The sequence below is a fragment of the Mytilus edulis genome, chromosome 13, assembly GCF_963676685.1.
Source record: "Mytilus edulis chromosome 13, xbMytEdul2.2, whole genome shotgun sequence".
In the NCBI taxonomy this organism is placed as follows: Eukaryota; Metazoa; Mollusca; class Bivalvia; order Mytilida; family Mytilidae; genus Mytilus; species Mytilus edulis.
Window position 1 is genome coordinate 38,643,633 of NC_092356.1, and position 72,089 is coordinate 38,715,721.

The 72,089-nt window shown below is 33.7% G+C and overlaps 2 protein-coding genes across 3 annotated transcripts in view; both read right to left on the minus strand.

Moving 5' to 3' along the window:
* Positions 1 to 24,185: 24,185 nt before the first annotated feature.
* LOC139501258 (uncharacterized) lies at positions 24,186 to 39,985 on the minus strand. Of its 2 annotated transcripts, none has more exons than XM_071290280.1 (12): positions 39,858 to 39,985; positions 34,601 to 34,705; positions 33,888 to 33,983; positions 33,213 to 33,332; positions 32,460 to 32,564; positions 31,622 to 31,741; positions 29,077 to 29,181; positions 28,192 to 28,311; positions 27,294 to 27,398; positions 26,243 to 26,427; positions 25,586 to 25,754; positions 24,186 to 24,260 (listed from the first exon to the last, which is right to left on the minus strand). In XM_071290280.1, the coding sequence occupies exons 1-12, from the start codon at positions 39,919 to 39,921 to the stop codon at positions 24,256 to 24,258; spliced, it is 1,299 nt and encodes a 432-aa protein (XP_071146381.1). In that variant the 5' UTR covers positions 39,922 to 39,985; the 3' UTR covers positions 24,186 to 24,255. The 2 variants fall into 2 exon arrangements, with proteins under 2 accessions (XP_071146381.1, XP_071146382.1); XM_071290281.1 differs by lacking the exon at positions 39,858 to 39,985 and adding an exon at positions 35,944 to 36,111.
* An 11,682-nt stretch (positions 39,986 to 51,667) lies between these two features.
* Positions 51,668 to 72,089, minus strand: part of LOC139500294 (uncharacterized) — a 58,810-nt gene continuing 38,388 nt past the window's right edge. The window contains exons 35-51 of the mRNA XM_071289037.1: positions 71,272 to 71,504; positions 70,404 to 70,557; positions 69,608 to 69,789; positions 68,850 to 68,990; positions 67,987 to 68,155; positions 66,951 to 67,092; positions 66,071 to 66,192; positions 64,730 to 64,869; positions 63,887 to 64,034; positions 62,479 to 62,682; positions 61,998 to 62,204; positions 58,276 to 59,034; positions 57,249 to 57,461; positions 54,732 to 54,827; positions 53,988 to 54,319; positions 52,908 to 53,115; positions 51,668 to 52,057 (exon numbers count right to left, since the gene is read on the minus strand). Of these exons, the coding sequence (XP_071145138.1) occupies positions 51,780 to 52,057; positions 52,908 to 53,115; positions 53,988 to 54,319; positions 54,732 to 54,827; positions 57,249 to 57,461; positions 58,276 to 59,034; positions 61,998 to 62,204; positions 62,479 to 62,682; positions 63,887 to 64,034; positions 64,730 to 64,869; positions 66,071 to 66,192; positions 66,951 to 67,092; positions 67,987 to 68,155; positions 68,850 to 68,990; positions 69,608 to 69,789; positions 70,404 to 70,557; positions 71,272 to 71,504 (3,728 nt within the window). The 3' untranslated portion in view covers positions 51,668 to 51,779. The remainder of the gene's footprint in view (positions 52,058 to 52,907; positions 53,116 to 53,987; positions 54,320 to 54,731; positions 54,828 to 57,248; positions 57,462 to 58,275; positions 59,035 to 61,997; positions 62,205 to 62,478; positions 62,683 to 63,886; positions 64,035 to 64,729; positions 64,870 to 66,070; positions 66,193 to 66,950; positions 67,093 to 67,986; positions 68,156 to 68,849; positions 68,991 to 69,607; positions 69,790 to 70,403; positions 70,558 to 71,271; positions 71,505 to 72,089) is intronic.

Here is a 72,089-nt window from a genome sequence, read left to right on the forward strand (position 1 = left end):
AGCGAAAACCTACCCGAGACCGCTTAAATGAGGTTGAGACCCCCCTGGTATTTCAATGTCCATAAAATTCAAGCAAATCATTGAGTCTGTATATATAAAGATTGTATTAGATGGAGTTTCCAGAAAACGTCATCTTCAATATCTACGGAGGGCTAAGATTGTCACTTTTCATTAAAAAAATGTCCAAATTTTAGGACAAAGGGCACAGGGTGATGGTGAGAGTGCCCTGATCTCTTAATCTTTCTAATATTTAACAGACATTTAATCAATAGGTAGATACAAACGTGACTAAAAGGACTTTGGGTACACTTCCTGTCTTCTATGTTTACGGAGCGCTCAAAGTGCCAGTTGGATATTCAAAATATATAGCGAAAACCTACCCGAGACCGCTTAAATGAGGTTGAGACCCCCCTGGTCTTTCAATGTCCATAAAATTCAACCAAATCATTGACTCTGTATATATAAAGATTGTATTAGATGGAGTTTCCAGAAAAACGTCATCTTCAATATCTACGGAGGGCTAAGATTGTCACTTTTCAGTCAAAAAATGTCCAAATTTTAGGACAAAGGGCACAGGGTGATGGTGAGAGCGCCCTGATCTCTCAATCTTTCTAATATTTAACAGACATTTAATCAATAGGTAGATACAAACGTGACTAAAAGGACTTTGGGTACACTTCCTGTCTTCTATGTTTACGGAGCGCTCAAAGTGCCAGTTGGATATTCAAAATATATAGCGAAAACCTACCCGAGACCGCTTAAATGAGGTTGAGACCCCCCTGGTATTTCAATGTCCATAAAATTCAAGCAAATCATTGAGTCTGTATATATAAAGATTGTATTAGATGGAGTTTCCAGAAAACGTCATCTTCAATATCTACGGAGGGCTAAGATTGTCACTTTTCATTAAAAAAATGTCCAAATTTTAGGACAAAGGGCACAGGGTGATGGTGAGAGTGCCCTGATCTCTTAATCTTTCTAATATTTAACAGACATTTAATCAATAGGTAGATACAAACGTGACTAAAAGGACTTTGGGTACACTTCCTGTCTTCTATGTTTACGGAGCGCTCAAAGTGCCAGTTGGATATTCAAAATATATAGCGAAAACCTACCCGAGACCGCTTAAATGAGGTTGAGACCCCCCTGGTCTTTCAATGTCCATAAAATTCAACCAAATCATTGACTCTGTATATATAAAGATTGTATTAGATGGAGTTTCCAGAAAAACGTCATCTTCAATATCTACGGAGGGCTAAGATTGTCACTTTTCAGTCAAAAAATGTCCAAATTTTAGGACAAAGGGCACAGGGTGATGGTGAGAGCGCCCTGATCTCTCAATCTTTCTAATATTCAAAAGACATTTAGTCAATAAATAGATACAAACGTGACTAAAAGGACTTTGGTTACACTTCCTGTCTTCTATGTTTACGGAGCGCTCAAAGTGCCAGTTGGATATTCAAAATATATAGCGAAAACCTACCCGAGACCGCTTAAATGAGGTTGAGACCCCCCTGGTCTTTCAATGTCCATAAAATTCAACCAAATCATTGACTCTGTATATATAAAGATTGTATTAAATGGAGTTTCCAGAAAAACGTCATCTTCAATATCTACGGAGGGCTAAGATTGTCACTTTTCAGTCAAAAAATGTCCAAATTTTAGGACAAAGGGCACAGGGTGATGGTGAGAGCGCCCTGATCTCTCAATCTTTCTAATATTTAACAGACATTTAGTCAATAGGTAGATACAAACGTGACTAAAAGGACTTTGGGTACACTTCCTGTCTTCTATGTTTACGGAGCGCCCAAAGTGCCAGTTGGATATTCAAAATATATAGCGAAAACCTACCCGAGACCGCTTAAATGAGGTTGAGACCCCCCTGGTCTTTCAATGTCCATAAAATTCAACCAAATCATTGACTCTGTATATACAAAGATTGTATTAGATGGAGTTTCCAGAAAAAACGTCATCTTCAATATCTACGGAGGGCTAAGATTATCACTTTTCATTCAAAAAATGTCCAAATTGTAGGACAAAGGGCACAGGGTGATGGTGAGAGCGCCCTGCTCTCTCAATCTTTCTAATATTTAACAGACATTTAGTCAATAGGTAGATACAAACGTGACTAAAAGGACTTTGGGTACACTTCCTGTCTTCTATGTTTACGGAGCGCTCAAAGTGCCAGTTGGATATTCAAAATATATAGCGAAAACCTACCCGAGACCGCTTAAATGAGGTTGAGACCCCCCTGGTCTTTCAATGTCCATAAAATTCAAGCAAATCATTGACTCTGTATATATAAAGATTGTATTAGATGGAGTTTCCAGAAAAACGTCATCTTCAATATCTACGGAGGGCTAAGATTGTCACTTTTCAGTCAAAAAATGTCCAAATTTTAGGACAAAGGGCACAGGGTGATGGTGAGAGCGCCCTGCTCTCTCAATCTTTCTAATATTTAACAGACATTTAGTCAATAGGTAGATACAAACGTGACTAAAAGGACTTTAGGTACACTTCCTGTCTTCTATGTTTACGGAGCGCTCAAAGTGCCAGTTGGATATTCAAAATATATAGCGAAAACCTACCCGAGACCGCTTAAATGAGGTTGAGACCCCCCTGGTCTTTCAATGTCCATAAAATTCAAGAAAATCATTGACTCTGTGTATACAAAGATTGTATTAGATGGAGTTTCCAGAAAAAACGTCATCTTCAATATCTACGGAGGGCTAAGATTATCACTTTTCATTCAAAAAATGTCCAAATTTTAGGACAAAGGGCACAGGGTGATGGTGAGAGCGCCCTGCTCTCTCAATCTTTCTAATATTTAACAGACATTTAGTCAATAGGTAGATACAAACGTGACTAAAGGGACTTTGGGTACACTTCCTGTCTTCTATATTTACGGAGCGCCCAAAGTGCCAGTTGGATATTCAAAATATATAGCGAAAACCTACCCGAGACCGCTTAAATGAGGTTGAGACCCCCCTGGTCTTTCAATGTCCATAAAATTCAACCAAATCATTGACTCTGTATATATAAAGATTGTATTAGATGGAGTTTCCAGAAAAACGTCATCTTCAATATCTACGGAGGGCTAAGATTGTCACTTTTCATTCAAAAAATGTCCAAATTTTAGGACAAAGGGCACAGGGTGATGGTGAGAGCGCCCTGATCTCTCAATCTTTCTAATATTTAACAGACATTTAGTCAATAGGTAGATACAAACGTGACTAAAAGGACTTTGGGTACACTTCCTGTCTTCTATGTTTACGGAGCGCCCAAAGTGCCAGTTGGATATTCAAAATATATAGCGAAAACCTACCCGAGACCGCTTAAATGAGGTTGAGACCCCCCTGGTCTTTCAATGTCCATAAAATTCAACCAAATCATTGACTCTGTATATACAAAGATTGTATTAGATGGAGTTTCCAGAAAAAACGTCATCTTCAATATCTACGGAGGGCTAAGATTATCACTTTTCATTCAAAAAATGTCCAAATTTTAGGACAAAGGGCACAGGGTGATGGTGAGAGCGCCCTGCTCTCTCAATCTTTCTAATATTTAACAGACATTTAGTCAATAGGTAGATACAAACGTGACTAAAGGGACTTTGGGTACACTTCCTGTCTTCTATGTTTACGGAGCGCCCAAAGTGCCAGTTGGATATTCAAAATATATAGCGAAAACCTACCCGAGACCGCTTAAATGAGGTTGAGACCCCCCTGGTCTTTCAATGTCCATAAAATTCAACCAAATCATTGACTCTGTATATATAAAGATTGTATTAGATGGATTTACCAGAAAAACGTCATCTTCAATATCTACGGAGGGCTAAGATTGTCACTTTTCATTCAAAAAATGTCCAAATTTTAGGACAAAGGGCACAGGGTGATGGTGAGAGCGCCCTGATCTCTCAATCTTTCTAATATTTAACAGACATTTAGTCAATAGGTAGATACAAACGTGACTAAAAGGACTTTGGGTACACTTCCTGTGTTCTATGTTTACGGAGCGCCCAAAGTGCCAGTTGGATATTCAAAATATATAGCGAAAATCTACCTGAGACCGCTTAAATAAGGGTGAGACCCCCCTGATCTTTCAATGTCTATAAAATTTAATTAAATCATAGACTCTGTATATATGAAGGTTGTATTAGAAGGATTTCCCAGAATATTGTCATATTCGATATATATATATGGAGGGCTTATATTGTCACTTTTCTGTTAAAAATTATCAGGATTTTAGGAAAAACGGCATAGGGCAATGGTGATAGCCCTCTAATCTCTCAATCTTTGTATTACTAAGCAGCCATTTAGTTAATAGGTAGGCAGAAATTATAACCTTATGTTGGAAAGGGGCAACCATATCCCCACTTGGGGTTGTGAGAGATTAAACAAGCAGCTGACCACCGTCTTGACAAAGAGAGAGACCAATTGAGCTCGGCAAATTGTGAGCTATGGGATGAAAAAAAACAGGCGCACCGGGATTGATTACCACGAATTTTATATATTTTGATATGGACGATAGGATCGAAAGATCAAAAGCTGGGTCTAAAAACCATTTAATCGTAGATATTGGTTTTGGGTGAAACAAATTGATTTTATTTTGGATTGTTATAAAGATTAAGACATCGATCCAATAGCTATTAATAGCTGGAATTAGTTGTTGAAAACGTCAAAGCCCTGAGTGGTATTGCCAAAATGAACCACCGCCGATGGTACTCCCGGATGAGGAAGGACCAGTTGGATCAGTTGATCGGAACGAAGACCAACATTTTTTTAGCGTTGTTCCAACCCTATACTAGGAAGGATATTATCACCCAAGCCAAACAGCATGAGTTGATAGAGGTTAGCAGGATGTCGAAAGATCGACTACTGGATAAGTTACAGGAACAGGTCAGAGAAGATAGGAAAGCCATTGGGGATAAAATTGAGGTACATCCACTGAAAGCCTTTAAAGATGTATTTACTACCTGAAAGATGACCACTATTATTGACATGGATGTGCAGACCTTCCTTGAGGTCTCTCGGATGCCAAGGGTGGAACTCATAGACGATTGGGCATTGAAAGGATAACAAGTCAATGTGATGCTGCATTGTGAAGATTAACCCAACAGGTAATATTGATGATGAGAACGTGGGATACTTTCACTCGGGAAACCAGATTTTCCCCTCAACCACGGACTTGCTTGAAACCCTTGAGAAGATGGATGAAAAGATCGGAGAGAAGATTGCACAGTGGACCTCTGAAAAAAGTGACTGGACATCGAAAGCAATTGTAAAATTTTAAGTCAATATTACCAACGACCGCTGGGTAGGTCACAGTACATTGATTAGCCGGCGTGGATCAAATACAAGAAGGCTGTAATCAATGTGAAAAATAACGACGAGGAGTGTTTCAAGTGGGCCATTCTTTCGGCCTTGCAGATAGACCCAAAACAAACGGACAGGGTTACACAGAGCTCAATCTGGTAAGCCTTAAGGATATTAATTATTTTGAGAAGGTCAATTCCAACCTGGCGGTTAATGTATTTAGAATAGATGATAGTGAAGTATACCCGCTGCACATTTCAAACATTGGTGAACAGCGGGAGAGAGAACTCAACTTACTGCTGATCCAAGGCTACATGTGCTTGAACCACGTTTATAGCAAGGAATCTCTGGAAACCAACAAAGAGTGTTGCGTCAACCACAAGGCAGCCAAGATCAGAGCTGCCCAAAGAAGGGACATACCAGCTGACTTTTGTCAACAACACCCACCCGATGAGAGTCCCTTTCGTAGTGTACGCGGACTTTGAATGCTTTGATTTACCGATAAGGTTGAAATCAAAAACGATAAGGTTCTGTAGCAATACACAGTTTAATAGAAGTTTAGTATCGCATAATGGCCATGGTGAATTTTTTAAATATGAAAGTGTTTGTACAATGAAATAGATTTTTAGATAATTGAAGAATAATATCGCCTCCTTAGTGGGGTTATATGAACATTTAGATTGTTTTTAGCATGTTTTATATGGTATTTATCTGTTTGACAGTCCGTATTTTTCTATCCGTACCACCCATAGGTCCATAAATTATTGTAGTGTTTATCAACAAATATTTATAGATTGACCTTTTCAATTCAAATTATGGAAAAACGAGCAAAAATGCATGTGTGGTTTTTTTTAAACCTTTCGATAGATATATGCCTATAGAAGGTACAACTGTTCAAACCAACGCTTAGGGGCGTTCAAACAACACTTAGGAAGGTTCAAGTCAACGTTCTAAATAAATGAACGTTTATAAAGATTACAGACCCTAAACAGTGTGAGGCGCTCGTCAGGGAGTTGCAAGAGATCAAGCGGAAGATTCAAGCCAGTAACATGTAGCATCGCCTCGAGAAGATTGGACTCAACCCTGACCTTTCCAAGGTGTTAATCCTGTGGTTGAGGCTCAGCGAGAGGCAGCTTCACCGATCACCTAAACGATCGTTTAACTTCCTGCAGCAGTGACAGCCCTCCAGCCTCCACCGCCCAAGTTTGACTACCCACTACCCATTGCACCACCTATAGACACCATCCTCGGACTTCGAGCACAGCAGTATTTGCAGATCAGTAACGATCCTTCGCCGACCACACCTTTGGATCTCGATCTCTTCATCGGAAGCTAACCAGTTACTTCTGACGGTGATGATATTTTCGTGGATGGTGTGAGGTACAAAGGAACCCTTAACCTCTGGGAACTCATGGTGAAAAAGAAATCAGAATCTTTCGAGGCCGAAGTTTTTAAGACCTTGTCGACTATGCAGAGATCCTGAACAGTTCCGGTGCCATGTTTCAAGGCAATTAACCCTCTCGAGAACCCTAAGGCGATAAAGATCTGAGTGGACGAAGATTGTGTCTAACATCTAAAGCAAGATAAGCATTGTAGCGGACTTCAAACCGTGTTTCTTTCCTCCGACTTTGACTAGCTCCTTTATTTCTTGGATCTGTGCAACACTGCATACCGTGCTGGTAACAATGGTGTGCGCAACGCGATTATGGCGATCGTCGATGCCATAAAGAATGGTGAACTTATCAGCATCAAGGAATATAAGCAACTCCATCGTAATATCCTCAATTAAGAAAGGTTTTGTTTGAAAGTATGCATACGGTGGTAGAAGTTTTTTTGACACTATCGCCAGTATCGCTGGTCGCATGTTCACCTCCTCTTCTGCCAAGACATTGAAAAGGAGGCATATGAGCACTCCCACCAATGCAGTTATGATAGGAGTGGTAGGTGGTAGTCGTCAACCATGTCGTTGACAAAGTGACCCGCACTCGAAAACCAATTGACCAACGCAGCGAGCCCAATCAACAGCTCAGTGTTAAACGCAGAAAGCCCAACAACCAAACCCAGTTAAACAATTTCATCTCTGGTCGTGGCATTGGTACCATCCCAACTTCCTCCAATGCTATAAATACATACATAATGTCTGACATCCTTACAATCACAGAAGGGTTGACCTTCGATGAAAGTCTTCAAAAATATTAATACTAGGTTCACGAATTCGAACCTTAAGCCGGCGCCCAACTTACCAACTCTGGAGCTTCACTCCTGCAGACGAAAACAAGATGCAACTGTACAAAACCATCCAGAAAAAATCCAGGATCCTCTGTGGATTTCGCATGAGACAGTGTGATTTCATAGTCGTTCCCCAAGCCTCACAGTTTAACTGCCGCCTAGCTGCCAATATAGTGGTCGCGAAAAGTCAAGATATATTATCGTTGCCTTTCAAACCGACAGAGATAATGACAAAACCCATAATACTTCCGTGTTCAATCGCTGTCGATTGCAAAATATCCATGTCACCCTCAAAGCTGAACGCTACTCAGCCATCGACTTAAATGCCGGTTTTTTTTCACAAAACAAGGTTGCCATAGTGTTCAAGGAGGATGTAGACTTCAGAAAGAAATTCTACAACATTGACAGCCTCCTTAGTAACGGTGATGTCAACCCGTCTGATTTCATTGACATAAAGCCGACGTTGCTCATCGATGTAAGTCATCAGTCCGAGCGGACATCCAGATTCGAGCGGAATTCGAGCGTTATGTTCCCGCCAACACCGAAGCATTTGCACTTCCAATCTCCGTAGGAGTCCTAGGTCTCCAGTTCGAATCGGTCGGTCAGTAGTTGAACGTCGTGTTTTAATAAATAAATGGACACCACACTGTTGCAGCAAATCGTCCACAACACAGACCAAAAACAAGGGTTTTCCATCCTTGACTCTAGAAACGACAGTCGCATTTTTACTCGGTTCAACCCCCTCCCCAACTACAATTTAAGGAATCGAACACCACATTGGGATTTAAGCGACATCTCTACACATTTGATCGGGCAACAAATGTTACAAAGAGGGTGAATACATTGTTAGCATCAGAAATTTAAACATCAACAGCATCCTGGTGAACAGTGGCATCATCAATAGCAGCTACATACACGGCTCCCAACAGTCCCCTATCTGAAGCTTCCCCCCACTGCAATGGATCCCGGGGTAAAGATCATTCAAACCACCCAAAAATATGGTGTACTTACCCGTGATCTTGAGAACCACCAATCGCATGCAGACATACCTCACCAATCCAGACGGCAATCCTCCACAATCTCCGCAGAGAACATCTCACCATCCGCTTCCATCTTCGCGAGGCATAAATAAATAGTCTATCGAAATACGGTTTGAACTTTATAAAAGGTCAATCTAAATATTACAGAGAGCAGACAAAAAAGGTTTCCCGGTTATCCCACACAAACCTGCATGGTGAACACAAGATGTTGCTTACCCCGCGACAGATTGAAAAGATCACCAAGCTTCTACAAAATGGTTATAGGGGAAAAAAGCACTAACCAATTGAAGAAAAACATTCAAAAAGAAAGTGGATTCCTATCCATGTTAGCGGAAAGGGCAATGCGAGCCTTTCCTATGTTGGCGAACACAATTCATGTCAGCATGAGGTGTTGGAGCCCTAAGTTGTCTGTGTGAAATAGCGATCAACAATGCATTTGGACCTGGATTTTACATCAAAAGGGGTGGTTGTGTGAGCTGTGTGAAGGTGTCTGATATATTTTCCCTTCAATCAAAAGTGACGGTTTGTATTTTAAACTAGGTCATCGATTCTACTAGGCCTAGGGTTCTGGTCTGATCCGATCTGCAGCAAACAATCCGTTCAAGAACATTCCACTTTTGATCCAATCTTTATATATCTAAAATCTTTGATTTGGTTGAATTTCATGGACATTGAAAGACCCGGGGGGTCGCAACCTCATTTAAGCGGTCTCGGGTAGGTTTTCGCTATATATTTTGAATATCCAACTGGCACTTTGGGCGCTCCGTAAACATAGAAGACAGGAAGTGTACCCAAATTCCTTTTAGTCACGTTTGTATCTACCTATTGACTAAATGTCTGTCAAATATTAGAAAGATTGAGAGATCAGGGGGCTCTCACCATTACCCTGTGCCCTTTGTCCTAAAATTTTGACATTTTTCGACTGAAAAGTGACAATCTTAGCCCTCCGTAGATATAGAAGATGACGCTATTCTGGTAAATCCATCTAATACAACCTTTAAATATACAGAGTCAATGATTTGGTTGAATTTCATGGACATTGAAAGACCCGGGGGGTCGCAACCTCATTTAAGCGGTCTCGGGTAGGTTTTCGCTATATATTTTGAATATCCAACTGGCACTTTGGGCGCTCCGTAAACATAGAAGACAGGAAGTGTACCCAAATTCCTTTTAGTCACGTTTGTATCTACCTATTGACTAAATGTCTGTCAAATATTAGAAAGATTGAGAGATCAGGGGGCTCTCACCATTACCCTGTGCCCTTTGTCCTAAAATTTTGACATTTTTCGACTGAAAAGTGACAATCTTAGCCCTCCGTAGATATAGAAGATGACGCTATTCTGGTAAATCCATCTAATACAACCTTTAAATATACAGAGTCAATGATTTGGTTGAATTTCATGGACATTGAAAGACCCGGGGGGTCGCAACCTCATTTAAGCGGTCTCGGGTAGGTTTTCGCTATATATTTTGAATATCCAACTGGCACTTTGGGCGCTCCGTAAACATAGAAGACAGGAAGTGTACCCACATTCCTTTTAGTCACGTTTGTATCTACCTATTGACTAAATGTCTGTCAAATATTAGAAAGATTGAGAGATCAGGGGGCTCTCACCATTACCCTGTGCCCTTTGTCCTAAAATTTTGACATTTTTCGACTGAAAAGTGACAATCTTAGCCCTCCGTAGATATAGAAGATGACGCTATTCTGGTAAATCCATCTAATACAACCTTTAAATATACAGAGTCAATGATTTGGTTGAATTTCATGGACATTGAAAGACCCGGGGGGTCGCAACCTCATTTAAGCGGTCTCGGGTAGGTTTTCGCTATATATTTTGAATATCCAACTGGCACTTTGGGCGCTCCGTAAACATAGAAGACAGGAAGTGTACCCAAATTCCTTTTAGTCACGTTTGTATCTACCTATTGACTAAATGTCTGTCAAATATTAGAAAGATTGAGAGATCAGGGGGCTCTCACCATTACCCTGTGCCCTTTGTCCTAAAATTTTGACATTTTTCGACTGAAAAGTGACAATCTTAGCCCTCCGTAGATATAGAAGATGACGCTATTCTGGTAAATCCATCTAATACAACCTTTAAATATACAGAGTCAATGATTTGGTTGAATTTCATGGACATTGAAAGACCCGGGGGGTCGCAACCTCATTTAAGCGGTCTCGGGTAGGTTTTCGCTATATATTTTGAATATCCAACTGGCACTTTGGGCGCTCCGTAAACATAGAAGACAGGAAGTGTACCCAAATTCCTTTTAGTCACGTTTGTATCTACCTATTGACTAAATGTCTGTCAAATATTAGAAAGATTGAGAGATCAGGGGGCTCTCACCATTACCCTGTGCCCTTTGTCCTAAAATTTTGACATTTTTCGACTGAAAAGTGACAATCTTAGCCCTCCGTAGATATAGAAGATGACGCTATTCTGGTAAATCCATCTAATACAACCTTTAAATATACAGAGTCAATGATTTGGTTGAATTTCATGGACATTGAAAGACCCGGGGGGTCGCAACCTCATTTAAGCGGTCTCGGGTAGGTTTTCGCTATATATTTTGAATATCCAACTGGCACTTTGGGCGCTCCGTAAACATAGAAGACAGGAAGTGTACCCAAATTCCTTTTAGTCACGTTTGTATCTACCTATTGACTAAATGTCTGTCAAATATTAGAAAGATTGAGAGATCAGGGGGCTCTCACCATTACCCTGTGCCCTTTGTCCTAAAATTTTGACATTTTTCGACTGAAAAGTGACAATCTTAGCCCTCCGTAGATATAGAAGATGACGCTATTCTGGTAAATCCATCTAATACAACCTTTAAATATACAGAGTCAATGATTTGGTTGAATTTCATGGACATTGAAAGACCCGGGGGGTCGCAACCTCATTTAAGCGGTCTCGGGTAGGTTTTCGCTATATATTTTGAATATCCAACTGGCACTTTGGGCGCTCCGTAAACATAGAAGACAGGAAGTGTACCCAAATTCCTTTTAGTCACGTTTGTATCTACCTATTGACTAAATGTCTGTCAAATATTAGAAAGATTGAGAGATCAGGGGGCTCTCACCATTACCCTGTGCCCTTTGTCCTAAAATTTTGACATTTTTCGACTGAAAAGTGACAATCTTAGCCCTCCGTAGATATAGAAGATGACGCTATTCTGGTAAATCCATCTAATACAACCTTTAAATATACAGAGTCAATGATTTGGTTGAATTTCATGGACATTGAAAGACCCGGGGGGTCGCAACCTCATTTAAGCGGTCTCGGGTAGGTTTTCGCTATATATTTTGAATATCCAACTGGCACTTTGGGCGCTCCGTAAACATAGAAGACAGGAAGTGTACCCAAATTCCTTTTAGTCACGTTTGTATCTACCTATTGACTAAATGTCTGTCAAATATTAGAAAGATTGAGAGATCAGGGGGCTCTCACCATTACCCTGTGCCCTTTGTCCTAAAATTTTGACATTTTTCGACTGAAAAGTGACAATCTTAGCCCTCCGTAGATATAGAAGATGACGCTATTCTGGTAAATCCATCTAATACAACCTTTAAATATACAGAGTCAATGATTTGGTTGAATTTCATGGACATTGAAAGACCCGGGGGGTCGCAACCTCATTTAAGCGGTCTCGGGTAGGTTTTCGCTATATATTTTGAATATCCAACTGGCACTTTGGGCGCTCCGTAAACATAGAAGACAGGAAGTGTACCCAAATTCCTTTTAGTCACGTTTGTATCTACCTATTGACTAAATGTCTGTCAAATATTAGAAAGATTGAGAGATCAGGGGGCTCTCACCATTACCCTGTGCCCTTTGTCCTAAAATTTTGACATTTTTCGACTGAAAAGTGACAATCTTAGCCCTCCGTAGATATAGAAGATGACGCTATTCTGGTAAATCCATCTAATACAACCTTTAAATATACAGAGTCAATGATTTGGTTGAATTTCATGGACATTGAAAGACCCGGGGGGTCGCAACCTCATTTAAGCGGTCTCGGGTAGGTTTTCGCTATATATTTTGAATATCCAACTGGCACTTTGGGCGCTCCGTAAACATAGAAGACAGGAAGTGTACCCAAATTCCTTTTAGTCACGTTTGTATCTACCTATTGACTAAATGTCTGTCAAATATTAGAAAGATTGAGAGATCAGGGGGCTCTCACCATTACCCTGTGCCCTTTGTCCTAAAATTTTGACATTTTTCGACTGAAAAGTGACAATCTTAGCCCTCCGTAGATATAGAAGATGACGCTATTCTGGTAAATCCATCTAATACAACCTTTAAATATACAGAGTCAATGATTTGGTTGAATTTCATGGACATTGAAAGACCCGGGGGGTCGCAACCTCATTTAAGCGGTCTCGGGTAGGTTTTCGCTATATATTTTGAATATCCAACTGGCACTTTGGGCGCTCCGTAAACATAGAAGACAGGAAGTGTACCCAAATTCCTTTTAGTCACGTTTGTATCTACCTATTGACTAAATGTCTGTCAAATATTAGAAAGATTGAGAGATCAGGGGGCTCTCACCATTACCCTGTGCCCTTTGTCCTAAAATTTTGACATTTTTCGACTGAAAAGTGACAATCTTAGCCCTCCGTAGATATAGAAGATGACGCTATTCTGGTAAATCCATCTAATACAACCTTTAAATATACAGAGTCAATGATTTGGTTGAATTTCATGGACATTGAAAGACCCGGGGGGTCGCAACCTCATTTAAGCGGTCTCGGGTAGGTTTTCGCTATATATTTTGAATATCCAACTGGCACTTTGGGCGCTCCGTAAACATAGAAGACAGGAAGTGTACCCAAATTCCTTTTAGTCACGTTTGTATCTACCTATTGACTAAATGTCTGTCAAATATTAGAAAGATTGAGAGATCAGGGGGCTCTCACCATTACCCTGTGCCCTTTGTCCTAAAATTTTGACATTTTTCGACTGAAAAGTGACAATCTTAGCCCTCCGTAGATATAGAAGATGACGCTATTCTGGTAAATCCATCTAATACAACCTTTAAATATACAGAGTCAATGATTTGGTTGAATTTCATGGACATTGAAAGACCCGGGGGGTCGCAACCTCATTTAAGCGGTCTCGGGTAGGTTTTCGCTATATATTTTGAATATCCAACTGGCACTTTGGGCGCTCCGTAAACATAGAAGACAGGAAGTGTACCCAAATTCCTTTTAGTCACGTTTGTATCTACCTATTGACTAAATGTCTGTCAAATATTAGAAAGATTGAGAGATCAGGGGGCTCTCACCATTACCCTGTGCCCTTTGTCCTAAAATTTTGACATTTTTCGACTGAAAAGTGACAATCTTAGCCCTCCGTAGATATAGAAGATGACGCTATTCTGGTAAATCCATCTAATACAACCTTTAAATATACAGAGTCAATGATTTGGTTGAATTTCATGGACATTGAAAGACCCGGGGGGTCGCAACCTCATTTAAGCGGTCTCGGGTAGGTTTTCGCTATATATTTTGAATATCCAACTGGCACTTTGGGCGCTCCGTAAACATAGAAGACAGGAAGTGTACCCAAATTCCTTTTAGTCACGTTTGTATCTACCTATTGACTAAATGTCTGTCAAATATTAGAAAGATTGAGAGATCAGGGGGCTCTCACCATTACCCTGTGCCCTTTGTCCTAAAATTTTGACATTTTTCGACTGAAAAGTGACAATCTTAGCCCTCCGTAGATATAGAAGATGACGCTATTCTGGTAAATCCATCTAATACAACCTTTAAATATACAGAGTCAATGATTTGGTTGAATTTCATGGACATTGAAAGACCCGGGGGGTCGCAACCTCATTTAAGCGGTCTCGGGTAGGTTTTCGCTATATATTTTGAATATCCAACTGGCACTTTGGGCGCTCCGTAAACATAGAAGACAGGAAGTGTACCCAAATTCCTTTTAGTCACGTTTGTATCTACCTATTGACTAAATGTCTGTCAAATATTAGAAAGATTGAGAGATCAGGGGGCTCTCACCATTACCCTGTGCCCTTTGTCCTAAAATTTTGACATTTTTCGACTGAAAAGTGACAATCTTAGCCCTCCGTAGATATAGAAGATGACGCTATTCTGGTAAATCCATCTAATACAACCTTTAAATATACAGAGTCAATGATTTGGTTGAATTTCATGGACATTGAAAGACCCGGGGGGTCGCAACCTCATTTAAGCGGTCTCGGGTAGGTTTTCGCTATATATTTTGAATATCCAACTGGCACTTTGGGCGCTCCGTAAACATAGAAGACAGGAAGTGTACCCAAATTCCTTTTAGTCACGTTTGTATCTACCTATTGACTAAATGTCTGTCAAATATTAGAAAGATTGAGAGATCAGGGGGCTCTCACCATTACCCTGTGCCCTTTGTCCTAAAATTTTGACATTTTCCGAATGATTTGTTTTTGTTTTTCTGGCTTTCCATATATATTTCTATTTATAGTTATAAATATTTCTAGAGTTATGGGGTTTTCTTTTTGTCTTATGAAATATTATACACAAAAGTACATCTTTGAAGTCGTTTTATTGACAAAACTTTATATTACATAAAGACAAATATGTAACATGGCAAAGGGTTTATATTCGAGGACAACGAGAAATTACGACGAGAAATTACGACAGCTTGAAAAGGTCATTTAACGATTTCCTACGTATCTGATCAGTCTTTTTAAATATGAAAATCATGCTTTTTATGTTATCAAGTATTTAATTTTGAATATCAAACTGGCTGCTAGCAGCCGATTGGATATTGAATATCGAATAACGAATAACGAACCGGCTGCTAACTTCACATACATAAATAAATTTATAGTGTAATTTGTCAACCTCAGCGTCGAGAACATACCTTTTCGTAACATGTCTAATAGTTTACTTTCGCCTTCGTTATATTGTAATCATGCATTTTGGAACTTTTGTCGCAGGCGAGACAAAAACTGCAAAGTATTAATATTGTTGTGAAAATATTAATGGTCATTCAAACTTAGCTTTTGGTAAAAATTAACAAATGTTTAGGACCATCAGTTCATGTCGATCAACACATTTATGTTGTTCGATAAATCTAGCTTGCTGCAAGTGATTATTAATTAATTGTATGCACTGTAATGATATTGTTGAAAGGGAAATTTCTTTGCATGTGAAATGCGAAATGCTGACAAAATTATTGTAAAAAAATGTTCCTTTCTTTTTAGATCACAATTTTTAGAAAAACATAATTTTGTAAAGTAATCTACAAAAAATGGTGAATAAAATTAATATGGCCCTTCAAAAACCTTTGATAAAAATATTACTATGCTATTCAAAATTAATTCAGCGTCAAGTATGAGATAAAACTTTCGTTTCGTTTAAATATTACAATTGTGAGAAAAATCTGATTGTGTTAAGATTTGAATGAAAGTTGATTTAAAGGTAAATGTATTCCAAATAACTTCCCAATGTCAAAACTTGTGGTAATTTTTTTTTAGATTTGTTCAAATATAAACAATTTAGAAAATTATATTTTTTTTGCAAGGATAATGAAACCTCGTATGTAGGTATATTTGCCATTCCAAATTGATTTATTTTCAAGTTTCAGTTAAAGATTTTAGTTCCTCACAATTTACGAAATTGCAACCAAATACAAAGTGCTTGGATTTTATCTAAACTTTATATTGACTGAGATAACTTACTATATCTATTCCTTGTGTAAAAAATTACAAAAATACACCATATGAAAATGTGGACATAAGTATTATATATTTCTGTGCTAAAAAGATGAAAGAGCGCATTAGAACTATTCATACTGCAGTTTAAGTCCAGAGCCTCAAAACTACAAACTATTTGGCATGGAACATTACGCAAACAACAATCAATCATTAAAACTATTTTGAAAGTTCAAACGCACTTTGCATATGTGAACCTTAAGTTGTGCAGGATCTACAGGTTTGGAAGCAAGGAAATTCATGCTGACTACGCTAGACAGTGCTTCCATTCATGGGAAATAATTAAATAATAACAAAAAATTAAGAGGAAAACCTGTACAAGTATATTTATTAAGATTTATATTTTATGCAGACGGTCAAACATAGAAAAAATAGACACAAACAAACAAACAAATATGGATAAACATTAAATCACAATTATAGGAAGTAGAGCATAGTTTACATGTATATACAGGGGTTAAGAAATTTTTGAAACCTTTAGACCAGAACTCTAGTCCTAACATTTACCATAGCCTTGACTTCTAAAAATGTAGACCCTTTTTACATGCCAACTTAATATATTAATGACATTGATTTTTTGTGTCGCCTGCAATGCAAGACACAGTGATTACAATCTGTCAGCGTAATATTATTAGTTGCATAGTGTGCTAGTGACCTAATACGGTATATATGGGGTCAGTAAATTCCATTTGGAGTGAGAACGAAGCTCGAATCCCCATATGGAATTTACTGACCCCATATATACAGTATTACGTCATTAGCACACTATGTAACGAATTTATCTTAACGACTATCTTAACGTGTAAAGTTTAGACTTGTGATTTATCAAAATGAGAAAGCCAGTCTTCAATACTGTTAGCATTAAGAAACTAATTCCATTAATCCTATAAGAACAATAGCCAACGATAACAACTTGTTAGGTTTAAATGTGTTTAATGCATTTCTTCGTCTGTTGAAACCTTTAAGATTTTTTCTCAGTTCCGTGTAGTCATTTATACGAGATTCAAATCCTACTAATGACATGTTAATAGGGCTCTCAAAAGGAAAAGCACTGATGGATTGTCCTAGAAGCATATTTTATTAGAATAATAATGGTCTATAAGCAGTTTCATTTATTTCATGTTTGAAGCGGTGCAAATTTTGAATTTAATTTGACTTTTATAAAAAAAAATTGCATTGTAGCAAAGGTGAAGAATAATTGTGGTAAAAGGCAAGAAACACGAAAATAATTGAATTTAACAGAAAGGAAACACATAACAGACTTTGAAAAAAAAGGGAGAGGGCTTTTGATAACTTATATGAAATTCTCCAGTCATCCCAAATCGCGGAGGGATTCAATTCTTGAGAAGCAATTAAATGAATAGTTTGTAACAGTGGGCAAGTATAATCTGGATCCGATTCCCACGAAGGAATTATGCAGTTGTGCAGTTTCTTTTAACCTTACAAAAAAAATCGAGAAATATCCTATATATAATAAAGTAGTGGAAGATTTAGATAAAAAGGAAATACGGGGGTTTAAAATAAGTATGGTGATTCCTGGGTATTTTACGTTCGGCAGTAAAATCTTTGCAAGTTGGGCGTCCGTATAACGAAGTCAGTAAATGGATAAATGAATAATATTATGTAATTACAAAGTCAGAAGGTTTCTAAAGTTTAAATATTCGAATGTTCACAAATTGTCTCTAACGTTAAATTGTTTGAAAGTCCAATAACTTGTCACACGGACACGTAATTATATAGTGGTATAATTTTTCTGTCCTGACTGAGTAAATTAGGATGGTAAGTGAATTAATTCCAGTCTACCTACGAGGGGGAGACCTTGACGGAATCTCCTGTTCTAGTCCAAAGCTGGATCTTATCAAGTTCAAAGGGGTCATCAATCAGCTTTCAACAATAGCCATAAATGTCGGCAGTTTATAGAGTAGTCTAGCTATTAAATAATACATGTACGACAAATATCTGAAAGGTACTTGTACATTTGTGTTAGATTGGATTACACCTTGTTAAATATTGTTCTCTCCCCAATTGTGTAACATATTTCCTCCCCTGCCAATACGGACGAAAGTTCGGTTAAATAGTTATCCTTCATTTATGCGTTTATAATTCCCGTAGGTTCCTTGTTAAGTTTTCCATCCGTTACCAGCATTACATATATATTTCATAAAATTCGGAAAGTTCAATATCTGGATATATGGAGTTCATACAATTTGTAAAGTTCAATATCTCGATATATAGAGTTCATATAATTCGGAAAGTTCAAGATCTTGATATATATAGTTCATTATTTTCCCCGTCACCATCATAGCATATTGTTCATCAACTTCCGGAAAGTGCGCAATTCTTTGAACAAGTGTCGGTCCATTCTATATGGTCCGAGACCACAATTGTCGTCCCTTGATTTTCGTTGCTCACGAATATAGTCCCTAGTGTTGACAGTGGGTTACTTGCCATTAATTTTTATACCCCTTCCAAATTTATTTCTCCATGTTTAATGCCTCAAATTGGAAGTAGGGAGGTGAAATTACACTGTAAAAAAATTTGGGTCCAGAATTTTAAAGGAAAGTAGTGATTTGGTCCAGCTGAAAAAGGTTGAAAATTAGCACTTCGGAAGCTGTCAAAAGATTTCAAGACGCCCTAAACATAAAATTGTCCATATTTTGAGTTAGAGCCGATGAAGTTTTCTATAATTTTGATATAATTTGTTCCAATAGTAGTACAACACACTGTAAAAGTTTCTTTGAGAAAGTGCAAGTGGGATTTTTTTTATTTTCATTTATGTTCTAAAAGAAATGCACTACGAAATAATTGTGTTTTCGGACCATATACACAGTTCAAAGTATTTCTCTAATTTATTTACACGGTTCGTCATCTGCTAGTGAATCCAGTCATCAACGTTGTAAGGTTTACAATCTAGCCCCATTACTTAAGTTGTTAACGTATCTAGATCTGGGTACATCTTTCTCAAGAGACTATTAGCATCGGTCTTCAGTTTAGTTGCGTCCCTGACCAATGGCGCAGAGGAAGACATCTCTCTGGAAGCGGTAACATCTATCCCGACCAATTGAGTTGACACCATTTTGAACCAATCGTTCGTGGCATTAGAACCAAAACTCACACCTTTCTTTTTGGCTAACCAAGATATATTCTTAATAAATAGACAGTTCAAAAATATTGCTATTCAAATGAAGATCGCACTTAAACCCACGGATAAACCTACTCCCCAATTTGGAAATCCATAATCATTTTAATTCCCCTAAAATTTCTTCAATTTATCAATTAAAGTATCGATGGTTTGTTTAATTGCCCTTAGTTCACTTGATTATTCAAGCCTAGCAAAATTTAGTAAAACAATTTCTATGTATGCGTTCTCTTAAATATCAAATTATCTGGATAGAACAGAAAGAAAAAAAATGTTGTATACATCATCTGCAATTTTAGAATTGTACATAATTTAAAAAAGATATGTTTATTTAAACATGACTAAAGATATACATTTTCATATAATTTTACAATAAAAAAAGTTAACTCGATCATTTTATGTAACCTTAGTTACACCTATATGATACCTATAAAAAAAAGCGTTAAAACTCATATATGCAAGTTACTTTGTTACAAATTGAGGTCCTTTTTTTTTTTATTTAACTTTAGCTTTTATGACTTAATCTAAACACTATTAATGGACGGCATATTTATTTTCATCACTCTTTAAAAAAATCTGCAGATTCCATTGATAAAATTTTAAGTACGTCATGCGCAATTTGTTCATGCCCATATTTTACTATTTGCACCAACATTTTGTTGTGGAAAAAAAAGTCGTTCCTTTTAATCTTTTGAATTATGTCCATAAATAGCATATCATTTTCCTCATCATAATCTTTCCTTTCTTTTTTATACATACATATATTTTTTTTATTTGCTTTAAAACTTCATCAACCTACTGCCTTTCCATTTTATACATTTGAATATGGCTAAATGTGTATGTTGAGATTTTATTTATTCTAATTTGTTTAAAACTTAACTTGGCTTACATCTTAGAAAAATAAACAATTCAAATTTTTTTTCTATGCTTATTTATGAACAAAACACATTATTAAGACTCGTTTTTAACTCCTAAATTATTTATTTTCTTCTTATTATTGTAATATCTGTTGGTAAACCTCACAAAATTTTATGTAAAAAAATTCCATTTTACTTTAATGCTACTTTTCATTTTATATCAATTATCCATTTCGCTTACATTTTATCATTATTCACGAAGTTCAAATTTATCTCTCATTTTTTACAAGTATCAATCTACCGCAAAAATACTGTAAATCATTTAGGGCAAAACATATCAATTTTTATCTGTTATGTGCTATTTTCTTATGATACTTCGCTTATTCATTTCACATTATGTAACAAAGGTGTAATCTAACACCATACAATAACTTGCACCATTTCCATTACTTAACATTACTTATGTTAATTATCTGAAGAATGGGTTGGATTCTAAAAACATAGACTATTTGTTTCCTCTAAACAAACGTGCTTAAACACTACCCAACTGCGTAAACCATAATCAATGGCTATAACATCGCAAACATATAAAATTGAGAATGGAAATGGGGAATGTGTCAAAGAGACAACAACCCGACCAAATAAAAAACAACATCAGAGGGTCACCAACAGGTCTTCAATGTAGCGAGAAATTCCCGAACCCGGAGTTGTCCTTCAGCTGGCCCCTAAACAAATATATACTAGTCCAGTGATAATGACAATATGTCTACTCAATGTACCCTTAACTTCATCTACCAAAGGTAATAAAACAGAATGTGTTCATCAATGATTGTGCTCCTCTATAGTTCATGCGCACATCAAGCGCCACGATATTATGTCACAGTCGGTTAATGGTGTCTTTGACCACCAGTCATGATGAATAATAATGGCAATTTGTTTGCAGGATCGGTCAGAAAATGTCCTAAATGTGTCGACATCAACCCTGGGTTGGGGCAGGTTAAGTAGAGTTTTAAAAATGGCGACAAACCAAAATAGCAAAGAAGAGTATGATACAAATAAAGTGAAATTTTACAAAATACATTCAAAGGAAGGGGCTGTTAAGTGAACTATATTTTTATAGTGTTTGCGGCATTAAATAAATATTTTTCGTTTGTAAATACTGTCGGAGGTGTTTATCAGTAGAACAGAAAAAAATATATTTTTCGGGATTTTGAGTTGCTAAGAGTAAAATGTGAATACGAAAATACATTACCTTTACTTAGAAGACAACGGGCCAAGATAAGAACTGGAAATGATTAAATGATAGAAATTTTAAAATTCAATTATGTTACTTATTTGAACATAAAGTTTATTGTCGACGTCCATAAAAAGAAAATTGACCTCTGCTGCTATATTTATATCTTCCATTTTGAGAGTCAACTCGAGTTGAGTTTTCACTTCGATTCGGGAAGGTTGCGCACATGCGCATTAACAGTGAATTTATGACTCGAGTCAAACCGAGTTGGACGAATCGAAGAAGGCCCAACATATCGGGACAATGGGAGACAATAGATGGGAAACCAATCAAATCCATACAGAAAAGGGGAAATGTAATTGGTTCAATCATCCGAAACTGTTTACACAAGGTTTCTTCAAGTTGAATAAAAAATCAACACTTAGTCTTACGGTGACCTATTATTGCTCATATTGTCGTCAATTCAACTCTGGTTGGAAAGTTGTCTCATTGGCAATCATACCACGTCTCCTAATTTTTATATGTATCCATTATATCACCAATAAAACAGTAATCAACTTATGATATTATGGTAGTGACGTGTGGGGATATCATAAAGAAATTGACATTGAAACGCTTCTCTTAAAGGAATTTTGAAAGTAAAAAAAAGTACAACAAATTACATGGTGTATTTTAAACTAGGTAGAGTTCCATTGTATGTACAGAGGTACTGTAAAATGATGAAAAATTGGTGTAAATTGTTAAAAGCTGACAATTGTATTCTGAAAAATTGTTATGCAGAAATGCTGGAGGCTAGCAATGTAAAAAGTAAAAATAAATTGGTCATGTAAGATAAGAGATTTATTATGTAATTATGGCTTATGTAATGTATGGTTGACACACAATGATTTAAATGTAGATGTTTTTTTTTTTAGTTGATTTCAAACAACATGTTACTGATAGATTTATATTGGAAGCAATGTCATTTTTTAGGAGTCTTCTAAATGTAAGTTTTACAGAAACATATATGACAGACATGGTTTGCAGTTTTATTTTAATATACCTGTTAATTTTAGATATAAACCATTAATAAGCAAGTACCGTCTACATGCACATAACTTGAACATTGAAACTGGAAGGTTTTTAAATATAAACATAAACGCTAGAATATGTAAAATGTGCAACTGTTATTCTATTGAGGTGTTATAAATCATATGACTACAGTGAGCTGATTATACTCTGTAGTCAGTGCTTCTGTACCGATATGATTTATAACATACTTTTCTTCGCCGTTTCAGAATCTAATGCATTATGGGTAATATTTTCAAAAGCGTACACCAAAACGTTGTGATTGGTTTAAAGCGTTATAAACAATCGTAATTTAAGGATGTTAGCTTGTCATGTTTTTTGGAATTTTTGTCATATTTTCGGAATCCTTTGGTTTTATCCATTTGAATGCATTAAAAAAATTTCCCATTGACCCCCATTTTTCTTTTTATAAATCTTTTACATGTATGATTATAAGCCATCTGTCAAAGTCTTATAAAATCCTTGTTGTTTTTTAATAGTTTTTAAGCACCTCAACTTGTCAATGATAAAGCTATGAAAAGTCAAGAGAAAACATTTTCCCGCCAAAATTTCAATGGCTCATATCTCGAAAACAAGCACATTGACCTATATATTTTTTTGGCTCCTTTGGTTCCTTTTATAATCCACTATCAATATATACTAGTGTTATGAAAAGCTTGTTATTTTGAAACTGAGTAGCGAACCTCCTTAACCATTGACGTAACGTTATTTTCGTTTTGGTGTACGAACAATGAGATAACCCATAGTCCTTTAGATTCTGAAAAGGCCGGTAATACATTATGAAATGATTAAGAAACTAAGGTTCTATCACTTCAGGCATAGTTAGATGAGTTTAATACTCTTTTAATGTTGATAATGGCCATATAGATCCTCGCGTATTCTGGCTTGTCCTTCGAATATTTGGGTTTGAGCTTTCCGGATGAAGGTAAATCCAGAGAAGCGCATCTGCCTTCACTCTAAAGTAATAGTTTAAACTAGCAATGAGCAATACCAAAACCATTTGGTCAGCTATAAAACGTCCCGAAAGTCAAAAGATGAAACAGTATTTAAAAAAAAAACAAACTAAAGAGCTAGCTAAAGTTATAACATTAAAAGAAAAACACTTATGACAGACAGCAACCAACGAAAACCACTGAACTTACAGCTCCTGACTTCGAACAAGCAAGCTCACCTCCCCTAGACACTGGATAAGAATGTGAAAGCACAAAATTAGAAAGAACTGGTATTTACTGTATGTAATTGCATGTGCCTTGTGTTTATAACCCATTTATCGGAAAGGGGAGAGTGTTGCGATAAAAAAAAAATGTATCCACGACACATGTTCATGTCTCAGGAACTTTTCGGAAACCTCTTCAATTGTTGTGGCTAGTGGCACATGTTGGACTGAATTCTTTTCATAGTTCGATAGCGATTATGTCAAGCTTTAAACTACATGTAGTATAAAACACATTTTTATGCTACGGTTATTTTTACTTGAAAAAAAAGTGGAATCGTATTTTCATTGTCTGCAATTCAAATATCTACCTACCACAGTCAACACAAAAAGAAACAAATGTGCAGCATCGATCAAATTTATTGATTTAGTATTTGAAAATATTGAACTTCTCTTCAACTCACTGTGGTAAGACTAGCCTGAAATAGTGAAAAAAACAAAATTAAATGGATGTACAAAAACCTCGAAACAGCGATTTCAATACACTTGACTTTAAATCAGACGTTGATTAAAAATGTTTCTGAGTTTTTGAAAAATACATATTAAATACAAATTGCACAATATTTTGAAATGTTTCACTTTTATTATCCCGTGGAAAGTTGCCGTTAGTTAGTATTGAATATAAGTTTCACAAAACACTAGATTGAGCAAGATGGTGAATCCAACGGCCTAATTTAAAGCAAAAGTGAACGAAAAACACAGACATGAACCAACGACAACCACTGAACTACAGGCTCCTGACCTGGTCCATGCACATAAGGTATGTGGCGAGTTTAAAATGTTTGTGAGCGCTCAACCAACCCCCCTCCCCATAACCACGCACATAGTGGTGTAACAACACAACACAAGAACAAACTGTAAAAATCGAAACAAGAGTACTTGCAGGTACTGACGGACAGTTCAAAGCCAATAATAACTAATACATAAATCATGTTATCTCAGACTAAAGTATCAACCAGCAGACACAAAGAAATGTTTGTGACGATGGTAATGTGTTTTCGTATAGTGTTTTATATGTGACATCCTGAAAGAATACAGATTTGAAGGAATTTTACGTCGTTTACTTCAAATTCACAAGAGGGCATCAGTGGCCCAGTGGTCTAAGATGTTCATCTACTGTATCGCTAGCCTGTCAACACTGAGGTTGTGCGTTCGAACTCCGCACGTGACAGGGGCGTTCGACTCGAATCTATATATTAGGACTTCAAATTTTCTTGCCGATGGTCAGTGATTCTCTCCGTGCACTCTTTCCTCCATCAATAAAGAAAACTGACCGCCATGATAAAGCACATAGTCCTGGCAGTGGTGTTTAACACCAATCAATCAATCAGTCAATCATAATAAAAAAAAATTAAATTTTTACCAAAAATAATCATGTTGGCCAATTTTAAGAGTTAATGTATTATAAATAAAAGACAACGACGATTCAATGTCTCAAAATATGAATTTTATTTGAAATCGGATCAAAACAGTTTGAAAGTGCTCGGTACAGTCTCAAGTTCTACCCGTTTCTTAGTCTTGTATGAATATATATATTTTTTAGACTATGCGTAGTTATTTCATATCTATGAAGTCCTTAGAGCAGAAATGATATAACAATAGTTTTTGTCTTATATTCATAGCTTGACCTTCTACAGTAGTACATTCATTCTTAAGTCTTAACACGCACCTGCATATTCTTGATTCGAAAGATACCTTAACTAAATGGATTGATAGATTTAGTTGGTGTTTAAAATACGCATACCTGTAATGCTTGCTATGTAATTGACATCGAAACCGGGGAAGTCTCCCAAGAAATCAGACTGGAAACGAACCAACATCTTGTTTGCCGTCGATTGCACTGTTGTTCCGTCAAGCAGTCCTCCGGGAAGATGAAGCAATAACGGATCGTTTACACTTTCTCCGTCATATATCTTTGATTTGGAATAAATGTAAAAGACAATAGGAATAGTTATCATTCTTGATGCAACCGACATTTCATCTAATATATAACTAACACCCGTTAAAAGCAGTAAAAGTATATCTTTAATCGTTCTTGTGTATTTACGTCATGATAACAAAAGTAGAAGGTTTGAGTTATCCTGTCCAAATCCGAAACCTCATTCACGTTTGACTTTATTAGTTACTTGTTTATTTTCTTTGCATTTCGTCTTTGAGGAATTAACTTGTTGATATCAGGGCTTGTACTGAATAAAATTATGGGAGCTGAGAGTCCAGATCTGATAGTCTTCATTATCTCTACTTCACATCCCTCGTTACCCATTACTTATTTCTTTCACTAGTAAGAGTACAATTACAAGCAGTGCATGTGTTTCGAAGCATAGAACACGATTTTGCCCATAAAAAAATTATATGTGGTAAGAGTCAAATCGAAATTTTCGAAAATATTCTAAATACGTACATCTACAATATCAAATTCGGTTATCGCTGGAGGTTCCAGGGAAAACGTTCTAAAGGTTAGCGTTACCGTGTGACCAACAGGAACATTAATTATATAAAAGCAGTCTTGATCAGGGGGGTAGTTGCATGGATAATTTGTTGATGAAAAACTTCCAATCAGTTCTGTGAAATTCCCACCACATACCCCTGTTAAATATAAAGGTAGTACAAACTTCTGTGACGAATCTTAATCAAGAATGTACAAGTTAACAATTCTAAACTCTAAATTTGGAGCATTTGTATTCTTTTTTTTTTTAAACAATTAGTTTTTTTTGGTGATTGGTTGTGGATAACTTGTTGTTAACTCCTGTGTGCAGTAATCAACAGATTTTATAAACTCTTTGATGTCATAGTCAACCACAACATACCACAGGTCATATTGAGGTGACTCCATAGAATATCGCGACAAGTGTCTTCTTCAAAACATAAAAACCACGAAATGGAAACTATGTATATGTATGCGTCTAGTTCCCGTTCTCGCGTTTCAGCCTTCAAGGGTAAAAACTCACGCGAAGGATGAAAGCGAAAGAAGTATGGCGAAACAGCGACTATTGGGCTAACTATACCACTGAGGACTAATAACAGAGACATATACAGGTTTCTGCTAATAATCGATCAGCAGCAGTATTGACCCGGCGCTAGAAAATGAAATAACACTTCATACCAATTTTATTAAAATATATATCATTCTCTGATTTCGTTATACTCATACATGTATAAGTATGAGCTCTTCGACGTAAGTTACGATTGATCGATATTTCAATTAGATTGATGAATTTCCATTGTGTAATACCCTATTTTTTATATCCAATATCACTAAGAAAAAGTAAAAAAAATCATTATCAGATCTAAATCCTGCAAAAAACACTACACTCGTTCTACTATCTCTGTGAAGGCAAGGATACAGTTTATTATAGCTAGATGTTGTTTAACCAAGAATCTTAAAATTGGAAAAATTGTCTGAAAATTGAGAAAACAACTACTACTAATATTTCAATGATATAATGACTCACCAGTACAAGGCTTACAACATTTCAAATTATTACAACAAGATCCACCTCTGTCGTGTCCTTCAATTACTCCATCGCAATCTGTTTTGCAATTACAGTCTGTGTCATCTGTTAAAACAAATCTTACATAAGATGCAGGTCTTATATGTATTACAAAATTATTAAAGAGGGGCAGTAGGATGGGATTTCATCCAGAATTCCGAATAAATGAAGCGTTCTTTACCGGATCCCCAAAAATCGTTTATTCATGAGTCCCGATAAGGGTAAATCCAAAATGCCCGTGAAAATAAAAACCTAATCCCCACGTCCCGAAATATATCCTTCGGCTCCTCAATTAATACCACGTACACAGAGACATACACTTTGTTCATTTATTTTTTTATTATTTGTTTCTTTGTCGTTCTGCATTATCTTTCGTATTATGATAGCATGTAACATTTTGACATGATTCTTTGAATGAGCCAGTAAGGTTTAAAGATGTTACTAATTTATATTTTGAAGGTCACGTGTTACATAAAATTATACTTCAATTGTTGCAGGATGTTCTGTTTCTCTTTTAGTATTTTATCACCGGGTTTGTATTTACATGAGCAACACGACGGGTGCCACATGTTAAGCAGGACCTGCTCACTTTTCCTGAACACTTGAGTTCACCCCCTTTTTTTGGGTTTGTGTGCTTGAGTCTTTACTTTTCTATGTTGTAATTTGTGTTGTTTGTCTTTTCGTCTTTTATTTTTTTTTGCCATGGCATTTTCAGTTTGTTTTCGACTTATGAGTTTGACTATTCCTTTGAAAGTTTAGAATCTTTCGCCTATATTTAAGAAGACAATTTTAGGTCTAACACATCCGTACACATTTTACAACATTTAACCAATGCACGATAATTATAGATTTTACATACCAGTACACAGTGGCATTTCACAACATTTCAATCCATTACAGCAAGCAGTGTCTGTAGCGTTTTCGTTTTCTCCACACGAAGCTTGACATGTCCCATTACGAGATGTGCATTGAAGTGTATCTATATATATTAAATTTAAATGAGCTGCAGAATAATGACTGATGGAACGTCTTGTTAAATTAAGATTGATGTTGCAAAATATATAAAAGTTAAACCTGATATAAAATTGTCTCCGCAATATGGAAATGCAATATGTTTTTACTGATTTGAGTGAGGGTAGGGATCCAAAGAATTGGTTTACAAACAAAAAAAACTTAAAATAATAATGCATGAGTTTCGAATATCGTTTTTATCGGACGTCAATAATCCGGTATGTTCAATCAGAACGGCTTAGCATACATACATGTAGCAATTATATAGACAATATCTGTTTAGTGTCTTCAAATATCAGCTGTATGTGTACGACACAATAGAACATGTATAATGCAAGCTTCAGCGAGCAATTATTACTGTTTCGAGCCAAGTACAAATACAGCTGATATCTAGATTGATGGATTTCCATTGTGTAATTATACCCTATTTAGTAAATCTAATATCACTTAAAAAAAAAGTAAGAATTATTATCCGATCTAAATCCTGTAAATACACTACACTCGTTCTACTTGGTCTGTGAAGGCAAGGATAATGTTATTTTACCTAGCTGTTGTTTTCCGAATATTCCAGAATCGTAAAAATGGAATAAAATGTCGAAAATGGAAAAAAAACCCGACTAATTCCTTTGGTAAAAGTAAAAATAACCATAGATATTCAATATTACATGTTAAAAATATGTTTGATAATTTTATTAGGTTATAATATTTTTTAATCAATTATATAATGACTCACCAGTACAAGGCTTACAACATTTCAAATTATCACAACAAAATCCACCTCCGTCTTCTCCTTCAATTGCACCATCGCATTCGGTTTTACAATCACAGTCTGTGTCATCTGTTAAAACAAATCTTACATGCGATGCAGGTCTTATATGTAATACAAAACTATAAAAGAGAAAAGTAAGATGGGACATCATCTATCAATCCGAAAAAAATAAGCGTTCTTTATCTCATTTATTCCTCACTCCCGATAAGGGAAAATCCCGAATTCACATAAAAATAAAGGCCTAATCTCGAGTTTCTGCAAAAATAAAAGTTCATCCCGACGTCCCGAAAAAGATCCTTCGGCTCCTCAACAAATACAACGTGCACACAACATTCACTTTGTTCATGTATATTTTTATTATTTGTTTCTCTGTCGTTCTGCATTGTCCCGCGTATTATGATAGCATGTAACATTTTCTACATAAGAAAATGCCTGTACCAAGCCTGTTTCAATAGGTCACGTGAAAAGGATAGTGAAGGTCGTGAATAGTTTTGTAGTGAGACAAAAATGAGTTTGTTGTTGTTTATTATGATATTTACACGACTAAACTCCTAGAAGATGTTCATTCTATTGGGAAAGATACTGTATATTGAAAATTTGTATAAAACCATCGTTATATCTCGTTTACCTAGCAAAGTTTAGTTTGTAATAGATCACGCCGTTCGAAACATTCATCTACACCCAAAACCGGAAGTCAACAATTGTTTTTTTACATTATACTAGTCAACATTGTTGCCAACTTGTTAGCAGTCTTTTCATTGAACTTATTATTTCCAATTTTATCTATCAACATGACCAGAAACAAGTCAAATGCAAATCTAAAGCGTAAATTGAAAGATTTGTCAAATAATACAGACGCATTATTTGATCCTTCATCACAATAACCTTATAAAAAGGGATAAAAATACTTTCTAAAAACAACACCAGTGTCCATTCTTTTCACGAGGGCTTGTCGTCCGAAAAGACACCTGATAACAAGAAGCATGCCTACAATACGCAAACCAGTACACCGCTTCAGTACCCGTACCAGCTCTCTTTTCCTGGCCCCCTCCAGCTCATTCTGCATCATATCCGTCGTTTAGTTGGCCGCCACCTCCAGTGGCTGATAACAACGTGCTTAGTCATAATATGCAATATATCACAGCAATCGATAGCCGGATTAGTAATTCAGAAAATATGGACAAAAAAATCGACAAATTGGAAAGTTTTTGTGAAAATATGGTGAACTTGTATATTCGAGTAAAAAAAAACTGAAACCGGTATTGAAAACCTTACTTCAAAGATGACTGAAATACAAAATACATGCGATTCTCATAATATAAAACTTGATGAGTGTAGAGAAGGATACCATGTGGGCAGCTATTGCCACTGGTGGGTCAGATAGTCCAGGAAAATGGGTCTAAAATAAAAAAAGGAACTAGAACATATACAAAATTAAAACGAAGAACTGAAATCAACCGTGACAGATCTGCAATACGAATCTCAGAAACATAACTTGGTGTTCTATGGAGTCGTTGATCAACCAGATGAAAACACTCAGTCTATTAAAAGGGTTTATTAGTTATGAAATTAACATTAAAAGTGAAATTGAATTTGTTAATGTCCGACGCATGAACAGCAAATTCAAACCACGACCCATAATTGCATCGTTTGAAAGGTTGAATGACCGGGGAAAATTGTGAGCCAATCAGCTTATAAGTTAAAGGGGTCTCCTTTCAGCCTTAGTTAGCAGTATCCATCTGATATACTGGTTATTGCTATACTTGTGCCTATTTTTAAGAAAGGAAACGAAGACGATCCAAATAACTATAGAGGTATAAGTCTTGTAAGTAATTTCGTCAAATTATTTACTTCTGTATTAAATCAACGTTCGATGAAATGGTCCGATTCTTTTGATGTCATTATTGACGCCAAGTTCGGCTTTCGCCCAGGTTTTGGAACTGAAGATGCAATTTTTGCCCTAATTTCTGTAATTTTTAAGTCCCTATCAGCAAACAAACGTCTTTATTGTTGTTTTGTTGATTACACAAAAGCATTCGATACTGTTCAAAGGCTTATGCTATGGTATAAGTTGTCAAAAATTGTTATTCAAGGTAAACTGTTACATGTAATTGTAATTAAATCTGTATATACTAATGTGTCTACTTGTGTATGTGTTGATGGTTGTAATTCTGATTTACTCCACCAATGAATTGAGCTTGGTGCAGGGAGAGGTGTTATCTCCCCTTCTTTTTTCATTATATGTTAACGATTGTGAAATGGCTTTCATTAATAGTAATGCCATACCATATGAGATGAAAGAATTTAATTTATTTCTACTTATGTATGCTGATGATATGGTTATTTTCTCAGAATCTGTTTTAGGGTTACAAAATATGCTTGATACATTATATGAATATACCTTTTGAATCTTTCGACTCTATTTTATGATACAATTTTAGATCTAACTTACCCGTACACATTTTTTACAATATTTAACAAATAAACAAAAATTATAGATCTTACATACCAGTACACAGTGGGATTTCACAACATTGTAATCCATTACAGCAAGCAGTGTCTGTAGCGTTTTCGTTTTCTCCACACGAAGCTTGACATGTCCCATTACGAGATGTGCATTGAAGTGTATCTAGACATATTTGATTACAATGAGTATGTTTCAAAATATATATAAAGTTAAATTTGATATAATAATGCTTAAAATTGTCTCTGTCATATGGAAATGCAGCATGTTTTTACTGATTGGAGTGCGGATAGAAATCTTTGGAAAGTTAACAAAAAAAATCATCAAATAGTAATGCAAGGGTTTCAAATATCGTTTTTAAAAATACGTGCTTGACGTCAAAGTATCCAGTACCTTGTATGTTCAATCAAACCTGGTAAACATGAATAACAATTATGTAGACAATAACTGTTTAGTGTCTTTAAATATCAGCTGACTTTGTACGATACAAAGTAACAGGTGTAATGAAAGCTTCGATGAGCTATTACTCCTGTTTCGAGCCAAATGCAGCTGATATTTATCTAAATTGGTGGGTCTCATTGTGTATTTATTTAGTAAATCCAATATCACTCAGAAGAGGCAAGAATTTTCATCAGATCTAAATCCTGTACAACAAACTTCACTCGTTTTACTTGATCCGTGAAGGAAAGGATACATGTTGTTCTACCTAGATGTTGTTTCTCCATTAATCAAGAATCTAAAATTGGAATAAAATGTCGAAAATTGAAAAAAATCGATTCCTTTACAAACAAACAAAATAAAAAAATAACCACAGATATTCATGTTAAAATATATTTTATTTTCTTGTTATAAATTTTACTGTTCCAATGATATAATGACTTACCAGCACAAGGCTTACAACATTTCAAATTATCACAACAAGATCCATCTATATCTTCTCTTTCAATTATCCCATCACATTCTGTTTTACAGTTACAGTCTTTGTCATCTGTTAAAACAAATGTATTATACGATGTAGGTCTTATATATATCATGTATACATAACAAACTACAAAAGACAACAGTAGGATGGGACATCACCCATAATATCCGAAAATTGTGTTTTACCGGATCCCGATAATTTATTCTTCAGTCCCGATTAGCGTAAATCCCGAAATCCCATAAAAATAAAAGCCCAATCTCGAGTTTCTGCGAAAATAAAACCTAATACAGACGTTACGAAAAAGATCCTTCTGCTCCTCAATGAATACAACGTGCACTCAGACATACCCTTATTCGTGTTTTTTTTTTATATATATTGTATTATTTTTCACACCAATTATTTCAGAAAATGGTTTGTACTTACATGAGCAACACTACGGGTGCCACATATTGAGCAGGGTCTGCAAAATTTCCTTATCACTTGATATAATCCCTAGTATTTAGGTCAATGTATCTCAGTCTTTAGTTTCAATGTTGTAATTTATGATCTGTTGCTTGTCTTTTCGTAGTTGTTTTGCAATGACATTTTCAGTATTGGATATTACTTTAGAACATTTCGCTTGTATTTCAGAAGACAATTTTCGATCTTACTCTAGATCCGTATACATTTACAACATTTAACCAATACACGATATTTATCTTAGATTCTACATACCAGTACACTGTGGCATTTCACAACATTTCAATCCATTACAGCAAGAAGTGTCTGTAGCGATTTCGTTTTCTCCACACGTAGTTTGACATGTTCCATTACGAGATGTGCATTCAAGTGTTTCTAGATAAATTCAATTACAATTAACTTCAGAATAATGACTGCTAGTATATCTTGGTAATCTGTTAAACTAAAATTCATGTAACAAAATACACATCAATTGAGGTATTGACCTTTGATACAACTACACTTTGTTTTTGAACTTTGATAGATCGATAAATGAATAGACAAATCAATTAATCAGTCGATATATGACAATTATAAAAAGTTCTTCCTGTCGCATTAACTAATTTATTCACATGAAACTGTTTGTTTTGTTGTTTGTTTTTTTTGTTTGTTTTGTTTTGGTTTTTTTTTTGGGGGGGGGGGGCTTATAGTTCCTATACCTTTTACCATGTTGTTTGTGTTGTTCCGTTCTTTTATAGTTGTGTGTTTCTTTAGTTCTACATCTGCTGATAGTTCAAATGAAAAAGCTCCAGTCATTTGTTTAACAAAACTAACGTATTGATATTTACACTTGTATTTTCTTCGCGTTAAGATCGAAATATTTGAAATAATTGTCCAAACATACATGTGTAGAGAAACAATGGTAAAATAAACATGACATAGAACACTGACCGTTACATGGCAGACAACACTCTTGACTTCGACAACAAACTCCATTGTCATCTCTCCGTTCAATGTCAATATCACAATTGGTTCTACAGGTGCAGTCTAAAAATAAATATTTTCTAATTTTTAAATGTTGACATAATCTTTGTCATGTTTAGGGAATAGCCCTATTTTCCTTTTGTCCTCGAGGACGAAAAGATTCAGCAATGATTTGTCCAGAAAAGACACCATTTACCGTGTGTTCTGTTTCATCAATACGGTATATAATAATAAGTGAATATTTATTTAATCACTGAATCGAACAAAATTCTTAATTATTTCAGTGATTCTATACAATTCCTTACAGGTTCAGGGATGTTTTAAATTTCTAATTTTGACTAAAGATTTTACACAATAATCTCTGAAATAGTTTAGATTTAAAAAAAAAAAGCATGTTATGCCTATTTCACAACTAGTTACTTTCTATCGGCATGACAAAATACTTATATACCTATATATAGATTTAGTTAAGTACCATTATATGTTTTGATTCTTGAAAGCGCCAATACTCAACTTTCAGAATCGTTAAGCTTAAGCCGTCAAATAGTGTACAACTGGATAAAAAAACCTGATAAAATTAATGATTTGTTTAAAACTGTTACTCACACCTGAATGCGTCAGATATTTTTTTAATATATAGATATTTTTAATGTTTGTACATATAAATCATTAAATTGCACCTGTATTCTTCGGTCCAGATTTATTCATGTAATATCGAAGTTTACTCCAAATGTTGTCTTTGACGTGACGACTTCGAATTCTTCCTGGCTTTTGCTTTGGTGTGCCTTAAATGGAAATAATCAATAAGATAACTGTGTGAAGTTTAGAATCCTGACAATCTGCTATTAAATTTCAAATATTGAAAAGATTAATGAGAACAATTCGGAAAAAAAGTAGTAAAAAAGACAGGCGGAGGATAATAAAGAGAAAAGCAATTAAAAATTTATAATGGCAACTATCAAAAAACGAAAAATTACTAAAAGAATCAAATTGTCTACAAAACACAATAACGAAAACTAACGATACACGTGTGTCGTTAGGTATGAATAAAGGCAACAGTTGTATACCGCTGTTCGAAATTCATAAATCGATTGAGAAAAAAAACAAATCCGGGTTACACACTTAGACTGAGGGAAACGCATCAAATATAAGAGGAGAACTACGACACAACAGAAACTCAACAATAAAATGTAACACACACAGAAACGAACTATAATATAACAATGGTCATTTCCTGACTTGGTACAAGGCATTTTAAGAAAAAATGGTGGGTTGAACCTGGTTTTGGGATTCGGGTTGTGACATTATTGATAGAAAATAAAAAAAGTTCTCAACGCAAAATTTATCTCCTATACACTAAAAATTTTCATGAAAGTTCAGTTATGACAAATTTGGAGAAGCGATATAAATCTGTCTGAATTAAAACCCTTTCACATAAATATGTTTCTCAAAATTTGTAAATGTTTAAACAACCACTACGTTTTCCCTACACTGAAATGTAAATTGTCATGAAAGATACTAACTACATCTAAATTACTTATTTCTCCCATAAAGTTTCAAAATTTCAGCTTGACTGTCCTGACTAAACTTTTGGAGTTTAACATTTATAGTATTTCTCAATGTGAGTGATATTTTCCCAAAACAACAATTGCCTAATTTTTGTACGAAATAAAATTTACGAAAATATATCACACAATAGAAATGCGCAAAATTTATCGCTTTCATACGAACATTTTTGGAGCTTTTGCATTAACAATGTTTTGATAGAAACTTTTTCCAAAACTAATTGGCTAACTTTTAAAAAAAATATTTACAAATCCAATATTTTTATTTCACTTGTGTCACGGCCTCTCCATAGTTTCAAATATGTATTTGCATAAAAGTTATTTTACGAACTAACAGACGAACAGACGAACGGACGGACAAAATGAAAACAATAAGGCTCCAGCACCCTCCATGCAGACCCAGCATAAGTGCATGAAGAATGAAGCATGACTTATAAGTGTTATAAGTGTAATCTTACCTTCGACAATTTGAAAAGTCAAAAAAATAGTAAACACAACCAAAAACGCAACGTTGAATTTCATCTCTGAGTATGAAGTTGAATATGAATATGGTAAAAGTTAGACTGACACTTATAATTTCAAGCAGACGCAACGAAATATAATGTACCAGATGCTGCAACCACGAAGGCGGTCAACCAGGAAGTAAAAACATTTTAACTACAACCTACAGTTGTACTTTTCCAATTTTTTTTCTCCTCCCTTGTAGATTATTATTGACTTTTAATGATTAAATACAGATGTTGTCTACTTTGTTATCTAAAAAGTTAGGATTTGTTTTGTCATTTGCCTTGTTAAAAATAGAATATAACAAACGCAATAACCTCAAGGGTTTATTCACCGTGTAAGTCTGTCATTGTAACATATCATATATAAAATCATATTTGATGTACTTTCTTAACAAACAATAATTTCAAAGTACATGTAGATTCAAATTTTCTTAAATGAAAGAAAAAATTAAAAAAACAAATTTTTTTAGTTCATTATATCAAATTTTCGAACAAAAATTTTCTAACTTAAAAAGAATTCATAAACATGACTATGTTTATGAATTATCCACCAGTAAGGTATGTTTATGAATTATCCACCAGTAAGGTAAATGTAATATTAGATACATGACTGTTCAGCAACATCGGATTTGAAAAACTGTAATGGTGACGTTATAACGTATTTTCAATTTTATATCCCGACAAAAGTTAAGAAAAAAAAAGTTCCTAACATTCCTGATTACACTATACAATCATGAATATAGGAATTTTATACCTGTTTTGAGAATGCATACAGCCTTTGACTTTGCCTTAGGGTTCACGAGTTGAACGCCGGTGTAAAATGCTATTAAATTTATAAAAGCAACTAATATCCAGTAACGGAAGAATACATACACTATGTACTGTTCATTTATATGCCTTTTTATAAAACAGCTTTATATTCCTTCGAGTTACATGTAAAACGCCATATGGAGTGATGGTGTCATATATTACAAATTCTAGTGAATTATATAAATAACTAGCAAGACTGATAAGCTCAAACTACACAATATCTAATTATCTAACAATTTAAATTATTACGTTAATAGTATGGGGAACGATTTTCCAAGTATTAAAACATGAAATTGCGGGAAAAAACTTTTCAGAGAATTCTCTCTAACACAGATTTTTAAAAAAGATATTCATACTTTTTTGAATGAGTTCGATATAGTTAAAAGGGATTAAAAAGGTAACGCATTGTTTTAATTTTTGCACCAAGTTCAGGAATTGGATCTAAACTTTGTACTCACATTAAGTGTAGTCTTATATTTAGCTCTCATACTTTCAAATTTAAGATAGGTGTTTGACAAGGTTCTTTGATTTATTTTGACCATGGAAATACTGACAATAAGTATTCCTAAGAACATTCATTTATGTGTCATAATAATAGGGGACACTGAATAAAAGTATCAAAGTTGGCTGATGAGAGAGCCGGTGTGTAGTGGTTAGCGCATCGTACTACTAACACAAAGGTTCCCGGTTAATTCCCGTTCCGAGATGAAAATTGCAGGGACTGAAGTTTCGGTTCTCCCTTGACACCATTTGCGAGTATGGTCTTGAGGTCCGTCGGTAGGGGACGATACATTGCTGACGTGTGTTAAGAGGGAGCCATACATATGTATCTCTTGCACGTTAAAGACACCCTTGAAGATTTCGAAAAAGAGCAGGATAATGCCGCTACAAGGCAGCACTCGCACCCGCAAAGTGGAAAGGGATTAATATAAGTTGCAAATATAAAAAAGAAGATGTGGTATGATTGCCAATGAGACAACTGTCCTCAAAAGTTGTTTCCCAATCTACTACAAATTAATATTTTTAAACAAAAACTTGTTTTCTAAAAGATGTATTCCTGAACATTTGTTTAATGAATTCCTTAAATATTATATAAAGTGTTCTTGGTTAAAAGTACAGAAATAGTATGTTAAAGAGTTTTAGTTTTCTTACTTGAATTGTTTCATGTTTTTCATGCCTTTTTTAGCCGACCATACGTTATTGTTTTTCCTCGTTGTTGAAGGTCGGACGCTTGCCTATAATTGTTTACATCCACTTCATTTGAATTTTGGTGGATAGTTGTGTCTTGTTTTGCTCTTCAACATTGTACTTGTTTGGCTTTATAAATAAAGCCATTGCAACCATGACTGATATCGATATCATCACGGTTGGCAGAAACAGCACGATTGCCTTCGATTGTATTACACGCTTCGACACCCAAATACAATTACAAAAAGAAGCATTCAATTTTTAATTGAAGTTGTAGATGGAGACACAAGAAACGAACTCAACACATATGAAACAGAAAAAAAATCATCAATGCAACAAAAACGTCTTCCGGTTGTCCACAAGTACAATAGTTCCTATTTTTATTACTCTTCAGTAAAATGACAATTTGTCTATTCGTCAAAATGATTTTTCTTATAGGATTGACAATTATTACGTTATTGCTGCAAAATCTTGCCTAAAAATATAGGCAGGCTTATATTTTTAAAATGTGAATGGGCGACTTTCAAACTCATAAGTCGAAAATAAAATGACAACGCCTTGGCTAAAAAAGAAAAAGACAAACAGACAAACAATAGTACACAAAACACAACATATAAAAAACTGAGCAACACGAACCCCACCAAAAGCTTAAGGTGATATCAGGTGCTCAAAAAGGGTAAGCAGATCCTGATCCACATGTGCCACCCGTCTTGTTGCTCATGTTAGTAAAAACCCGGTAATGAGTCTAATTCAGTAGGTCACATTCGGGAAAAGGGGACGGGATTGTAGTTACGACATTCAGAACATATCGCTATATTTCAATTTCAATTAACATCCTATCACAAACAGATTTTCTTAAAACTTTTTTTTTTTTCTCCATAAAAATTTAGTTTTATCTGCAAATTTGACACTCTGACTAACTTTAAAATAACAAAGTTTACCTATTTATAATATTTTAGATGCAATCCTTCAACAGAAAAGTATTCCCTCAAAATTTGTTATTTTTTTAAACAAAAACTAAGTTTTTACAAAAACGATTTCTCAATTAAGTTTTCTTTTAAACAGATGGTTGTCGTTAGGTATGAATTGTGATTCGGTATTAAACCAATACTTCAATTGTCGTTGAAATCCTAGCACAGAAAGATGGGATCTTACATAAGTGATATAAAACAGATTGAGTTGTTAACGCAATTCTCTCTCAGAACAACCCCAAATTTTCTTGAAAGTTCTGTTTGAACCATTTGGAGTAACGATATATATCTGTCTGCATTAAAAACCTTGCAAAAAATTATGTTTCTCAAAACTTGGATTTGTTTACTAAAAACTTCTTTTTCCTAACCAACTTGATAGGTAAATTTTTAGGAAAGATAATAACTACAAAAGTCATCTAAATTTACATATTTTGTACATTAACTTTGCGAAATATCAGCTTGACTGCCCTGACTAAACTTTTTGAGTTTTACATTAACAAAAAGTATTTCTCAATATTTGTGATATTTTACCAAAAAACTAATTTTATTTCCAAACTAATTGGCCAATTCCTGCACGAAATAAAATTAACGTAAATATCTCACGCAAAAGAAATGTGCAAAATTTTATCGATTTCCTACGAACAATTGTGCATTTACAATTTGTTAACAGAAACTAAACATTTTCCTAAATTAACCGGCTAAATTAAAAAATTTAATATACAACTCCATTGTTTGATTTCATTGATGTCACGGCCTTCCCATACTATCTGATTTTTCGTTTACAAATGTTTTTGACGAACAAACAGACGGACGGACAAAATGAAAACTATAAGGCTCTTGTACCCTCGATGCAGACCCAGCGTTAGAATGAATCTTGGCTTATAAGAGTAATCTTACCTTCAACAATTTTACAAGTCACAAAAACAGTAAACACAATACATAACGCAGCATTAAGTTTCATCTCAGAGTATGTAGGTGAATACGTATACAATAAAAGTAAGACTAACACGTATAACTGCCAGCATAAATAACAAAATATAATGTATCAAATGTTGCAACCACGATGGCATAGGAAGTAAATTGACATTTTAACCACAAACTACATTTTTTTTTATTTGGCTCCCGTGTAGATTACTATCGACGTTTAGGGATTAAATGCAGATGTTGCCTACTTGTTTATCTAAAAAGAGTTTTTTTTTTTTTTTTTGACTTGTTAAAAATAGAATATAACAAACGCAATAAACTCTAGGGTTTATTCACCGTGTAAGTCTGTCATTGTCTTAACTCCTGCAAAAATCAAATTAAATCAATTTTGATGTACAACTGTACTTTCTTGACAAACAATAATGTAAAAGTTGATTCAAACAAATTTGCTTAAATATATGTAATATAAGCTGTATTTTGCTAAACTTTTAGGAATTTTTGGTCCTCAATGCTCTTCAAATTCGTACTTAATTTGGCCTTTTTAAAAAAAAAATATTCGAGCGTCACTCATGCGTTTTTTGTAGACGAAACGCACGTCTTGCACAAATACAAAATGTCAATCCTGGTATCCATGATGAGTTTATTTAGATACTGCGCAGAAACATCGGTGTTCGAAAAATGTGTAGGGGACGTTCTGAAGAATTTTTCAATTTTATTCCCCGGCATAAAAATAAATTAAAAAAATCATTAAGATCAGGGTGTACCCAGGTGTAAAATTTCAAACATTTCTGATTACACTATTCAATCATGAATGTAAGGAATTTGCGCCTAAGGGTGCATGCGTTTAACACAGGTGTAAAATTCTGTACATAACTTAGCGTTTCTACTTGACGATTGCGGGAAAGGAAAAGATAACTCTTATGTATACCGGAAGTGTGATTCGGTTGTGTGCTGCACGATACCAAGGAAAAATTGCCAAGTGGTGCTGCTATATTACGTTTTGTAATAAAGAAGACATTAAGAGATTGGTAGGAATAAAAGCGTACATACCAAATATGAATTATTATGAAATCTATTTATTAAAAGAACCATGCATTTATTTATTTTGAGTAAATATTCAACATGGCAAAAGCGATCCTTCACTGAAATATTTTTTTTTTTAATATAAAGAGGTGTTATAGCTATCCTCATCATGGATGTCTAATGAGCCATTAAGATGGACAATTTAGTGTGAAAATTTAAAAAACGTCACTCCAGTGCTTTTAACTTTATATGATTCTTTCTCTAACGGTATTAAATTTCCCGTCAGAGTTGTGCCCCTTATACTATTTTCTATATCAGAGAACACATATAATCACTGATAATGAATGATAAAATATTTTTTCTCTCATCATGGAAATAAAGCAATCAAAATGACAATAACAATAAAGTAATTCAATATTGTTCATTATTTAAATAATTTTATTGACATATTATCATTTAAGAGCCCCCGTGATAAAAGGGTAGGGTAGGGGGGTCTGAACATAAAAGCACTGTGAGTGAAATAAAACCTGAAAAAAAGAAGCTGCACATGAAATAAAATTGTAAATATTAAAGTAAAAGATACTACTAAGAATTACTCAGTCGTTCTTAGAGATCATGCAGTCATGATAAATAGAAATGACAACCCTGCATTTACATTATAGCATTCACTAGCAAATGACTAGTTGCACATGATTAAATTAATGGTACTAATATGATGGACCTTATTAAATACATAATTATAACATGAGACTATAAAATTACAAAAGGAGAACAGAAACAATAAACATATATAAGTTCAATAAGTTAAGTCCAGACTTAGTGCCTTTTAGTCAAATGTGTTACAACTATGAGAAATAAAAAGTACTTACCCAAAACATGGAATATAAGTTAGAGTAAACATGAAGCGAGCACATGGAATCAAACATGAGAAAAACCGGAAATATAACACATTAACAAAATTAAATGAAAAACCCAACAACATTGCAAGAACAAAAACTTACTCTTTACCACAATAGACATAAAAGACAACACTGGAAGGGACGACAGCGTTGCTAAAAAATAACTCATTACCATCCTCTTATATCAATAAAATACATTAAACTGAAGTATGTCTCTTTTTCAGTTACTGAGTTAAAACAACGAAACATTGATTTCATCTTATTTATGATTTGCAACACAGTAAGTATTTTTCATTTAAATATCATTTAAATATCAATAAAGTCAATGTCAGTGATGGTCTGTTATCATGGTTATAATTTTTTTCATATAACTGTGTTGTAAAACAAATGCAGCATTTAAATTTTTAAGAAGGAACCAATCTCTTCATAAGAAATTTAAACTTTTGAGTTATTGAAGAATGTATTTTGTTTTTTTGTTATCTATTAGCATGTCATTGATTTGTTGTCTTATTGATGTACATACCACATCTCCTTTTATTCATATAACAATGAATAATAATGAAGTAATGAAGAATCTTTAATACTGAAATACTCATATTTATATTTAAATAGAAATTCTTCACTAACTATTCATGCAGTCTTGACTGTATGAGTTAAAAGTAATGATGACAATGTTGTTGTTTTTTGTTACATCAAAATCATTTAGTATACAAAGCATAAAAGAATAATAAACATTGGGAGAATTGATTTAAAAGCTCACTAGACCTTGTGCTACTTTGTTTACTATGCATCGAAAATGAATAAAACTTTGATTTTATTTTATTTAATATACTTGTGATACAAGACATTAATAGGGGAGATAATTATTTAATATTATAAGGATTACTTCCCTTGTTCATATGCTAACATTTCAAATATCTTCACATTTGAAAAAAAAACAAAAAGAAAAAATATAATACTTATTCCCTCCCAGGAATATGCAGCAACCAACTCAAAAATAAAAATGCATACAAGATGTAAAAAATTTTAAATTGAAAACAAAACTAAATTAAAAATACTTAAATTTCAGAAAAATGGCTAGATGTACATTTTGGGCATACCCTTACTTTCAGACTCCTGTTCCTGAAGAAGGATAAATTTCACTATATAATGGAAGTGCAGCACTTTTATATCGCTGTGTTTATAATGAATATTTTGGGATAGAAACTGATTCTGAAATCGAGGAATCAGTCAGTAATCTGTCTTCAGGGTGTTTGTGTGAAATTTGTAATGTTGTCCATGGAAGTATAAATTGTGTAAATGGAGACACTATCTATTCTCCAGATATCTTTGATTCTATCAATTCATTTGTAGGTTCAAATGCAGATACAGTTGAACATACAGATGAAGGGCAATATCAGGAACTAGAATCAAATACATTTGAGTCATACTTTTTAAGATCTGATTCAGAAACTGATTCTTTGAACCAGTCCTCAAGTGTAGATATTGAATATACTGATGACGAAGATATCCGACAGAATTTGATAGACACAGGTCATATTCAAATTGTTGACATAATGGAATCTGATTCTTCTTCACATTTAGCTAGTTTAATTAACCCACAGCGCAGGGGACCATACTACCCTCCTGATGATACTGACAGCGATGACTCACTAAGCATTGTGCATAATTAAAGTATTAAATTTTACAGAAACTAGTTGATTGGCCAAAAAGTTTGTCAAGTTTCTTAAATTGTATACTAATTTTGAACAATAAATTTAAGTATGAAATCAAAATGAGTCTTAGAATTAGTATGTCCAAAGTGCCATCTATGTATCAATAACAGAAAATAAGGTAAGAAAATTGGTACATTTGTTCTATCCAAGCACTAATTTTACTAAAATAAAGTCTGATCATGGTGACACTGTTTGGATATGTGAGTTTTCATAGCACAAGTTGTGTCAACAGCATGTTTTCAAACTTATTCGTTTTATGATTACAGCTAATTTCTTAATGCATGTAAAGCAAGACTTTGTTTTTTTTTTATTGTACTATTGTAATAGGGATAATGTCCAATCAAATTTAAATATAATATATACAAGTTAAAATATATATATATTGTTTGAAGATGTCAATGTTACTTATAAATCTTGAATTAAAATTTATACAAACAGAGCAAGCAAGCCTTTTAAAGTTTTTCTCTACAAGCATTAGGAAATGAGCTGTAAAACTAAATTTTTTCATACACCTGATTTTTTTTAAGATTTTACTGCACTAGTAATTTATGTGAATTTATTATTAGTGCTGATCAGTACTGTTTTTTTTTAGATTGATGCAAAACACAAGTTTCCTTAAACTACAGTGGATGTGTTGTTATGAAAACACAATGTGATCTTATTGTAATTTGGTATGTAGATCATTTTTCATTACAGTTTTTTACAATTGCTTTTTTTTATTATTTAATTCTAATATAATTTTTTGTGCTGCTTGTATTATCCTTTGCTTTTATTTTGCAATTATATTTTGTTGTGCTTACTTGCTATTGCTTGCTTATGCTTGATTCTTTATTTCTTCAAAACTGAGAATTATGGTAAATATCTGAGATATTTTTTCATTTGTGAACTGTCATGGCAAAAATAACAAATAAAATAGTGAAGGAAATATATGATAGATTAAATGGAAATGTTAAAAAGCTACATGTAGCACTATGTGATGTGGCTGGTGTGCATATTGATACCGTAAATGCATATAGTTTGCAAATCAAAGCCAGAAGAGTAGCACATTTTATGAAAAAATTAAGTTACCACAGCGGGGAACGGTTTATAACCTATAGCTTAAGACAATTTAAATTACCAAAACTTGTACTATCAAAGTTACCTAATACATGTATTACTGGAGATATCAAACATAATAGCCAGGAAAGAATCATTTTAAATTTAGAAAGACAGATACAGAATTGGCGAAATAAATGGAGAAATCTAAATTTATCCAAAATAAACCAAAAAATTAAGCGCCAGTCTTGTACTATTAGCAGATTACAACAACAAGTTAAAAAACTGAAATTTGAGAGAAATATAGGTAAAATTGAATACGCTGTAGAAAGTGTTGAAAAGGGAGTGCAGTGTAACACTTTAAAAGGCTTGATCAGTGACCTTCACAGTGAAATAGACAATTTACATTCTGAATTAAATTCAGATGAAAATCAAAATATTGGTATAGAAACTATCACTGACAAACAGTTAAGTGTACGATTGAGTGAAAAGGGCAAGCCATATGATGAAAACATCAGAAAAGTATACTATGAAATGATATGCAGATAGAAGAAATAGTGACAGATTATAAGAATGGTAGTCTGCAGTTCACAGGTTAATATTTTATTTCATAAATTATGATTATCCAGTAAAGGTATTATTTAAGGGGGTTCACGGGTCTAAATCATTTATATAGGATTTCTCTATATTTTTCTATAAATGAACTTTATCTTATAGTTAATAGAAAAATAAAATAAAAAAGTGGGGTCACCGTTCATTTGCGCTCACGATCTGCCTTCGAAAGAAGCATACATTTTTGAAAAGGCGGTTTTTTTCTGTTGAAGTAATAGGAGAAATAAAGGTAATATCGAAATTAAAAAAAGAAATTTATTACAGAAATTGCTAAAATTTTACAATAATTTAGTTTAAGTACAGCTTATATGGAAATTATATTAAAAAAGATAGGTCACCGATAAGTTGAAAAAGATATTTCAATTTTAGAGCCAAAACATGTCATTTTTCCACCAAAGGGAGATAATTTGGAACTTTTTCAATGATGTATACATTTTGAAAGTCATCTGGGGCCAACATGAGTTGATTGTTTTGAATGATTTTTGTACCATATGATAAAGTAACAACTACAAAAGGAAATAAATAAAATTTGTAATGAAAAACAAATGTTTGATTTTTTTCTGAAATTTTTATACCCTCGAGCCTCCTTAATCATATTCATAACACAAAAGTATGACATTAACTGTAATAAGAACATTTTAAAGAAACTAGGTGCATTTTTTTTTAATATTGCATCAACATTATAATTATGTATACAAGATCTAATAATACCTCTGTAAAATGTATCTTTTCACTTTCAGATAAGGATGCATAAGAAGAACAGTTTTTTTTAATAAAGAAAATAGACTATAGATAGTAAGTTGTATCATTGTTATCTCCCTTATATATTGGCTATTGACGTTAATTGAAAGAATTGAATTACTTCCCTTTTGTCACTTTGCAAATATGACAGAAGTTAACAGACACACTTAAAAATACCAATTATACCAACAATCAATAAAAATTGGCATAACTCTATGTATATTTAGGCACAAACAAATTCATTTTCTCATAAATCATCGGTCAGACTTTCAGTTTATAAAAATAGGTAAAGTGGCTACATAACTGATTACCCCAAGATAACTAATTTTTTGCTATTTATGAAAGCAACCAATATTCAGTAACATAAGAAAACATAAATTTAATACTGTTCACGCTTTGATAATTTCAATAAATTCATTTATATGCCTTTTTATAAACTAACTTTATATTCGTCAGAGTTACCTGTAAAAGGAATACGCGCAAATGTAATAAGATATTGCGCGCTATCGTAAAAACTGTAAGTTCTAAAATGGAAATGCCCCCTTTCTTGATGGAGTTTAATTTCAAATAACTTTTGTTTCCAGACTTCCTAAATTCATCACCCTTTGGCGTGGAGTTTGTGTTGTTAAATTATTTTTTTTCGATAAATAATGTAGTTTGTTCGGTTTTTTTTTCGATTTGCCAAAAATCTTATTTTATTTTCTTCTTTTTATTGTTATTTGGTATTTCGTTCTCTTTGTACAAATTTCAAGATCACAATATTTTATTAAATAGTCAAATCCTTGAAACCTGTCGTTTTATTGTTTCTTTTTTCTGCATTTTAATAGGAGTTTCCTAATTTGTTAAAGAAGAGTGATATGATTGTAAATGAGACAACTATTAAACAGAGTTTAAATGACTTGGACTTAAGCAACTACTGATCACCATAAGAACCATAAGCAAAACCGATAACGTATGGTCATATGTAACAGTTACTGACAAGACAAAATGAGGAACAATCAAAACGAAAATAAAACAAGAAACGAAACATTTTTACTGGTATAACGGACATTAACCAATGATAACAACTGAATTACATGATCCTGACTTGATAAAGACACACATGTATAATGTAACAAAGTAAAACATGTTTGTAAGTGCTAGTTCCTCCCTAAACAGTGGTGAAATAACACAACATAAGAACAAACTGTAAGCATCAGTTGGAAATGGCTTAACTCATCAGATAGGTTACTTTTGTTGGTTCTTTGTTTTTATAAATTTTATTTTTCTTCTTTTATATCAAGGAGTGTAAAACGCAATATCGATTAAGGGTGTCATACACTACAAATTCAAGTGAATTAAATATGGAACTAGCAAGACTGTAAAGCCCAAACTACACAATAGCTAATTACTGTATCAATTATATTTTTAACGTAAATAGCATTGGGAACGATTTTCCAAGTATTGAAACATGTAAATACGGGAAAAAAGTCAAAATAAAAATAAACCAATGAAATTCAGAAAATTCTCTCTAACACAGATTTTGAAAATGATATTCATACTTTTTTTTAATGAATTCGATATAGTTATAGATGATTAAAAATGCAATGCATTGTTTTAATTTTGGCACTTATTTCAGAAAATGGTTCTAAAAGAAAAGAGGGACGAAAGATACCAAAGGGACAGTCAAACTCATAAATCCAAAACAAACTGACAACGCCATGGCTAAAAATGAAAAAGACAAACAGAAAAACAATAGTACACACGACACAACATAGAAAACTAAAGAATAAACAACACGAACCCCACCAAAAACTAGGGGTGATCTCAGGTGCTCCGGAAGGGTAAGCAGATCCTGCTCCACATGTGGCACCCGTCGTGTTGCTTATGTGATTACAAATCCGGTAAATAGTCTAATTCGGTAGGTCATATTCATGAAAGGGAAGGGGATTGTAGTTACGACGTAAGGAACATATCCGATATCATTTGTGAAACGGTTATTCCATAACGGTTAACCAACTCGTGATGGCGTCCGTAAAATTTACGAAGGGATGATTTCAACTTCACCATTTGGAACTCTTGGTTTAATAGCTTCCTTGTGAGCAGCAAACCTCTATAAAAAAAATCATGATAGGAAATGCAAGCACGGGAATATCGTATCAATTGGGAGATATATACCCCGTATGCAGGTGCTGCTGGAATGTTGCTACTTAGAAATGGAAAGTTCACAATTGGAAAGCTGAAATCATCTCTTTCGTCGTAAAGTTTTGTTTTCAACCGACCCTCATTGTCAATTTCTAGATGTAAGTCAAGATATGAAGCCGACTTAACTGTATCTGTAGTATCCTTTATCTCTAGTTCGATTGGATAGATGCGTTCCACATAGTCACCAAATTTTGAATTGTTTAGTGAAAGAACATCATCTATATAGCGGAAAGTAGAGTTAAAGGATATTGCTAACTTCTTATCTTTCTTCCTAAGAAGTTCCTGCATGAAGTCAGCCTCATAATAATAAAGAAACAAGTCGGCGAGTAGAGGGGCACAGTTTGTTCCCATTGGAATGCCGACAGTCTGTTGAAAAACACGTCCTCCGAACGTAACAATATGTTGTCAATCAAGAAATCAAGCATCTTGATAATATCAGTTTCAGAAAAAAAATTTGTTTGAATCAGAGTGATTCTTTACAAAGTAGGATTTATCCCTCCCTAAGACAAGATACTTGTATCTACGTTGGCCATTCTTTTTTATGAAGCAAAGTAATACCAACTCTTTCAATTTGTCTTTTAGTTTGGAATGTGGAATACTTGTGTACAAAGTAGAAAAGTCAAATGTTTTAATACTGTTACAAGATGAAAGAGAGTTAGATTGTATGTACTCTAAAAGATCTTTTGAATTTTTAAGTATCCACATCTGATTCACGCCACCTCTAGAATAGGCAGTTTCACAATAACTTTGAAGCCCGTCTTTGATTGCTGATAAAATAGATGTTAATAACTTAGAAAGAGGTTTCGTGGAGCACTTGGAAGACCCAGCAATATACCGTTGTTTGTAAGGACACTTATGTAGTTTAGGTATCCAATACAGTGATGGAAAATCCAGTTCTTCATCTTTGGTTGAAATTCCAAAGGAACATAGAACAGACCTATGATTATCCAGGATTTCCTCTTTGGTAAGTGTCGTGAGAGTATATGTTGAGTTTCCAAGTGAATTGTCAATACCTAATTCGTTTATCAAGCAGTTGATGTAGTGACTTTTACACAAAAAAACGATGTTATTTGGGGCTTTATCTGCGGGGACAACAACATATTTGTCATGGAGGTCGGATAGGTGTTTTGCAACATTTGGGTCTTTAAAGATTGACGTAGCATGGGCATTGATGGACCCATTCAGTCTCTTAATTCTGATTTGTATCAACGACCTCACTGCCTTAATCCATTCGGAAAGAGTGTCTACGTCTTCCTTCTCGCGCTTAGCCCATTGCCTGGCATAATCCTCGACTGAATCCATCAAAATTTTAAAATTGTATTTCCAATTGATGGATTTAGGCTCACGATATTTGGGACCTTTCGATAACACATTTCGTAGAGAAGTGTTATTAACAATGTTAAGGTCACCGGTAATAACGTGGCCAGCAGGATTATATGTGAATTTGGAACTAGCACAAGTGCAATCAGGAGGTTTAGACTTGAAGTCGTCAATATCGAGATCCTGCAAAACGCGTTTGTAATTGAAAATTTTAGTTGCAATAGGTTTGATATAGGTATAAGAAATTATTGGTACAGACTGGTCTTTGAAATAAGGAGGTATTTTCGATTGCACTAATTTATGATGAAGGATATTGCCTAGGTTGACGCCATCGAGACCTTTGTTGGCAAAGGAAAGATTAAGAAAAGACCTTTTCTCTTTTTCATCTTTTCCAATGCGAACTGGCTTGAAAAGTCTGTGACTTGCAATATCCGAAATTAAAGCTTCAAGTTTGTATTGGTTTGAATGAGGGTTTGTAACAGTGGATTCCAAACATAAATTGAACAGAGAATGAAGTTTTGAAAGGGGTAATGAATAAAGTTTCGTGCGAATGTGATGAATACCTAACGGCTTTTGTATGAATGGCAGCAAGTCATTAATAGAGACATCATGCAGAGAAGGTGATGTATAATGACGATGACCATGACTGCGTCTACGTCGAGGAGTCGAGTTGAAAATATTCATCACATTCACCGAGTTACACGAAGGACTAGATAGAATACCTATACCATCAATTTTGTCATTGCAGCCATAAGGTGTTGCAGTTCCCAATTGTCTAATCCAGTAGTCTTCTTTTTGTCTACGGAGAGTCGGAGAAAGATTAGGATTATTAGAGCTATGGTATATCTTTTCGATAATGCGAACTGTCATAGAAACGATGGAATGATCGGGCTGATTGAAATGCTGGTATAGAATGTCGTTAGCATTAAGGTTAATGTCTGATCTATAAACTTTGTAGTCAAATATATTCTAGTCTTGTATGCGTAGTTAATGTATTTAGCCCTCATTCTTTCAAAATTTGTTTATTTGAAATACTGGAAATAAGAATTCGTAAGAATAATAATATATGTGTCATAATAATTGAGGACGCTGAAATAAAGGTATCAAAGTTGCCTGATGATACCACTTGTCTTCTAAAAGATGGATTTTTGAACGTTTTTTTAATGAACTCCTTTAATGATTTTGAAAAGTGTTCTGGGATAACAGTATATTTTCCTAAAAGAGCAAACATTCAAATTCAAAGGGAGGGAGTCAATAAAAAAAATGTTTTCAAAATTTAACACTATAAGGAAAGGGGGGAATCTGAATTCAGAATATTTTTTTGTCATCTGATTGACCAGAATTTTTTTTTATCAAATGTGGGGGGGGGTCAGAATATATTTTTGAGGATAAAACCATAACCACCCCTGGAGTCAAAAGGTTGCTCCCTTAAAACATATACTTTTAACCAAGAACACTTTTCAAAATCATATAAAGAATTGTTCTCTATAACCAAAGTAACATGGATTGGAAGAAATTATTTCAATAAAGATGGTTCACTACCCATTCAATGAATGAATGGCTTTAGTACGTTAGCTTTGAAATCGAATGTTTATAAAGAAATATGTTGTTTTGATTTAGATACTATGGAAAAAATCTGATCAGTTATTCAAGTTTGGAAGATCATAAATCGGTAATACATGAAACATTTTTTGAATTTCATGCGTCCGAAGTGCTTTCCTGGATTAACCTCCATCAGGAACGCTCATATCCGAATATTTTAAAGCCAATGATGTAGAACCGATTGAGTGTGTATGTATAAAAACGTATCAACAGAACTAGTATGTTTTAGAGAAAAACATAGTTTTCTTACTGGAATTGTTTCATATTTTTCATGACTTTTATAACTGTTCATACGGTATAGATTTTTCCCATTGTTGAAGATCGTACGGTTGCCTATAATTGCTCACATCATTTTCATTTGACGTTTGGTGGATAGTTGTCTAATTGGCAGTCATATCACATCCCATTATTTTTACATAGCAAGGAAGCGAAATAAGTCCTGTGTTGCATTATTTTAATTACAACAAGACGGTGCAAAAACATGTTGAAGGCGAGCATGTGTGCAATATGTAAATGTATTTAAACTGTTCGGTCTTGTTGAAGATTAGGAGTGATGACAATTATCTAAACATTTCTTTCAATGTAAGATTATTTGCTGGTGTGAACAAGCATTGAAGATGAAAAAGGCTGAAATAATGAAGATATTGTATTTAAAATACTAGTGTAATACAGAAAATAATAACAGATGCTGCTTGACACAAGCGCCTTTTTACATAGAGTATTGCTGTCATGTCAACGAACTTTAGATGTTAAATATCTCTTCATTACACAGTTAGAGCAACAGTTGTTGTCGTATGTTGCCCATGTAATCCAATAGCTGTAATTGTAATATAGATATTCATTCCACTGTAGAATTTAACTCGAAGTGGGACATGCATCACAAGAAATTCATTTGTCGTCTCCTGCCACTGTACAATATCTGCTCCATTTGAAGCTGTCCCTACAGACACTTCATAGTACAAGGTAAGTGCAGAGGTAAAATACGTATCCCAGCTTATGATTAAAGTTCTGTTCTTTTCCGACATTGTGATGGACTTTGTTTCTAAACATATATAATGCATTCACTTATTATGTATTCATATAATGTTATTGTATTGTCATTAAGATATGTGTAAAGATCTAACGAGGAATATACCCATAGTGTAGATAAGATAAAAGACTTCTCTAATAAAGTTTGCAACAATCTACAGGTGTCTATACACTATGTCAAACTCTAAATATTCCCAAAGCTCTCCTCATTTAATTCATGTCTTCAACTTTTATCTTCCCGATTATTTTCATTGATTATTTTCGTCATCTTCGTTTACAATTTACGTTTCTTATAAATCCCAGATCATTGTTCTAGTATGTGCTGGTTATTTCAAAGAATATTTAAGCTTTAATTTAATATCTGGGTAATGTCTATATGTGGTAGATTTTTGTTTTCCTTTTGCATTGGACTTACTTTGTTAATTTCTTAAAAATTCTTTTTTGTTGAAGTATAAGATGGTAATACATGTTGAAGATCCTTAAATGTTCTCCAATTGTTTGTATTGTTAAATTTAAAAAAATCTAGAATCACGTAATTAAAGATACCAGACTTATATTATAATCAATTGCAACAGAAGATTAAATCAATAACAATGTAAAAGAGTATTGAAAACAACAAAAACCTAAATGAAATAAATAATGAACATTATAGTTGTTTATTTCTGTGTCATTTGGTCTCTTGTGGAGAGTTGTCTCGTTGGCAATCATAACACATCTTCTTTGTTATAATTACCAAACATTTTTGTACAACTTGTATAGTACTATTAGTTTTGCATTGCTTCTTAATACGCGAACGTCAAATACGTTTATATGTACCCTCGAGAAAAGACAAAACTATTTTAAGTAATAAAACAATAACATACCTGATACTTTAGGATTTTTTGTAGACACAGAAATATTTGTTGATACAGGTTGACTTGATAGAAATGCATTATTAATTGCTGATACTCTTGCTACATACTGTCCATCATGCAATTCAAAACCAGTCATACTACAGTACATTACACCATCATGATCATAAAGAACTGTCTTTGATAATGAAACCGTCTTGTCTTGGTTTTCAAATTCAACCTAGAATATATAAGGTATATTTCGTTATAATGTGAGGAGGACTTCCTACTGTCGAGACTGTCTAATTAACTATTTAGAATTGTTTGCCAAATAGTGAATCTATATCAATCATCAAGATGATTACATAGAAGAAAGGAATGTGACTTTTGAAAACCTCAGTACAGTATAATGGGAAGTTTTCACGTCTAAATATTACAACTCAAATAAAATAGGCAACATATAAGAAAATTTTCTTAACGTTTAATTGAAATCAATTGAATTGTTCAAGAGAAGTTGGAGAAGCAATTCTATTGTAGAGACGGAACGGTACTTGTACATAAAAAATCAATTCGAACAATGAAATAATATAAATATTTAAGTATGTAGAAAAAATGTTTGAATACGTAATTGAACAGTGGTATACTACTGTTGAATGTATCTTCCAAGTAATGAACAAATAGTTGTGGATGTACGTTGTCTTAAGTAATTATGATAGAATCATTATATTGCCATGTCAACCTCGAAATTCATGGTATCAAGAAATAATTACAAGTGCAAATTTTTTCTAAAAATTTCAAAGAAATTGAACTACTGATTTAAAATAATTGATGGTAGGAAAACACAATGATAAATTACATCTACTTCCACAATTATCTTTAATTTTTTACTTCGATGATATCGGTAGAAAAATATCGCTTTCATGCACACAAGCTGTGTTTTATGCAAAAATGTCAGCAGGAATCTTTGAGAAATGATGATAAAAAAATAACTACATTATTTTGGGGATCATCAACAAAATAAGATACTGTACAAAGTATTCGAAAATAGTGGACGATAGTTATGTGTGTTAAAAGTTTTAACTAAGATTTAATAAAAAGATATTATCTACTTACAAGAAATGAATCTAAGCGTGATTTATCTTCAAAGCCCATCCACTTTAACCGCACAGTAGAGGTGTTTCCATGAAAGTTTGATTTACTTTTGTATTCCGTAATTGGTTGGTCAAGAATTTGAATCTCAGCATTCTGAATAGATGGAGGTCTGTCTGATATTGTAACACCATCGGATGATTTCTTGCTGTATAAGCCTGCCTTATTGTGACACCGTAGTGTTACATAGACCGTCTTTGATGACAACAAGCTATGGTCAAATACTTTAGACGCAGATGACAGTTCAGACGATATTCGAACAAACGCTTGGACCTCATTACCAAATTCACTAAAACCTATGAATAAGATGCAGAACTGCAATTTTTTAAATTAAAGTCGTGGACATCTCATTTTTTTTAAAGCGATGAAATGCTTTAATGTTTGCATTTAACAAAAGATATATTTATTTCGATTGCAAATTTTACATACTTTAATTTATTGCACAACAAGTTTTTCTCACGCTTCCTTAAATAAAACTATGATGTTATAATACTTGTGCAACACTATTTTTACTGAAAGAGAAATTAAAATTACAGAAAATTTTTCTGCGGATGTATAAAACTTACAGGTACAGCCAATGTGCAACGAAATTTAATTTATATTAATACATCTTGAATACAAATCCAAATCGCCTACATTTACTGTAAATTGTTGATGTTAGTCGGAATTTTTAGGTACAAAAAAGTAATATTAAGCATTAAAACCTACCAATTGCCCATTCACAATACGACAATCCGGACTCCAAATCTTCTACCCTCCAGTTAGCAATGATTTCATCGGTTGTTTGACTGTCTATGTCATAACCTACATTATAATAACATAATATCAGGACGGATTCAAAAATGCATTGACAAGTGACACCAAATCTACACTTCTTGCTTAAGGTACTTTATTAATAGTTTTATTACATTTTGTGGAAGATTATTATTTAATGCAGTTATGGAACTTTCAATGTTTTCTATAAATAAAATGAGAAATATTTGCAAATATATATAATTTGTATTTGGTAGATTCAAATAAATAAGAAACAAACATAGTTATTGTTGAATTATTTAAAACATAAGCATAATCAATGCGACAGTTCATAACACTTGTTCAAATTTTGCTGATCGATTCATCAACGTTTTTTTTTGTGATTCTTGGAACTTAAGGGTATCACTCGAAATTTTGGACCAACTATTGGATAAACATTGCTTCCTGTAGAACCTAGTCAAATTTGACCCGTCTTAGTAACTCATGTGCCGTCTTTTAACTCATTTTTCTAGTTAAATGTTACTGCTGGTAGCTGCATTGTTTGCATGTTTGTATTGTATGTTATACTTTTACGACATATGGACTAGATCAAGCCCAATAATTTATGTGTTTAGACCAACTTAGATACGACAGTATTTTATACGTAGCGACATTAAATATAATAATTATAAAAAAAGAAGATGTGGTATAATTGCAATGAGACAATTCTCCGCAAGAGACCAAATGACACAGAAATTAGCAACTACAGTTCACCGTATGGCCTTCAAAAATTAGCAAAGCTCATACAATATAGTCAGCTATATGAGGCCTTGAAATGACAAATGTAAAACAAATCCATTTCGTAGATGCAAATCAAGGTAGCAAACAAAAACCGAGGGAATTGCATTAGCTTAAAAAGAAGATAAACCCAGTATATTAACAGTGTGAGCGTCCTCTAAGCTTGCATCACTCGCCACGATAAATCCACTCTCCGACACAATGTCACGATTAGCTATAGACTAATTCTCAGACCAGACTATTCAGATATATAAAGGTTTGACTTAGAAGAAACACCGTCATAGCTAGATAATACAATTAATTATCTAATTTCCACTACAATTTGATATTAATTAGTATTGTAATTTTCACTGTTAAAAATAAATGTTAGAGAAGTCATACAAATCTAATATTGAACTCCATCCAAATTCTTTCTTAATTTTAAGAACTCGTTTTAGAAATTCAAATGTGACGTCACTTTGTGCGTTGCACTGGCTTTGGCTAACACGGCTGTGTATTTTGTAATGCATCCGTTTTTATTCTGTAGCTCGTCACAACTTCAGTTTGATCATGATTATCAATATAGTCATTTTATAAAATTTAGTGTTTGCAAAAGTATGAATGATTTTAAATAATAAGGATGTTCTTGTCACAGGCGGATAACCCGGGTAGTATTGGCCCATTTTTTTGAAGTTTTTGGTCCTCAGTGCTCTTCATCTTTGTACTTGTTTTGGCTTTCAACTTTTTTCATCTGAGCGTCACTGGTTAGTCTTGTGGGGACGTAACGCACGCCTGGCGTATTTTTTCTTTAACCTAGTACCTTTTGTTGGCTATTGTTCGTTTGTTTCTCTGTCCTATTTTTTCTCTTATTTATTTGTATTGTAGTCCTGTCATGTAATGTTCTCATTTTTATGTTATAATTAACATTGCCATTAAAGCGGGAGGTTTGGCATGCCACTAACCCAGGTTCAACCCACCATTTTATTTCTTAAAATGACCTGTACCAAGTCAGGAAAATGGCCATTGTTATATTATAGTTCGTTTCTGTGTGTGTTACATTTTAATGTTGTATTTCTGTTGTGTCGTAGTTCTCTTATATTTCATGCGTTTCCCTCAGTTTTAGTTTGTAACCAAGATTTGTTTTTTCTCTATCGATTTATGAATTTCGAACAGCGGTATACTACTGTTGCCTTTATTTAAGACTCTGACTACAAAGTCTGGCTATATTCACTACAACAATGTATGTGTTGATCGTTGTTGTTTGACTATGCGCAGACAACTGGTTCGTTTGGAATGTGGTGCTTTCAATTCATATCATGTTATCCTTTGTACGAAATGAATCAATTGGGACAATTTTATTTCCTAAACTAATTATACCTGTATATCTAATAGTTATCATGCCGAGTATTGATATTCTGAGCAAGGCGCCGACCATTTATCGTTTGTAGAACTGTTTTGATTTTGTTTTAAATACATAATTTGATTATACATTTCTAACACACCTAACAAAATTTGATAAAGAAGAAAAAAATACAGCTATAGATTCTATTTCAAGTTACAGGGGAAATACTCAAAGATAAAGGTTTAAAATATGGTGTTTAATGTCATAGATAATAGAAGTTTTCATTTTGGTTATAATTTAACAAAAAACTTGATTCATAAATTAGATGAGTGGGCTGTGCCTTACTAATTAAACTGAATATCTTATATACCTACCAATTCCATCATAAACGAATTCTATATCAGGAGGTGTCAGGTCAATATAAAGGGCTTCTGCTGTGGCTACTGCCGACAATCCAGCACCATTGATCGAAACAACAGTTATGTGAACTGTAGACGTATGTGCTAATATAATATTATAATTGTAGGCGCAGGTGTTTAGCCCAACACTTGTATATCTCTGTATTTCTGTGCTTCCCTCTTTGTAACCTTTCAAATAATGTAAATTTCAATAATAATGCACAAAAAGGGACATCATGACGTGTTTTTTGTCAAAATTACCTTAAAAAATAATTTGCATCCATTTTATATTTTTAAAATTACAGCTTTGTTTTTTTTTTACTTTGATTATGTGGATCCAGGGAGGCCGCCCTTTTGCTTTTGTTGGAATAAGTTAGTTTATTAAATTTGGAATCACTGAATCGTGACTGGAGTGACGTTGCTAATGGCAGTCAGTGCTTAAAATGAAGTTATGGATCCGGAAGTGCTCTGTATTTACTTTCCATCTGTAATGTTCAAGGACAAGTAACGAGTCGGATTTAGCCTTGTGTACCACCTTATAAGCCTTCTATTATTTTGTGAATTTTATATTCATTGAAATACATTGTAATGGCACTGCGTGATGCCATAATGTATTCATATCATGTGTACAAGTAATATGTTCTGTTAAGAAAAGTTTCTTGTTCGTTACTATATAGAGTTTAAATAAAATATGTCACTTTTTGCAACACGACGGGTGCCACATGTGGAGCAGGATCTGCTTACCTTTCCGGAGCACCTGAGATCACCCCTAGTTTTTGGTGGGGTTCGTGTTGTTTATTCTTTAGTTTTCTATGTTGTGTCGTGTGTACTATTGTTTTTCTGTTTGTCTTTTTTATTTTTAGCCATGGCGTTGTCAGTTTGTTTTAGATTTATGAGTTTGACTGTCCCTTTGGTATCTTTCGTCCCTCTTTTTTTGGCTTCCAAGGATTGAACCAAACATAATTCGATCAACATTGGGTAACCCTCCAAAAAATAAACTTACCAATTGCCCAGAGATATTCAACAATAGGACTTTCCTCATCAATAAATTGCCATGAGGCATGTATTGATGACCATTCATGTAGCCAAATTGCGTGAGATAAAACCGGATAAGAGTTTGTCTTTACAACAAATACTTCAGCCTTAGAAATCTGAATATTATCGAGTAAAACGCCTGTTGTGTCGTCCATGCTTCCAAATGAAATATTAACATTTATATTCTTAGCGGTAAAGAAAAATGTATGAGGATGCCAGGATACTTCAATGTCAGAACCATGTTTGTCTTGCTTTTGGTACACAAGAAACACATGTCTTTCATTTCCAAATTCAATATAACCTTCTTTAGTAGAAAACACTGAATCTTCAAAGGGGACATGAGCAGTAAAGAATTTAATGCTATATGTGTTGTCTATTTGTAAGTTATTTAATGTCTGCAATACACTTCCTCTGAAAAATAAAAAAGACCGACCATCCATAGCAATAGATTTTGATGAACCCAGGACGCAAATACAATCCTGATCAGAAGAATTCCAGTGATAAGGTTTTGTATATCCACAAATATTAGCTGCGGAAATGTTTGAAATGTCTACAAAGTCATTATCAACGTCTTCAAATGATGGATTCTTTATCATACTTTTTTCAGTGAAAATCAGCTTTACCGGTTTTGGTGGGGTTTCATCCATTGTGACACCATCCGAGGTTGCAATGTCCGATACATGGCCAACAAAATCAACAGCATATACTTTGCTTATTAACTTAGCCCCTAGAATATAAAAAGAACTAGCAAGACAATAATTCTCACATTTTCAATATAATTTTTCTGCTTATTGATTAATTAAGGATATTTACTATTAAATCGAAGACTTCATTTTGTTTGTCGATTCTCTTGAGATTTCTTTAACAATAAATCAACGAACATTCCTCTATGTCCTAAAGGTACCATGCGTTTTTCTGTATACTATGATCCGACATATGCTATAAATAAAATATATTTGCTATTTACTATCAATTCCGCGGTTGTCACTGGTATATTATACAGTCCGCCAAAAGTTAAGCACCACTGAAATATAAGTGGCAAATTTTTTTTTTAAACTACTGCGAAAAAATATTAATGTTTGGTGTTATGAATTACCTTTAACATACACTAAGAAAATTCATTTCGACCAAAAAGATTGAACTCCAATAAAGCAGTCAAGCAAACTCTTATCAAAGGTCATCTGCGCGTTTACAAATACACTGTTTCTCCAGGTGGTCGTGTTAGTGTTCGTACATTGGTTTGTCGACTTCATAAAGGCAACAGAAGAGCAAATCGTGGTGTATAGAGACCTGTACTTACAGGCAGGCACTCTACCGTCAGGTTTCAATGGGATAATGACTATCTATGGTTGAACATAAGAAGCTGACAAAACACTCATTGGTATGATGGGAGTCAGTTTCTTTTACTGCCAGGAGACGCCATATTACGAATTTCGCGGGGAAACAAAAGGCATTTGACCAAAACAATGTTTGCACAAGGACTGCATTTAGTGCTGGTGGTGTTCCAGTACGGGGCTGCCTCTTATACCATTATAAATTGATTATGCATAATCTGCAGGGTAACATAAACAGACAGACATACAGAGATTTGAAACCTTAAACCACTGTTGTCCCTCATTTTAATAATTCCCTACTTTCGTCAACATTGTCAAGACCCTTGTACATGGACGACAACGGTAGACCACACAGGGCAAGGATTGTAACAGAGTTCAAAGAGCAACAAGCCATTTATACTACTTTTTGCCTTCCATGTCTCCATACATAAACCCTATCAAACTTGTTTGAGATGCCATTGGCGGAAATCTCAAACGCAGAGATCCACCTTCACAATATTTTGTCGATTTATAAGTGGCATTTGTTGTTTAATGCAACATATTTCCTCAACTCAAGTTGTGAAGCCTTAATTCTAGCTTCTATCGAGAATGATACGTCGTGTTATGAAACTGTACCGGAAGAGAGGTTGTTACACATGCTATTGACTCAAATATTGAGATTAAATTTGCCGAACATACCAAAGATTATGTGTAGAAAATTTTAATGATATTGGGTGATCAATTGTTGTAAAAAAATAAAATCACAGTGAAACTTAAATTCCGTTTCTGAATTGTGTAATTTACATTATTTCTAAGAACGAAAAACCTTCATGCATATAACCTTCATAAGTGACCAAAATTATATTGCTGGTTTGTTTATGGTATACATTAGCAAAATTGCTATATGATTGTTTTCATTTTTTCGAGGAATAATTGAATTTTTAAATTTGAAAAAAATAAATGCAATAAAAATAAGTGGTGCTTAACTTTTGGCGGACTGTATATATAGACCGAGAGTCTCTATAATGACTATATAGTATAGGATTGTGAACTTAGAATTGACAGTAAATAGCAAAATCACTTTTTTAGTGTTTATATGTTCAAAGTATACAGAAAATTAGAAGAAAAAAATTTAAAAAAACTTTGAAAAAAGGGTGAGGGACCAAAAACATTTGTCCTGTCACCAAGTACCTTTCATTTTTGATACTTTTCCTGAAATTCTATAGCCATAAAATCTTTTACAAAAATTGATTTTGATTTTTTAATTTTATTGTTTTAATACCACTTTTAAGCACCACATTTAGGCTATTTCGTGGCGGTCAGTTTTTATTGGTGAAGGAAGCGGAGAAAACCACCGACCTTCGAAAGGAAATCTGACAATCCTAGTCAATTGAGATTGGAGTCGAGTGCACCCGCACGAGCGGGGTTCGGAATCACAACCTTAGTATTGACTGGCTAGTGATTACAGTAGTAACTACTAAGACCACTCGGCCACCGAGGCCCCTTTTTATAAAAATTCATCATACAATAGTTAACATACTTTTACCCACGCTCTAAAGTGGTGTGTTCTAGTATTATTTATCTAACTATTTTGCAGTTCTTTTGTTTTCAGCTTTGTATCAGAAAAATTGCAAAACACTTTTAAATGATTAACAATTTGTACTTATAGCTATTAATTGAACATAAACTTAAAAAAGATGAGTGGAAGTGCATTGGAAAGTAAATCTATGTTGGTGGAGATTTATTTCCCCGAGGGTATCACCAGCCCAAGAGTCAGCACTATTTGTGCTGACATGAATTATCATTGAAATGGTTATATTTATAAATTAACTGTTTACAAAATTTTGAATTTTTGAAATACTAAGGCTTTTCTACCTCATGCATAGATTACCTTAGCTGGATTTGGCAAAAGTTTCAGGAATTTTTGGTCCTCAATGCTCTTCAACTTCGTACTTTATTTGGCCTTTTTAACTTTTTTAGATTCGAGCGTCACTGATGAGTCTTTTGTAGACGAAACGCGCGTCTGGCGTATGTACAAAATCTAGTCCTGGTATCTATGATGAGTTTATTTACGTAAAAGTTTAAACGTCATATATCAAAACAAATATTTATAATTTTCTTGCAAATATAATTAATTTTGAAGAACGTATTGGACACACACAATTAAAATGAACAAAATAAAAAACTTGACATTTCTAATAAATCTCTTTTCCGTGTCGTTTTTAACACTTTTTTTAATTCTGAAGATCAAGGAATTTTTTTCTTTTTTAATTATAATATGCGATTCCTGAAGTTTTTGTATTTTGCCATGATGTGTCGTCTTAATTGTTTTATGAGATTTGATCATTGGTAGACGTATGTTACCGTACTTAATTACCTGAGTGTATCATAGACGAGTTGATAGATTTGGATACTGATCTTTGAATACCAACATTTTGAAAGGGTAGCACATCACATTCCGTATTGGTGATTTCATTTTTAACGCACCAGTAATACTTCTGAATACCGGAGTCGTGATCTACAAAACCACTCCAGGATGCACCAACAACCTCTGAGCTGTTTTGAAAATCAATTTCCTTATGTCCTGCAGAATATAAAAATGCTCATGGAAAACTGCCCCTAGAGTGCAATTGAGAATTTAATAACAAAACTGCGAAATTCAATAGTTTTTGTTCCTTATCATATTGATATATCTTTTCAAGCTAATATGTAGATATTATTATGAAACTTAAAATAAACTGTTAAAGAAAATGCAGTACTGGTTGTTTTTTTAGAGACTAGTTTGCACTTATTTATTCACGTTTATATCGCAGTCTTCAAATAATTGTTTGATTACAGTCGTACTATAATAAACTAACCTATGCCGTCATGCACAACTCCGACTAAAGGTTTATCTATATCTACAGCAAATCCATCTGATGACAGTGTACAATGTTGTCCAGCATAACTGTAACCAACCACATTAGAATAATACCAAACACCGGTTAACAGTGGAACTCGGCTGATATCAACTGTTGATACTGATCCAGGAATATCTATTTCAACTTTGTGTATGTCATGACCTGAAAGACATTTTGTTTGTTGTGTACACTCAATCATAATAAGGAGGTGTGATTTGAAAATAACTCAATAAATTACCGTAAAGCTTGTTATTGATGTTTAATGAAGATGTCAAATACAACTATAAAATGAAAAGATATATGTATGTGTAAGTTTAGTGCAATAAAGAATGAGGTACACCATATTGTTTCTTGTAAAAAATTGTTAATTTTCGAAAGTTTTCGAAACAAATATTCTCTGTACATATAATTATATTTCAAGATTGTATATGATTTTTACAGTATGCAATCATATGCTCTGTTTTGGAAAAAAATAATATTTCTCTTTATTTCTAATCCATAATTATAAAAAGAGGTTTTTGAAAAAAAAAACATGAACAAAGAGATCTGATAATGCTGATGAAGATTACGTGTAGGAGGAAAAAATCATGGAGTAATTTCCATCCGTATAGAACACCCAAATGCATAAAACACGTGTATGAATCATCGAAAACAAATATAGACTATGTTTCCCGTAACAGAAATTGAATTTAGACCAGTTGATGCTGATGGAGAAAATGATGTGTATAATATTTGCATCCCCTTCTTAGACAGAAAATTAACAAGTACTACACACATACTTGTCAAATAATCTTATGTACTATCTATACATCCAAATGCGTAGTGTTAGAGCAATCCTGCTGAACGTGTATTCCAAGAAGTCCGAATTAGTTTAAACAATATTTTATTCAATAGATCAAATTGTGATGTATAAAAGATAATGTATAATAACCAATGTCGATTCCATGCAAGGACAAACAAATTAAGATGAAGACAAATATTAGATTTTTAACTGTATACAGGTACAAAACTAGTTTTGTAGACACTCAATTTTATTCATGTTATATTGATCAATAGAACATCAAAAGGTAGAGATGAGAATATCAACATAGAAAAGCACTGTACTCCACTATATATGTGTATCAGATGTAATACTATTTTATGCAAAGCAAAGCAAATATAATGCTAAAGCATCTTGTTTTCATATAGTTTGATAACTAATGTTGTCACGAATGTTGCAGAAAAATAAATGCGTATCTGTCAAAGTAAATGCTCTCAATAATAGTCCTATGTATCTGAATTTGTTTTCTTGTAACAATGATATAAAATTTAAAAACATACATTATCGTAAACATACATTATTGATGCTCTTAAATATAGTACATACCACCCGGGTAAGTACTCAAATAAACATGGAATTTCTCTATAACAGTGCTAGCCTTGACAAATGCTTTTTGCCATGAAACAGAAAATAGCCCGCCTCGTAGCATATAATCAATATCCTTCTTCCGGTGGCCAGGTAAATGTTCCATTACCTAAAAAAATTACTGTAATACTTTTACATTATCTTAATACATAAACCAGTTCTAACATTATATATTTTTGATTTCCAAGAAACCAAAATTACATAATTTCTCCTACAAAATTATTTGCAGTAACAAGGTTTAAATGTATTTCGGCCAGGGTCACTGTTTTTAGTTGCTCCAATAAACATTCTCCCGAAATCTACTTTGTTCGTATTGCATTCCATAGAAAACTACAATTATCCTTATATTACGTTACATGAACACAATGTATCATCTTTAATATTTTCTAGAATATTGGTGTTTAGATAATCTTTACTTAAAGCGAGAAGTACATATCTCCCCGAATATGACGAATTCTCCGTTTCAGCATCTTATGTTTTGAATGGTAATATTTTCGAACGTGTCAACCTAAATTCTGTGATTGGTTAAAACACGTTATCGACAATGTAAAGTATATCAATGACGTGACGTTATTTTCTTAATGGATAACGATCAATGAAATAACATACAGTCCTTAAGTTTCGGTAAGAAATTCTTGCACAATAAAATTCATCATCAGGTGATAAATATATTTTAAGTGTCCTTCTTGTTCAGTCAAGTATAATAATGTACTATTTTAACCTGTCCTAAATATGAAGTGAGTTCACGTTAACGGTTTCGTGAGATCGCAACAAGGGATATCAAATTATAAATAAATTCCTTACCCCCGCGCCAACAAAGTTCGTTGTCGTCAGAGGTTTTGACATAACTGTAACACCATCAGATTTAAAGTCAGCAAAAGTGTTACCGTCATACCATGCTCTGACAAAGAATGAGTATGTCTGAAACTCATTTAGAACTTTTCCTAAAAAAACATACAACATCGTTATCAGTTCGTTAAGCAGTTAACAATTTACCAAAACTAGTTACAAGATTACTTGTAGAAGGCCCTGTTAGAGTACATTATAAACCACAAGCTATATTTCAAATTAGTTAATGTTCATATTTTGTGCTATGAAACTAGTAAAACTATCATTATATTTTATATCTACATACTTTTAGCTTTTTGACTGATGTACTTATTTTTTTTATTATTTTTTTTTGGGGGGGGGGGGGATTTAGGCATCAATAGTTAACCCAGGCTTTAAACAAGATTTTTTTTAAAGCAAACAGTTCATATGATGAAGACACATCTGTAATCTTTCAATCAGTTTAATTGAGTCCTGGAGCTGGCATGTCACTAACTGCTACATTTAGTAGTCCTTTGTTAATTCGTTGACTAAAGGTAAGGGGAAGGGTTCCGATCTCGCAAAACATTTTAACCCCATCACAGTTTTGCGTATGTCCTAGGTCAGGAGCCTCTGGCCTTTGTTAGTCATGTATGATTTTTGATTTTAGTTCATTTATATATTTCGGAGTTTAGTATGACGTTTATTATCACTGAACTAGTACACATTTTTGTTAAGAGGCCAGTTGAAGCATGCCTCCGGGTACGTGATTTTCTCGCTGATTGCAGACCCATTGGTGGCTTTCGATTGTTTCTGCTCGTTGGTCTAGTTTTTGTCTCTTTAACTCATTCCACATTTCCGTTCTCAATTTTAGAAATGAATATTTCTTAAAATTAAATATGCGTTAATCTATTGTTATATTGGATGGAAAATTGATAACTATATTTGTTTTTATGAAATGCGATGATGAATTTGTAGACCAAATATCAAAATATCTTATTTGATAAAAAAAACCTTTCGAAAAATGTAACCCTCAATGCTTATCAAATTCTTTCTTCATTTGGCATTTTATTGTTTGAATTTAAGAGTCACTTACAAGTTGTTCATAGACGATACGCGCGTTTATCGTACAAAACTACGAGTGTTGTTTCTTTGCTTAGTAGAAATATATATGAGAATAAAATGTTGTAATATGTACCATACATGTTGGTCATACTCTTTTTAAAAAATCAGAGTTAGTAATAAAGTATTTCTTTTAAAGATATTGTACACATCCTTTATTGTTTAATATTGTTATGTTGATAGAAGTATTCAATTTTATCATTTTCGTAAAGCTACCTCTAGGTAGAGTGTAGACAGCATAATCTATTTGACCACAAGGATGCCAAACATTCTCCACAGAGCCGTCAATTATCCCTTCTGGTTCATCAGAGTCTGTTATTCCTACACTCCATTCATACCTGGGGGTAAAATTCATATGTATATATGAAGAAATTAACTGTGATATATTGGTTCAGTTTCTGAAAGTTTACAGTACATTTTTAGCAGTGTACTTCAGTTATCTATATCTGAATTAGATATGTCTAATGCACGTATATATTAAGAAGGACATGATTGTGAACCTTTATTACACTAACAGTACAACAACATAATAACATAAACATAATATGTTCACCTCACACGATGGCCTGCAAACCATATTTCCTGTTAAGGATATGACCCATACAAATCATTATCACACTTTAGATCATATGCTCCTTATTTAAGTCTGCTCTGCTAAAAACATTGATTCCAAACCTGTGTATTGTAGTTATGATGTATTTGCGGATTTTCTACAAGTTTATTTCATCAACTCGAGTAACAATAACACCTTTGCAAAGTGTATTAATTTTGTCTTACTAACCTACAATCATGTTTTTATATACTAACCTTGAAATGCCTATAAATTTTCGAAAAGTAATAGCACCAGGTTTTCATTTTTATGAACATGTAAAACTTGTTACAACGGAAACCAAGAATATTAGTATACTGTTATGCGGACTCGATCTAAATCAAATGGGGTGTTTACCTAATGTAAGAAATAACCCTTTCATAGGAGTTCCAGGAGTTACCACATTATTTTAAAATATTAGCGACCAATATGTTTTATTGCATAATGTAATACAATAAAATTTCTCATTTTTATTTACTCTTTATAATAAAAGCCTTGTGTACCTACCATTGTGGTACTAAACCCTGAATTTGAACTATTCTCCATCTAGCTGCTAGTGTGTCATGTGATGGCGTAAAGTTGATATCCTCTGTTTTCCCTTGTCGTAAATCATTCAAATCATAGATAGCAATTAAGGTGTTTGTGTTATCTAAAATTGTTTAACATACTTCCATTCACATTTTGCAAAATTTCAAATAATAATGTATAGAACGATATTTTTGCTGTAACATCGACACAGATGGATAATATTGAAACTCGAATGTAAGAAAATAATTTGAATTGAAGATACTTGAAACTTGTGAAACAATTTTCTATTTCAAGTTGATAATGTTTGACTAAACATTGATGATGATATTATGGATTTTTATGAACGCAATCTTACAAGGTTGTTCCTATGGTCAAGTTGATATGTTAATTCAACTGTGTTGTCAGGTGTTAAACAAACAAAATGATCTAGAAAAAAGAAGATGGTGTATGAGTGCCAATGACACAACTCTTCACAAGAGGACACCAAATGACACAGAAATAAACAATATTATGTCTATGTACGACCTTCAACAATGAGCAAAGCCCATACCGCATAGTCAAATACTTATAACCCCGAAATGAACAGAAAACAAGAAAAAAATTAATTTATGTACAAAATTTCTTGACTTGAATATTACATGCGTTATATGTCAAATTCGAAGGTCAATGTTATGGATAGATCCTGATGGTACTTTTCATAGTCTAGATTTAATACATCTGCTGGCCAAATATTGGTTTATATAACAATACAGATATGTCCTTTGACATGACTTTATTATCTCATCAAACTATTGGATAAGTTCTGTGTTTTGACAACACAGCTTTGTCCTTGCTTCCTTGACTCCATTGAAGAATGAGCATTTAGTTAATCTACATTTTCAGTAGAATTCATGTCTAGATTGGTTTTAAATTGTTAAAATATAAATATTATAGTTATTTGTCCTACTGTAAGGTATATGAAGTACAAATATATACAAATACAGCCATAAAATAGAGCATTAAAATACTATCTTACTTTGTGTACTGTCTACACAAAGCGATTCCTCAATAGGACATCTTTGATCTTTTGGTGCACATACACAGTGTCCTAGACATGTGCTTGAAGAGCATCGTCGTATCAACTCAAGTGAGCCACCAGGAATCAAACGGAATTGGTTATGAATCATGTCACTTTGAAGTCCAACCTAGATAAACGAAATAAACAATAAACAACAATACTTGGAAGTAGATTTGTTCCTATTTATAAGATGTTTTTATTTCGACAGGCATATACGTCTGCAGCTTTACATGTAAGTACAACTCAAGAGACAACATCACACATGCTGCTTGTCATTACAGGCAGTGCGTATGGTGACATAAAAGGAGGATTCCGAAGGTGTAAGGCAGAGAGTAATATGTTTTTCTACATAAACGAATAACAACGTCATAAAGTTGTGTTGCCCTAGCTCGAGTTATCAATAGAAGTATATAGAATTTAACATCCAAATTTAGTGCTAAAACAAATAAATGCAAGAAATAAAAAAAATATGTTCTAAAATAATATCAGAAATATTATCGTTTATGGTTGCAATTAGTTCTCATTTGATAGTTTTGTTTTTTCTATGGTTATATCGTAAGTTCATAATGACAAGAAATGTTAAATGATTAAAAATTAATGTATTTTGCTACAGTATGTTCTTGATAGTAAGGTCGTATTCTTCATTCAAATCTGATTTTTATTACCCTGCTGCGAAGGAGGCACTTACCTTGAAGATGTTACCGGTCTTGTTTCGTTTTAAGCTTCTGGTCTTTTTTATCTGTTTATACAGATTGTATTAAAGTATTGTCAATAGATTTGTTTATCGATAAACTAATATTGCGTCGTATTTAATTTCTTACTTTATTAAATGCCCAAACACTGATGAACACATAGTCGTAGTCAGTTAATTTTGAAGTCTCTACTTCAAAAGCCTGCACTTTACCCTCATCTCCCTTGTCTACACCAGAACCATTGTGGTGAAATTTCTTTGGTTTATTATCCTACAAACATACATATACACTTAAGTTATGAAACATAACTTAAAGCACTCGAAGTTATGGACAGTTTCTTTATCAATTGGGCTTTTATCAAATCTAGATATAAAGTTACATAAATAATAGGAAGCTTCTTTTATGTGTTTGTACTATTGTGTTTGGGCATGTTTATTCATTAATGCAGATGTTTATAGAGTTCAGTCCGCAAATTAAATATATTACTATTGCCATTTACAAATTCTATATTTGTGTACGTACTTTATGTGTTTTTGTAACATACCTCTCTTCTTTTTGAAAGTGGAAAATCAAAATAGAAAACATGAGAAAACATACAATTGGATACATTTAGGCAAATTTTGAATAAGTATTAACAAAAGTTGAAAAAAAATCAAATCAAATCACTCAATAAAAAAGGTTTAGGAAACAAGATGCAGTTAGACAAACTCCTGAAAATGACAGCTTTTCGTATTTGTACACATGTAAATTCCCGGCTTCAGTATGGTGTTCTTGACTTTTGGTAAAGAGTGAAAAAAATGAATGTTGAATGTTGATAAAATTGTTAAAGGGAATGTAATTGGAAAAATTATATTTAATCTAGTTATATTATTGATTTGAAAACTAACACTATTAAGATCGTCAACCATATATCTACTTCCAACCGATACCATATAATAGTGTATACTAGAATGCAGATCAGAGAATCCTATCCATGACAACCACAATTTGAATGTTGACCATTTCATCCACCAACCATCAACATGACGATTTAATTTAGCAGCATGGTCCGTTTCAATAGCAAACGTGCCTTCAAATTAATGTATGTTGAAAATAATATATTGATATATGTTCTCATTGCAAAATAGTTCAAAAAATGATGAAGTTGAGAAATATTTCCAGCAATTCTTCTTCCTGTTTTCATTTTAGCAATTGATGTTGTTAAAAAAAAAAATACATCGAAAAGTTCGTGTGTCGTTATATGAATAATATCAAGAGAAAATATGTTCTTTTTTATGAATAGTGGATTTTTCCTGCAGTAAACTCCTTACTGTAAAGATAAACTATAAACCATAAATTATAATATAAAGAAATACATAGTGATAAAGATTATAACACTGTTGACTGCTGTGGCCTTTTTTGACATTTTTACGTATTATGTCTGTTATTTCGTTCACACATCGTTGTCAATATGATGGTATTTGATTCAACTATAATTATATAAGTGAGAGGTTCAGCTAGCTATAAAACCTGGTTGAATCCACCATTTGTAACGTAGGAAAATGTCTGTACTTTGTCGTTATCCATTATTTTGATGTGTTTGAGCTTTTATTTTACCGTTTGAATCAAAATTTCCTCTGAGTTTGGTACTTTTGTTATTTTGCTTTTACATCAAAACATGCTTTTGAATTTTGATATCATTACCTGCAATTGGTGGTGAGTTGTCGACGAAAATACCACCAGATGTCTCTCTCACGCATAGTTTAGCCCCGTTACATGCAATAACAGTAACAAAGTATGTGCCACCATCGTGAAGATTCAGTCTGGTATAGATATAATCCCGGACCATTCCATTTAACTGTTGTAGAAGATAACATTGTACATTTTAAACCACATTAATAATTCATCTTCAAATTGTACATACTAGATACCTTGAAATCAATAATATCAACCAGTCCATTTATTCTTAGTTTGCATTTGTCTGTTTTCTGGAATTTAATATAAGTTTAAATATGCCTGTAGTCTAAGATTATACTTTATGGCCATGTGATGTCAGCTTTAAAATTAGACGCTCCTTCTTTTATTTCACAAACTTAGATATAATACTAGAGTGTGACCTACAGAATAAGACTTCTCGCCGGGTTATGATTACATCAGCAACATGATCGGGGCTACATATCGAGCAAGATATGCTTATCATTTTGGTGTACCTGATATCACGCCTGGATAATGGTGGGGTTCATTTTGCTCAGTTTTTCTTTTCTGTGCTGTGGTTTGTATACTATTTGTCTTTTAAATAAAGACAACAGTTGTATACCGCTGTTCGAAATTCATAAATCGATTGAGAAAAACACAAATCCGGGTTACAAACTAAAACTGAGGGAAACACATCAAACATAAGAGCAGAATAATGACAAAACAGAAACACTAAAATGCAACACACACAGAAACGAACTAAAATTTAACAATGCTTTTATTTTTTGATATAACATTGTAAATTAGTTTATGACTTCTGCGTTTGAATATCCTATAGCATTTTTCGAAACTGTATACAACTTCTGAAATGTATTACCTCTGTAGACGTTGAATTGATTTCGCCACCTCTGTGGGAGGTTAACGATATATACTGTCTCTCAATATATGATTCCTCGTCACTAACTTCCCATGAGACTTTCAAACAACTTCTATAAATAATTGAGTTGTCCATCATGGATCCCAACTGCTGAAACAACTCAGGTTTTCGACTAAAAGTTGGAGGGGAATCATCAACCAAAACGCCATTTGATGTCATTTCCGAGTAAAGACCTGTATAATTCAAAACAAATATTTTTTGGAAAAGTGATCGTTTCTACATTTGGTTCATTAAATAATTGTATATCATGATTTTGATAATAAACCGTCATCTTGATTTTTATTTATCGTCTGAAGGTGTGTTGCTTCGTTTCTTTTATTTATGAAATATACTCTATCCCTCAGTTGTAAAGTTGTTAAAATTAACTTAAATGTAAAGAAACAGACTCTTTTGATATTGGGTTAAAATCAATCTGAAAAATGAGATTTTTAAATATATGCATTATCAATTCAAATTGATGCTACATAGCTAGCTCGTTCTGTCAGTGTTTTTTTTTTTTAGTGAAACTTTGAATAAAACTATAAGAAATAGTGTGTCAATCAGATACTTAATGGGTCATTCGATCAAACAAAATTAAGATAAATGGATCATTATACAGGTGGAAACCCGGTTGAAACAGAACAAAAGAATCGAAGCTCTGTGTTAGAGAAGGCGATAAATGCTTACTGTAGTGTTTGCTATAGTAACAAAACAAAAACAAAGTTAATAGAAACAAATAAAATAACAATTTTCTTCTCAATTACGAAGTGTTCTATTTT

Bases quoted from the DNA above. Each gene is read 5' to 3' on its own strand.
- LOC139501258 (XM_071290280.1), bottom strand. From the start codon at position 39,921: ATGAAACTTAATGCTGCGTTATGTATTGTGTTTACTGTTTTTGTGACT. The intron at 34,706-39,857 runs GTAAGATTACTC...TTTCCATTTAAG, and splicing joins GACTTGTAAAATTGTTGAAG to GCACACCAAAGCAAAAGCCA. The intron at 29,182-31,621 runs GTATGTAAGATC...TTGTTTTAACAG, and splicing joins TGAAATCCCACTGTGTACTG to ATGACACAGACTGTGATTGT.